At 35.8% G+C, this 54844-nt stretch overlaps 1 protein-coding gene and 2 pseudogenes across 1 annotated transcript; 2 read left to right on the forward strand and 1 right to left on the reverse strand.

The window, feature by feature from the left end:
• Positions 1-11215: 11215 nt before the first annotated feature.
• Positions 11216-11981, forward strand: LOC122299822 (annotated as a pseudogene).
• Positions 11982-16822: 4841 nt separating this feature from the next.
• Positions 16823-19947, forward strand: LOC122299699 (annotated as a pseudogene).
• A 1634-nt stretch (positions 19948-21581) lies between these two features.
• LOC122298710 (cyclin-A1-1-like) lies at positions 21582-30403 on the reverse strand. The gene is made up of 12 exons (XM_043108579.1): positions 30289-30403; positions 25597-25694; positions 24682-24978; positions 24327-24533; positions 24093-24185; positions 23735-23868; positions 23531-23606; positions 23350-23426; positions 23232-23265; positions 22761-22910; positions 22514-22648; positions 21582-21892 (listed from the first exon to the last, which is right to left on the reverse strand). The coding sequence occupies exons 1-12, from the start codon at positions 30401-30403 to the stop codon at positions 21821-21823; spliced, it is 1488 nt and encodes a 495-aa protein (XP_042964513.1). The 3' UTR covers positions 21582-21820.
• Positions 30404-54844: the final 24441 nt, after the last annotated feature.

Consider the following 54844-nt stretch of genomic DNA (forward strand, 5'->3'; position numbering starts at 1 on the left):
AGAATCACAAATAGTCAAAAGGGCTGTAAAAACATGTTATGGGCCCAAAAAAGTCGAAAGGGCCTATAAAATAGGATATGGGCTCAATCGGCCTACATTGAAGCTCAAGAGTGGGCGTACGGCCCGCAGACCAATACGCCCTCTAGACAACCAGACGGGGTCACCGTCCATGCGGATGCGGTCAGGCGCTGGGTGCTATATATGGCCCCTTGCCTAGACAGTAGGCAGGTACGGGGGCTAGGTCAGTTGGCTGCCCTCCCGCTTAAGGGGCTTAACTGTTTGTGAATAGTAGTACTTCACTTACCAAACACAATCTTATTGTTTACAACTTGACCTTGCCGAATTGAGTAAAAATTATATTTTATGATTTTTCTTTCATTTCTTACATTTTACTCCTCAAATTTAATTTTTTATAAAAATTTTGAATTTAATAAAAAATAATAAGTTTGATTAATTCTATCAAATTGAGTTGTCAAATGCTATACTCTTTAGAAGGGTCTTTCCACATTATAAATACTACTGGTGAATAATTTGTTTTAACATTGAATAGTAGAGGATCTACTTGATATAACTAGTTCTTCAAATTGTAAAAAATATATGAGACAAAAAATAAGTAATTATGTTAAAAATGAAAATGAAACATTATTTTCATCATTTGTCAGGCAAAGGAGGGGGATACTATACTTACTAGGAAGCCCACCTCACCAATAAATAGCCCACTAGTGATCTTGGGCATGGACCCATTGGGATGCATAGGTCCTCCCGTGGGATCAAGGTGATCTGCAAGTTTTAGATATAAGAAAGGCCCTATCTCTGTTTTTATCCGTAACATTGGGCATCTGCTCCCCCAAGTATTCTTGTAGATAAGTTTTGGGGGAAAAAAATGAAAAGAAAAACCTTCAAACAACTTCACATCCTGTTTTCAATGAAAAATACTTAGTGACTGTTTGGAATTGTAATGGAAGATTTAAAAAGTACAGTAAAACGATTTAAGGTACTTAAGTGACAAATTTACTTGTTTGATAATTTTACATCAAAGTACTTATAAACAAAATTAAAAAAAAAAAATCAGAAAATTACGATTCAACAAAAGCATCAAAGTGATGCTTTTTGTAAGAAGCACTTCAAGAAAATTAGTCCCTATTTTACCTTACTATATACATTATAAAATGACCCTCATCATTTTAACATAATGACAACTTTACACATTTATATTTTTCATTATTCTTGTATAATCTACTCAAGACTTTGCCTATCAATATTTTTCATTCTTCTCCTATCACTTCTATATCGTTGAAGATATTTTCTTTTTTATTATAATTATTGAAAAATCTATTAGACTATTTTTATTATTATTTTATTATAATATTTGATTTTTATCAAGTATATGTCCTTTTATGTAATTTCTATATCAAAAAGTGTTTTTTTAATTTATTTCCAAACAAATCTAATATGTTTGAAAGTACTTACATATGGATCCCAAATAATAAATAGCTTTTTAATAATAGAGTTTATTATGTTAAGCTCTAAACTATAAGCCTTAAATTAAAAATAATATTTTTCACCACAATTCTAAACATGCACTTATACTTACAATTTAATTTACGTTGATGTATCAATTATTGAAAATGAAGAAAATTATATAATTCGAAATTTGAAATTTAAATTAAAAAAATAATGATAAAATGAAGTTGTCACTCACTACTTATAATACTGTACATAAAATTATATGTACGTATAGGACTATTCAACGTCTATTGTATGAAGTATTTTAGGATTGCTAGGGAGTCACAGTAGAATCACTGTACAACCCCAAATGTCGTTCTTGAAATTTACTGTACTCAACACCTCGAATATTATATATTTCTTTGTTTTTTAATTCAATGGTATCTTTTTTTTTTTTTTTTAATTAACACATCTAACACGATTTTATAAAAAACATAAGAGAGTTTCTAAAGAAGTAACGTTATTAAGAAATATTATTTTGAAGCATATCGCAGGATTTTTTTTCTAAGCAAAAAGGAGATATAATTGATAATGAGTTTAGAGCAAAGTTTCGAACATCGTATATAGTGACTATTTCAGTTAAGACACTGAAATAAAATATTTCGATACCAATATTGTTTCAGTAATTATTTCTTTAATAATAAACTATTAGTTTAGCTGAGTAATAAATTATGCTTTGCTGGAGCCTGCCGGAAAGGAGTTCGGCCCGCCGGACACACATGATTGGACGAGTGTAGGATTTTTTGTTACATTTTTGTAGATTTTTTATGATATTACAATGAAAATATCTGGATCCGCATACACGACTGCAAACTTGTGGTTCAGTCAGATCTCGACACTACACCACCACTTGGAAGATGGTTGTGATGACCCTAGCGGACTTCTATCTGGTATGGCTCAGAGGATGCTGTCCAAATATAATAAATATTGGGGGCAAGTTGAGAAGATAAATAGATTACTCTTTGTGGCTGTGATCCTTGACCCCCGAATCAAGTTGGTCGTGATAGAATATTGGGCAAATTCCGTCCTTGGGGCAATGAAGGCTGCATCGTTTATTACATCGCTTAAAACTGATCTCGATTACTTGTACAACCACTACAAAATAGTGGACAGCCTTCATCTTCAGCGGGTACCTCACACGTGACTCCGACACCTCCCTCTGATGACTTTAGCCCAGTAGGTGCATTGCCTCGACGCCGTAGGAATTACGACATCATGAATGAGTATCATCAGCTCGTTGCATCGAAGAATATTATGGGGTGTACTTCAGAGGTTGAACGGTATTTTATGGAAGAGGTTGAGGCACCTAGTCCTGCATTTGAGATATGCATTTGGTGGAAGGCTAATTCCATCAAGTATCCAATCCTTTCCCGTATTGCCCGAGATGTGCTAGCCATTCCTATTACGACGGTTGCATCTGAGTCGGCGTTTAGCACTGGAGGTCGAGTGTTGGATGTTTTCCGGAGTTCTTTGTCACCGTCAACCGTGGAGGCTCTCGTTTGCACACAGAACTGGACCAGTAATACACCCCTTGGACTAGATAGCATTGGCATTGACAATGAGAGCTATAGGCTTGAAGATGGTAACCTTATTTTACTTGTTTTTTTTATTATTGATTATTTTAATTGTTTTTATGATTATACTAATTTATTTAATTTATATTTTTTTATCATTTCACATATGTAATTGTGAACCCCAGTATAGTTGCTGATGACTGATGGAGTATGGATAAAGATAAGTTGATATCAGAATTAACTTATTCCGTCTTTGATATTAATGGTAATTAAATTTTACTTTTACTGTATTCAATTTTCTGAATCAATATTTGGTTACATTTATTGATTGAATACTTTTTTATCTTAATTTCAGGTACTTCAAATGACCAACTACGATGCTACAAATGATGTTTCTTTTTTGGTTGAATCAAAATGTTTGTTCTTATGGACTGTTTAATCAAACTTTGAACTCGGCTGTTATTTCTATTATTCATTGTTTATGATCTTCTGAATTATGTATAATTAGCTCCTAGCTAGCTATAAAGGAAATATATTGTCAGACTTTTAATGAAAATTATATCAATCTAAATTTTGAATATGAAGATAATAATATTAATACGCAGATCGGTATGCAAATTCATTTGTATATAACAAAACTTATGAGCCGAAAATGTGAAGGGAGCTAGCTAGATCATAAGCCGCCTATATATATACACACACACAGATATATATATATATATATATATATATATATATATAAGTACTATATCTCCCATAATGCAAGTCTCCTTATATATATATATATAAGTACTATATCTCCCATAATGCAAGTCTCCTTAATTAGTAAATTAATCATAAATGGTAAAAAAGAAATGCTATGTACTAATTTCAAAAGTACAAATTCAAGTCTTTTATAAAAAGACTGACTTCATTATAAAAAAATTTAAATAAAACTGATCAAGAACTATATTTTTAATCTAAGAATTTTACTACATATAAATTATAAGCAGAGTCGTGTATTAATCTACATATAAATACTGATTTCTTTATATTTAAAATTTAAATTAATATTATTTCAAGTTAAAATTTACTTTTTGATTAATCACATTAAACTAATACATAAATTAGTATATAATTAAATTTAAAATAAGATAAAACCTATCAAAATAAAGAAATCGGAATTCGGAATTCCGGCACCGATCGAAATTTCGAATTCCGACCGGAATCGGAATTCCGACTCCAGTTCGGATTTCAGAAGTTGGACCGAAATTCCGACTTCCGAACAAAGTCGAACTCCGATTCCATTTCGGAATCGGAGTCAGAGCTCGATTTCAATTCCGACAAAAGTCGGAATCGGAAGTCGGAGTTCCGATTCCGACGAAGTCGGAATCGGAGCACACCCCTAGTAATAATGTATGACATATTTGCATGGATAAGAATTGTAGTTGTTAATTTCTTTAAATTCATTACAGGGCTCTTCAACTCCATACACAGTTTTTATTGCACTATAATATATTAATTTACTATATTGTTTTGTAATTATTTAATGAGGTTATTATAAGTATTTATGTATGCATGATAAGTGTATTGATTCTTCCAAATTTTTACATATAGTCATTATATAAGATACAAATTATCTATTGCATATATAGTTAAAATTATTTATACATTACTTATTTCAAAAATAATAATAATAATAATAATAATAATAATAATAATAATATTGAGTAATAATTTCTTTTTCAAAAAAATTGATATACTGATTATTTATATGACTCTATGAAAATGAATATGATCTCAAGTAATGTTGATGTTTATTTTATATGAGAAATAATAAATTAAGCACATAGTTTGAGAACAAGTTTGAGGTTATTATAAATAAATAAACATATTTAAATAACTAACATATATTACTCAATAAAATTTACAACTCAACTATATTGGGGAAAATTTGACTTTTTAAATTATATTCTAACACATCTTTCCTCTTATGTCTGTATTATACTTTTTATTAAAAAAAATCTATTCATCATTATTTTTTTATCATCGTCTTATCATTTCATGATGTTGGATTAGATAATAGGTTCACAAGTAAAATATAATAAATAGTTTACAATCATCTAATGCCACATCATGGAATGATAATAGGATGATGAGAATTAAGATGATGAGTATCATTACTCTTTTCTTAATAGGTGGGGTGATTTTAAATTGTATCCTAATCACTGTTTTGAATTTTGGCGTATAAATATTTTGTTTCCATGGTTTAGCCGGTACAGAGAATACTCTTGTTTTGTACTGGTCAGCATTTCGGTTGTACCAATCGATATTTCGACCTGTATCGATCGATATTTCAGCTTGTACCAGCTTATATTTTGGCCTTTATTTATTTCTTTTTCTTTTTTTTCATTTCTTCTAACTGCAAGCTCATTTTTTGACCTACAATTCAAACAAGACTATTTATAATTTATATATATATATATATATTTATATATAATTTATTCTTATATAGACTATTATTTTGGAATATAATTTATATATATAATTTATTTATATATCGACTATTCTGAAGCAGTACATAAAACGGTACCGATACCAAAATATTTCATTTAAGTGCCTTAACCAGTACAGTATTCAAAACTTTGATCCTAATAGTACTCTTAGGATAGGTTTGGCCCCTGAGATGAGATACGAAATCTCATAAATATTCAAAACTGAGATGAGATGCTTTTACCAAACACCAATTAATTTTAGAGACTGAGACGAGATATCTGGATGTAAAATGTTTTGCTACTGTTTATTGACATGACCAGAAACAGAAACAGGGCAGTAATGCCGTTCAACTGCCTACACTTTGAACCCTCTCTTTCCCCAACTTTCCCAAATGTAAACTCCATAGCTTTTCTCAAACACCAGACTCCCCAAACCCCCACTCCCGAAATTGCCGCTCGTCTTCATCAACCTCACAATGGGCAAAAGTCTTCTCTTCACTTTGACCCGACGCAGCGCAGCAAGCTGTGAAAAGTGAACCCCCCCTCTTCAGAAGCAGCGTTTACGAAATCAACTGGAAACAGCGAGACGAACCTACGGCTCTATCACCAACCTGCCGTTTGTGTGAAGAAGAGTGGCCAAAACAGAGAATCTCTAACCCTAATCCCCCTGTTGTGAGGTTGAGTCTTGAATCTGTGCGAATCTCTGCCCAAACCGAGAGAACATTGGCAAGCGAATCTCGTACAAGGACCTATCTACACTGCAGTGCATCGTCAGCTCTTCTTTCTGATTGTCCCTTCAGTCAAGGTCCAATTCCTTTCATTGCAATAGTCGACATTTTTGAACCACTCAATCTGTGAGAAACCACTCAATCTGTGAGAAAATGGTCTATAAAGCTAAACCCTCGAAGGCCTTCAAAACTGTCCCTTTAAAACACCGGCAGCCTCACAGCGATTGTCCCATTTCTCCAAAGATACGGCGTTGCCGTCATAGAGTGCACACCACGGCTCCCAGGACTCGGTCATACCAGGTAAGCATTTCTCCCCCGTAATTTCTCAACCACCAGAAAAGTTACAATGATTTTTTTGAGTTCTTTGACATTTACATTTCGAATTAATGATGGGAATTGCTGTGTTGGGAATTATTGAGTATTGGAGAAATCATACCGCATTTGTATTCAGTTGTTTGTCTTTGGTGTTGGGATGTATGGGTGATTCGAGCTTCCTAATTATATTTTAGCTTCGTATAGAAATCTACCCTGCTAAGCTGCCATTTGAACCGCCATTTAACAAATGCATGCTTGTATATGTTTATAACCAAGGCTTTGTGTGATGCAAGTATTTGCAGCATATTGGTTTTGCCTACCAGTTCTAGTGTAAAGAAAAGAGAATCACATGAAGTCTAGACCTAAAGTGTGGGAAGGAATATATAGAGTTGGAGCCGACAAGATAGGACAGAGAATTTGAATGTCTATTTAGATGAGTGCTCCATTAGTGTATTGTAAAAATGTTCTGGTTTTCGCAACCACTAACTACTATTTTAAAGGAATTAAACACGTTCTACCCAAATCTACTAGAAAATGATATATAACCCTATAAGAATGAGATAAATGTGACATAATTCTTGCCATACAGAATTCGAATTTGGGAGTATTTCATCTAAATTATATATGGCCCTTTGGCTCTCATGTAATATTATTACAATGTCCTGAATGTCTTGTATGAACTTCAGGACTTTATTTGAGCAAGGGATAAATAGATATATAAAATACATGCATGGTTCATACACGGCACTATACTCTCTTTTTGTATGAATTACATATCAGACAACATTATGTGTTCAAAGATGCCATTTAGATATCATATAATATGTTTATATCTCTCCTGCTTTAGGTCTTTTTAATCACCAACATTATTAAGTTCATGAGAGACTGTAAAACAACCATGTTATAGTAGATTCTCCTTCCAAACGATATAGAACATATAAGTTAGAGATAATAAGTAGCATAAGTTAGAGATAATAAGTAGCATTACTTGTAAATAATAAGTAATGATAACAAGTAGCATTATTTATAAATAATAAGTCTCCATAACTTCAAAATTAGCTAGCTAGCATTACAGTCATATGATAACATATATAAAAGGGAAGCTGATTATATACTGCTTAGGAAAAAGAATTACTCAAAACTAATTGAAATATTCTAGTAGAAGAGAAATTAGACATATAACGTGAGTTCTACAATATATGTTATGTACTCATTTTATTTATACAAACAACGACGTGAGTTCTACAATATATGTTATGTACTCATTTTATTTATACAAACAACGACACACATAAATGTTGTAGGGCTCACTTTACAATTTATATGTCTATCTTAATTCAAAACCCTCACATTTGAACCAAAATTCGAGAGGATCTAGATCCAAATTTTTACACCGTTAACTTGTTCCATAACTTAAATAAACCTTTTGACATCAATTTAATTATTCCAAATGTTGGACGATCTTACACGTTGCACCAATTTGCTTTTCCGGCCGGCTGCCTCTGTTTTGCCGTCTGAAGCCACTGTCATCCTCAACTATATATACATTTACTACATAAGACATTTTAAGTATTAGTTATTATATTTTAAATAGCTGAGACATAAAGTTATTTAAAATGTGCCACATCGACAAGTATGCGCGCTTGAAATTCAAAATATTCAAAGTGAAGAATAACATAGCTTAATCTTAAAATAAAAGAATAAAAGAATAGAATAATATATTATTAATAAAATGTTAATTATAAGTGCAGCCAATTATATTAAGTTACGTCTGGATACAAAACAGCACACAAAGATACACAGTACCGACGAGGTGGCTGCTAAGTAATTAGGAGTTAAAAAATATATAATAGGCTAATAGCTCATACAATTTTTACGATTGACTTTCATAAGTTTTTGGACCTGTACAAAGAAGACAATGTATGATCAGGACATCACGTATGAATCGAGGCATCTTAAATCATGATGGATGACTAGTACTAATATTTAACCCTGACGGCCTCAAAATTAAAAATAATATTAAGTATAGTTGTGGAGTGTATAAGTGTTGTGCAGTTTTTTTTAAAAAGAATAGAGTCCACTATTAAAAATTTAAGTCTTTTAAATGTGGGTATAATATTTATTTACTTTTTTTATTCAAAATGATTGCATGTCGTTTATATAATTACGATTACAACTATAATTTCTCCAAAATTAAATAGTAGTTCTATTAAAACACCTTCAATTTTCAAGCCGCAGGACCGATAGTTAATGATTAATATGTGTGTGCATGTGTGCGTATGTTTATTTGTATGTATACATATATAGTTTTTTTTTTTCAAACTGGAGGAATTTCTTTAACCCAAGCTACGATCTTATAAAGGAACACTACAAGAAATATGGGTTTTCTCCATGAGTTTTTCTTTCCACAGTCTACTTCCGTGGCAAATACTTAGTTTATAACATGAAAACTGTCCGTGGGAAAAAAATATACATTTTTCCATTAGAACTCATCTGACGAGTAATAATTTGTGGGAAATAGTTACTTGATGTTACAAACAACATCAGTGTGAAAAAAAAAAATTACATTTTACCACATAATCACGTTCGACGATCGAAAAATCGTGAGGAAATGCAACTTTTTCCAGCGACATGAAGTCGCAGCAAATAGGTAGTTGTTGAATCTTTTAATCTCCACCGTTGGATCACTTAGATCCCTAATTCCCTGCATATTTCCTATCTTCTCTAAGCCTCCCTCCCTCCAAACACCGTATCCCTCCTGAAGAATCGAAAACTCCTCTCTCTTTCTCTCTCTCTCTCTCTCTCACAACCGCCACGACAGATGCAGCGCCACCACCATGTGACGCTCTCTCTCACACACAACCACCATGACAAATGCAGCGCCACAACCACGCGATGCCACTCGATCATCCCTCTCGGTTAGACTCTCCGTCTCTTAGATGTCTCTCCCTTCCATTCTCTTCTCTGTCTCTCTCTCTAGACTAGGGCTCCGCCGCAACCACCTCCATGGCATGACACCATGGTGACCCACAGCTCCTCGGCCTTCCTCTTTCACTTTCCCCTACGCCGATCAACCCACACTCACCCCCAACGCCTCCCTCAAGCCGACAATGTCATCCCTCCCTCGCTGTGAACCTTCCACCATGAGACGGTGAGACCCAACCGAGGCCCCCAATGCCTCAGAAGGTAGCTTCAAGGAAGTCTCATCTCTCCTCTCTGATTTTCACCCAGGTACAGTACTCCCTCTCAATGTTTGATTTCTACATTCCATTACCAATTATAATAATGTTTTATTTTTATGTATGCATTAAGGACTTATTGTAACTATAGTTGCATAAGATTAAAAAACAAAAACTTTGATGTAGTCCACAGAAACTTGAATGGTGTTACCCAAGATGTATGCAAAATATTTATGCTGTTATAAATATTGTAGCATTAACGTGTTACCCAAGAATCTCCAACCCATGGTAAGGTTAGGAAAAGGAAGAGCTTCTTAAATGACTACATTAAAAAAGTAGGTCCTCTAACTAGATTCTTTTATTAATAATTTGATTATACCTCATATAATCTTCATATGTTTTATTTGTTCAAACTGTTTCAGGAAGATGTGCAACCCAAGCACAGGTGTGGAAAATGGTATGTGTCAATGTTAAAAGCTATTAGTTTCTGAGGTATGCTTTACTAAATTAGACATACATGGTCAACATTTTTAGGCATGGATGCAAGTACTTGAGCTGGCTGCTTGTTGTCTTGCTATATGAAATTATCATTCTCATTAAATAAGTTATTTGGTCAATTGATCTGTTTTTAATTGTCATTTCATTCATTTTCATGGTGATGGCTTTGGAACCTTGTCATGGTCCCAAAGTACATTTAGCAATGCTGAAATACACATCTATTTAGTTGAACTAAAGGCCAGTTGGTTTAGCAAACTCCTACATTATCTTAGTAGACTTTTGTGTGCTAGAATCCTTACAGGCTCTAGATAAGGTGTAAAATATGGGATTTCTGTTCAAAGTAATTGTGATATAGCCTAATAGTTTCCTTTCCTTGCTTGTGAATGCTAAAGTTACTATGATAGAGACAATATCAACTCCTAGAATGGCAGTTACCTATCTATACAGCATTTATAGCTGCTTTTGAGTAGGAAAAAAATGAATATTCTACTCGTTTAGGCCTTTTGGATATATACTCTAAATTTAAATTTGTGCCTGGGAATCTAGTTTTCTAGCTATTATTTGAATATATCATCTACTTTGAGTTTTTAGGGGTTTAGCTTCAGTGAAAGCAAGTGATGTGTGTGTGTGTGTGTGTGTGTGTGTGTGTGTGGTAAACTTGTTTTCTAGCTTCAAAACGATGCAAATTTCGACTTTCTTGTCAAAGAAAAGGTTTTCCGGCAAAAAGAAATGAGCAGTCAAGAGTTGGAATATCTTGCATTATTTTGGAAAAAGCACCTCCTTTTTGGCAATCCGAACATCATTGGAAGGGAGGGATTTATGAATCCAATTACCATAGCTGAGAGCATACTTTTATTGACCCAACATTTTTAATTATTTTCTAGTAGACTTTTTTGTTAGTTGTATTGCTTTCCACCTTTGTCTGTCCTCCTTTTTCCATTTTGAGGTCATCTGATGTAATATAGTTCTAATAAGCTGTTTCATTTAGATCACATTAAATGATGGTAAATGTTATGGTTGTTCTTGGCAACAATGAGAGTGTCAGTGGGACTATCTACTTCACCCAATAAGCTAATGGTAATTTGGAAATCCTATCTAATCATCCAGCAAGTGTAGATGTCTATTTTTCACATTTTGAAAGACATTTTTGTTGCAAATTTTTAGGCTCTACAACGGTAACTGGAAATACTTATGGCCTTAAGCCTGGTCTTCATGGCTTCCATGTTCATGCACTTGGGGACACAACAAATGGTTGCATGTCAACTGGTATAGTCCAAAGAGATGATGTTTGTTTCTTTGTATCTAAAGCATCCAGTCCAAGAGCAGAGTAAACTTCACTTTGCTCCACATTAATCCCTTTTGTCTTTAATTTTATTTTTAATTTGCCTGCAGGACCACATTTCAATCCTGCTGGCAAAGAGTATGGTGCTCCTGAGGATGAGAATCAGCATGCTGGTGATCTTGGAAATGTCACTATTGGTGATGATGCTCTGTGATGTGTTTACCTCTATCCCCTTGCTGATAATTTCCTTTTTTTATCTCTTTGTTTTTCCCTTTGGCAAATTACTCGGGTTTATGGATTTTGTGATGAATGCCTGAGTGAGTTATCTATACATTACCTGAGTGACAATATTATTCATTTTCCCTTTAATACTATATTTTAGATAGTCCTAATATATAGTTTTTGAACCTGATGAGTAGATAATGCATTTCATCTACCTACCGATGTTTTTGAACCTGAAATTGTAGATGTGATTGAACTTATAACTTTTGTTGTTCAAGCAGGTGGAATGTGTGGCTGTCCTGTTTGGGTTGCTATGTGACTGGTTGGGTTGACACATGGTTGTTTGGGTTGAAATATGGTTGTTGGTTTTATGAGTGTGGTTGTTCGGGCTGTTATATGTGGTTGTTTAGGCTAGTATGCATGGCTGGTTGGTTTGTTTTAATACCGGAAGGTGTGGTTGCTTTTGCTTGAAGTTTGTGTGTGTGTGGTGGTATTTTTGGGCTGTTGTGCATTTATGAGTTGTCAAGTTGGTAAATTAGAGCTTGTGTATTTAAAAAATGAAGTGATCTTTTGCGAAAGTCTGAAGCTCCACTTTTTGAATGATTTATTGTACAATATATCATGGTCATACAAATTAAGGCTACTTGGTTCTCATCCCTTCACCTATAATTCTATATTTACTAAATTTGACTCAATACACTCAATTCTATCTTCTATATTCCTTCCCTTATCCAACCTCTGTTTTGAAGACCTTTAGTCCTAGAAGAGAGTCCTTCCATCTGACTTGAACTGGCTGGCTTGAACGGAGTCTTGTGGATTAAAGGAAGATCAGCAGTTATTTAGCAGACCAGTCCAGTGATATGTGAATTTAGTTTATGATTATACACTTGTGTTATTTATTGTGTTGAACTCAATTGTTAGATGGATAAAATATCTACATTTATGTTGGATTGGACTACATGGGCAGCAAGGCTTTTCTTGTAAACATGTTAGAAGAATTAACTAGTTATTTTTTAGGAAGTGTTATTAGTGTCAATTTGAATCTTGGAAGTTTGTATATATAGTTTTGGCTTATATTTGACAATTTTTTATGCTCATTTTTTGCTCAGCTTTGTCTCTTTTTTACTTATACAAATATATATATATTTTTTTTCTAAATTCTTCTAGCATTTGCCGCGAAGATAACTCGCGGCAAATACATTTTTTTGGCGGGGAGAAAATTTTTCCCATAAATCTTCTAGTGGGTAATACTAATACCCACTAGTACCTCTTGTGGTAATTGCTCCTATTCCCACGAGTATAAATGAAAATAGACGTACTTTTGCGATGAGTTACATTGGCTCTTGCTGCGAAATGTGTCGTGCGAAAATATAGGTATTGGCCACGAATTAAACCTTTCGTGGGTTATAATACTTTTTGCGGCGAGTTTTACGCCACAAGCTGTCCACAACAACAATTTCTGGGAATAGAGTTTTTTCCACAAAAAGTCAACTTTTTACCATGAATCGCCTCCTTGGAAAAAGACCATATTTCTTATAGTGGAAGGCACAGCTTATTTGGAAGCTTGAAACATTTCAGAATTTTGTTGACATTAATGAAATGAATTAAGTTAAGATGTTTTATTTGATTTTGAAAAATGTGAGGAAAAAATAAAATAAAAATATTATAAAATTTAATTATTATGTTTTAATATTATTTTTTATTTTAAAATTTGAGAACGATATATTCATGAAAATATAACTTTTTATCTGAAAAAGACAAGGTAATTGACTCTAAAATTAATGGCTGATAAGCCTGATATGATTCTCGCCAGTTCGAGAGAGGATGCTGCACCATCAGTTGAGAAAAAAACGCATTAGATTTATAAACTACATCGGAGAGTACTTCTTCATCTTTTCGTATTGAAACTTGAGTTAGGATAAAAGCACATGCATCACCGAAGAACACGGTACGAATGTACGATCGAGGAAGGTTGTCCATCGATCGTCTTGGTCTTTCTCTATTCGAAGCATTTTTTAATTCTTGCCACAAGTTTTGTCCTTTTATTCTTGGTCTTTCTTTATTCCAATAATTTATTATTATTATATATCATGTTTTGGAATTTGTTGAAAGAAAGTAATAGAAAAACGGGTGAAATATGTTTGTAATAACATGTGGAGTAATATTTAAACGTGTGTTCTCACTTTCGCAAAGACTTTTGAATCTGAAAAGGAAGAAAAAAGATCAAAATAAAAGAGGGACTTCAATCGGAAAGGGAGACTTCTGTTTGCATGCAGGTACGAAGGTAGGTGATGGTTATAATTTGCCAATTAGTAAAGAAGATGGAAAAGGTCAAATGCTGAATTAGTGAAATTGAAGGTGAGAAAAGCAACGCTTTAAAAAACATGTTTTAGCTATAAAAAATTATACAAATAAATTTATAAATTGATTTAATTCAATGTGATACGTTAAATAATAAAATTAGTTTTATTATAAAATAGATTTAACATATTATATGAAACTATGTGATTTATTTGTGGCTTTATTTTTATAGAATTTCTTTATAATTGTAATACTTAAAAAAAAATAGGTTTTGCTACTCATCATTCTCACATATTATATATTATATTTATTTTTAATTTTTTATTTTATTCTTCTTAAATTAATTAAATTATTCTACTAATTATTTATATACCATATATTTGATAAAAAAAAAAAAATTATGGACGATGTGTAAAGTGAGAATGATGGATAAAATTTTTTTCATGCTTCTTATTATAATGATTAAGGGTAGGTTTCGATATTATAATGCTGTATAAAAATTGCCATTATATTTAGGACATTATACATGTGCTTATAACATATACTGCATGATACAGATGAAGATAGACAAATGTTGCTTAACAATCACAAGAGAACATGGTTAGACAAAGGAAGTAAATGGTTACTCATCAGGTTTTAATATTTACTTTTCCCTCTTCTTGATGACCGCGTTTGAAGGTGAAACCACATGCACCTCCGAAGAACATGGTACGATGAAGCTGGTTGTCGGCCATCGATCGTCTTGGTCTTTATCTATTCGTCGAAGCATTTTTTAATTCTTGCCACAAAGTGTTGACCTTTTATTCTTGGTCTTTCTTCATTCCAAGCATTAATTTATTTATGTGAATACCCATATAGTGAATTAACAGCTAATTAAACCACGTGAATAAAAGACTTTAATAAAACAACTTGACATAATTAATGTGCTTTATTCTGTATTCTAATCTGGACATTAATATAGTTATTGTAATATATATATATATATATATATATATCATGATCGCTAGGACGTCGATCTATAAATCTAATCCATTCTTTGTACCAAAACTCTGGTGCAAGGTTGAGATCAGTACCAAAAACCTCATTTCCTTGGAGTACACCCAGTCTCTCTGCACCTAAGCTAGCTTATCAATTTCTAAGTGCGCCTAGAATACATAGAAGCTGTAAGTCATGTTGTTCACCACCTCGAATATGAAATCTTTAGCACATGAATAGATCTTCTAGTTCTAGATCATCTCATGATCATCATGATGTTAAATATTTTAACATGAACATTAATAAACGGATCTTCGATTTTATATGATCTACAATAATAAAAAGTAATAAATAAATGCATACATTTTTCCATTAGTTTGATAAAGAATTAGATCTGACTATGAGGGAAAGATCACTCTAGCAACTTTTCCTCATAAGTGTGTCATGATAGCAAAAGGCACTCTAATATTGTAGGTGAGAACCCTTTAACCCCTCAATGCTATTTATAGATTTATGACCATCAAGAAATTTCAAAGTTTGTATCTTACTATAATTATAGATTTAGAGTTCTAATATGGAAAAGTCTAGTTGTAAACATACTTGTGCACTAATATATGTATCAATTTATTGTGATTGGTCAAAAAGTAGATTTTATTGAAAACAGTGCTAATTTAACTTTTAAATATGAAAGAATCAGTATTGGTATGCAGATTAGTACGCAACTTTGTTTGTATGTAGCAAAACTCTTCTAATATTATCTCTTAAGAGTTTTCTTATCCTGTTATCACTCATCTTTTATCTTATAAGTTTGAGTTATTTCAAACTCTATTAAGATGGGTGTGTGAGACATAGAGTTTAAATAAAAATTCTTACGCATGCCTCCACTGATTTCTTTCTTCAACTTTATGCAATCGAAATAAGTACATATTCCACTTCAAAAATTCTTTAGAGCGCAGGTTTTGGCAGTTTCGATTGGTCTCATGCTAATTATATTGGCTCATGACCAGTATTATCGCATGCGCGCATGAATGTATTTTAGAGATTTTTATTTCTCTGTTTTTTTTTAACGCAATCGTCAGTACCCATATATATATTATCTATTTATTATCCTAGTATTTAAGCATCTCATGCATACATACGTAATATCGTGTTAATTCTTCTAATTTTCAGTATTCTTAGAAAAGATCAACGAAAATAATGGAAGAGGGTAATAGCTCATTATCTCGATCTTCTGCTGTTTATGCTCCTCTCCTTCGAGCTATCCTAGAAGATAACTGGAAAGCTGCTGAAGATTTTATTAAGAAAAACCCAAACTGCCTTGTAGCCGCCGTAACAAAAGACAACGATACAGCTCTTCATTTTGCTGCAGCTCAAAAACGCACCCGTTTTGTAAACGCACGGGGCAGGTTTGGTAAACATGTTTCATCTTAAAATTCTCATCTCAATTCAAAATTTTTATCTCATCATTATAATTTTTCTAAATTTCTATATAAAATATAATAACAATTCAACTTTTTCAAATTTCAATACAATTTTTTCAAATTTTAAAATAATAATAATATTAAAAATAATATTTTAAACTTTTATTCAAAATTTAAAATTCTCATCTCTATTCCAAACCTCTTTGAAAGCCAGCAACGGAAGGACCACGGCCCTTTATTTTGCCGCTCAAACAGAAATCATAAAAATTGCGGAGGTGATGGTGAAAAGGAACAAAAAACTGCCATCGATATTCCCCAAGGCTTCCATCAAATTTTTACCACTTTACGCGGCAATAGAGACTGGAAATAGAGACATGGTTTCGTATTTATACCACTTTACTCTGCTGAAGCTTTTATACAGAAAAATCCAAACTGCCTTGGAGCCCCCATAACAAAAGAGGCAGGCACAGCTCTTCACAATGCTGCATCTGGAAAACGCACCCGTTTTGTAAAAGAACTCGTGAAAAGGATGACGCCGGAACAATTAGAATTGAAACCCAACGGAAACTGCACGGCCCTTTATTTTGCCGCTGTATCAGAAATCGTAACAATTGCAGAGGTGATGGTGAAAAAGAACAACAATCTGCCGTCGATATATCCCGATGACAACATCTATTTGTTACCACTTTACGCGGCAATACAGACTGGAAACAGAGACATGGTGTCGTATTTATACTCTGTGACTCCTATTCAAGACTTGGCTTCTCTTGATCTCTTTCGTCTCCTTCAAGCTACTATTTCCAGTGATTTGTATGGTATGTCCTCCAGAATTTGAGACAATTAATTATTTACAATTAATGCTATTGTTCTTGTAATATGACACGTTTTTATAAATAACTTAATTCATATATTAATTATGAATAATGATACACTTATCACTCTTTTACTACTATTTTACTACTTTTTTTAATTTTTTAATTTTTTAAAAATTTTTCTTTTACTTAATGATTAAGCAAGTGACTATCACTAAAATTATATATTTTTTAAATTTTTTCTTAATAGTTAAGGATGTTAAAAAAATATTTAAAAGAAAATGATAAAAAAATAAATACACTAAAAGTAGTAAAATAATGGTGAAAGAGTGATAAGTGTATCATTATCCATTAATTATTAAATGGTACGTAGTTACTTAAAATAGACTAAATAACAATGACAAATGTCTTGGTTTTTATGAACAGATACAGCACACAAAATTCTGGATACTCTGGAGTTAGTACCTGGAGAGAGGGAACTTCTTTGGTTTTCATTGGTAATGTTGGCCCAAAAACGTTCAATAATTGGCAGCAAAAGTCAGTCACCAGTATGGGAAAGATGCTTAAACTCCTGTTAGTTTATTTCCAACCCAAACTATTAACCTAAATATATGTATGTATGTATATATGAGCGTACGTATGTATATATGTAAGTATGCATATTGAGTATATTTATAACTGGACTGGAGGAATTAATTCTTCATTAATCAAGTATATAAATTTACAAAGTGTACGTGCCCGGCCTTAAGAGGTGCCATGCGTGCCTTCTACGTTGTGGTGGACTGCTGCTAACATTAGCCAGGAAGTTATCTCATAATTTGTTGTTCACGCATAGTTTTATATATACCCCTGCAAGACGTGGCATTGGGAAGTAAATAGGAGGCCAAGAATAGCTGTCTACACCATAATTTTACATTGCATAATTTGATTTGAAAAATAAATTTTAAAATTCAAATCTTACAAATCAAATTATGCCGTCATACATGTTTTCATCGAAAATAATCATTTTGATTGTAATATTTTAATCGCAAAAATCCTTTTCATCGGAAATAATCATTTTGATTGTAATATTTTAATCGTAAAAATCCGTTTCTCTTGTAATGGATATCATGAATAGTATATTGTGGTGTAAACCAGGGCTTAGAATAACATTTCTCGCCATATTAATTCTTTAACCACTTGTAAATGTTAAATGTATAGATCATTTTAGTGTTAATTCTCTAACTACTATTTTTGTTTAGCCAATCTTATTTCTCTTAATCCTAAGTAGGCTCCAGAGGTCGGTTCTGCAACAAAACTTTGATGCAAGCATCAGCCCATCAATTAGTTTACTGGCTTTGGAAACAATTCGAAAAAGACGTATATTTCTCGTCAACTGCGGTTGATGACCAGCGTATGATGACACTACTTGTTGATGCTGCTAAAGTAGGGAACGTTGAATTTCTAATTATACTTATACGCTCTTATCCCGATCTCATATGGCAAGTTGACGAGGAATATGGAAGTTTATTCCACGTTGCTATTGAACATCGACAAGAGCGTGTTTTAATTTAATATATGAGATAGGTTTTCAGAAGGACGCCCTTGCGAGCCATTTTGCCAAAGGGAGAAACAACATGCTGCACTTAGCTGGAGAATTGCCTCCTTCAGATCGACTGAATATCGTATCAGGAGCAGCCCTTCAAATGCAACGAGAGTTATTGTGGTTTCAAGTACGTACATGCGGGTGTTAAATATCATGATGTCGACTTCTTTTCTTCTCGTCGCACACGTGCGTATTGCATGGTCTCCTTTTTCGGTATCTTTTAATTTACAATTAATTGGTTATTGCAGGAGATAGAAAAGATTGTTCCGAAGTCATATGTGAACATAAGGAATGGAGAAGGAAACACACCTAAGGATATTTTTGTGAGGACCCACGAAGTACTACAAAAGAATGGTGAAAAGTGGATGAAGAGCACGGCAAACTCTTGCATGATTGTAGCAGCACTAATTGCCACTGTGGTTTTTCCAGCTGCCTTCACAGTACCGGGTGGAAACGATCAAGGAACAGGCATTCCTATCTTTCTAGAAAGCAACTGGTTTACGTTATTTTTCGTATCAGATGCGGTAGCCATGGTATTCTCTTCGTCCTCAATACTAATTTTCTTGACAATTCTCATGTCACGCTACACCGAAAATGATTTCCTCATTTCATTACCTCGTAAGTTGGCATTGGGACTCGCCACGCTTTTAATCTCAATAATAGGCATGTTGATAGCCTTCTCTGCAGCCTGTTTTTTGGTCCTCAAATACAAAACAAGTGTTCCGATCCGTATAATTGTGGCGGGGCCTGCTGTACCAATTAGTTTGTTTGCTATCCTACAACATAGCCTTTGGTATGATATATTCCGCTCAGCATTCTACACTAAGAGGTTCCTTTTCGGGTCACACAATAGGCTTTTCAAGCAATAGCCAGGGTTTGAATGACAATTACAGTCAAGCAATTTCTCAGTATGAAATTTGACCAAATAATTATGATCAAGGCTTCAGTTTGATCTTCATTAATTAGCTAGGAATATTGTTGGCTTTTTATGTGTATGTGCGCATATATAATATGTGTTTCTGGTTGTGCTTTCCTTAATTTGTAAAGCCCACGGAAGCTGGGCTGCTTCTAATTATTTAAGGACTCTCAAAACTCTCTTGCAAGATAATTCTACGATGTGTCATTTTATATATCATTAACATGTTGTTAAATATTCTGAATTTTATATGATGTAACGATCATAATCTTATCGATCACAATCATGGGAGAAACCCTTCTCATGTATTAGCTGCTGACCATCAATTGACCCATTCACTTGACCGATCCCTGTCCAAGAAAATTCCAACATTGCTGGAAAGTTCTTAAGACATAAAAATGACAAACAAATTAAACGGCAATTAAAGAGTTTTGAGTATGGAAGGTTGAAAAAGACAGCTGCAATTGTAAGCAATATAAATTGTTCGTGACTACAAAATTATAATCGGTGTCATCACTTACCTCATCCCATTAACACCCAAACTTCATATATAACTGAACCACTGTTTTTGCAGACAATCTTGAATTGCCCTGCCCATTTTACAGGTTCCTCTTCATGTTGGAAAGAAAATCTTTAATTTATGATCAATCAGTTTGTCCCTGCAAATATGTTATTCGGTCCCCAAGCAAGATTCATGCGAACATCTACGGGTACTATAATAAAACTAAGGTTACTGTATCAAACATCTACGGGTACTCATGTATACCTAGTTCATTGACATTAAACTCTTGCCACTTAATTTAAACGGAAATAATGACCTGAAATAAATAGGGGCATTGTGTCCTACGCATCATCTGTGACTTCTTTTGCACGTACGTACAGTTAAGGTATCGTATTGAGCTCCTTATTGTTACCATTTTCGCTAATTGATACGGTACGTTAGTATCCTACACTGTCATGACTGGTTTAAAGCTACTTTGGATGTCAAATACAATTCTCATAACTAATTTTGTTTTAATAGAAAATTGATACATATAATCTTTTTATAATCCATTACATAATCATGTTTTAAATGAATATTTTTTTTTTATTTTACAAAAATACTAAATTTAAAAATTGGTTGTATAAAAAGTCTTAAAAAGATTCCACGCCTCTCATTATTCAATTACATTATGACCTATTTTACTGTGAATTTAACTTAGAATCCCAATTCATTAAAAAAATATTGAATTGTTTTTCGTTTTAAATTGAATTGTAAAATAAATTAAACTAGGCCATAAGATTATTATGAAGATTCAAATGATACTTGCATATGAGAAACCAAACATAGACAGATCTAGTAGTGTACTAAAAGTAGTATGCAGTCATTTAGAAAAGAATGAAATCTACTATTAAAAAATTAGTTTATTTTTATGTGAATCTTGTAATTTCTCATTTTTCTCAAAGAGATTTCGCAACATTTATACACTCCCTGACTGCATGCATCATTTCTCCACTAAAAATCATAATTCATAAGGATTTAGGGTTCATAAAAATAAAACTGGTTGACTTTTATCGTGGAGGTTTGGATACAAAAAACTTTTTAACTCATCTCATATAATTATTACAACTTTTTTAAATTCTCACACAAAATATATTAAACAATTCAACTTTTTCAAATCTTAAAACAATAATAATATTAAAAAATAATATTCTAATAACATTTTATTTAATTTTCAACTTTATTCTCAACTCATCTCATCTTAATTGACTACTTAATCATCCCTCCCAACATTATTCATTTATCCTTTCTAGCTTTCATTACCTATTAACAAAATCATTACTTATCATAAAACTCCTTGTGAAAACCACTTCATGTATACACTTTGAACCTTACTATACATTGAAAACTCAATTCAAGAACACGATACAAGATACAAGTTTATGTTTAGAAAAACAGTACGATGAGAGAATCGCCTGAATATCCAACCATAGACACACCACTACTACTGGAAACAAAATTATATACGTATGACCTGAGGTTAAAAAACAAAAAACAGCAACTCACAAAAGACATGTTCGTCGAATTCATTTGGAACACTGATGTCCATGTCTAGTTGCTTAGTTCTTGGAAAAACTCGTGAGGTATTGAAGGAGGACAGTACTTCTTTGCCACGAACTTGTACTGATGTCGAAAGAAACATGTCAGTTCAAATCAGTTCATATGAACAGAAATTAAAAAAAATAAACCAAAAAAAAACAAAGTTTTATCTAAAATCATAGTATATTTTCGTTTTGGAAGCCACAACACCTCCATACAGCATAATCTAGAGTCATCACTACAAATAATAAGTTGTCAGGATGTGAGCTATATCTACAAACAACTGGTGTGATTATGTCATTGTGGCAAAAATATGCTAAGAATGAGATTCAACCGCAGTATCTCCTGTGCACCAAATGCAAACTTGCAAGATTTAATGACCTGAACCGGAGTAATTATTTTGTTTAAAATTATCTGAGCACATTTTAACATTCAGAAACAAACCTCTCTACAATATTTTGCTCACTGAAACTGTGTGCCATTGTTGTTCAACTCAACATTTTCTATCTTCACTTTGTGGCAACCATCTCCAATGCTCTTATAGAAACTCAGTAATTAACGAAACCCAGAAAGCTATATAAAGATTAAATCTAAACTGAAGATAGAACGTATAGAAGTGCTTAAAAGGGGCTGTGCTGAACTGATTTAGAATCTATGGTGCTGATGCATCTCATTTTTTTTCTCTGGAAGAAAGGTTTTACACACCTTATGTTGGCTGTATTTCTCCCTGATTGCGGGTAGATTAGGATTACAGCAATTACAGCACAGGCTATGCAGTGCCTTGACACAGTCACTCAAATCAGAAGCTTGGTAAAGCGTGTAATGCTTCAATACAGAATTCTGTAAATGTGACACATACAAAACTAAACTACGTTACACCTTTATCAGAAGAGATGAAAAAATAAACATCTTGGCCACAAGTAAAATCTGTATAATAATTTCCCACACATACCCAGGGTTTCTTTAACGGGAGAAGTATAAATTTGGCCAAGAAAGTAGCAGAAGCAGCTACTAGCGATGGAGAATAATGAAGGATGTTGTATTCGAGAAGGGATAACTCCGTCAGGCAGTTGGCCAAGCACTCCAGCTGCATTGATGGAACCTAGGAAAAGTAGCAGGCACCAACACCACACCATAACAAGATTTTGATCAACACCACAATGAAACAAAACAAATTTTATCACTCAGATTTTAACAAGACTTGATAACAAAAACTGACAGCATTGGCAGGCATTATTTTATATATTTTTTTCTATTAGTATCTATCTCGAACGTGCTTAAAAAAACAGTTAAGTTTCGACCTACAATTTTAATTGACAGATTGTGTTACATTAATTAACAGCCAAAATCCACTGATATGACCCAATAAGTCTTGAAGGTATGACATAAAATTGATACACTTGGAAGTCCAAGAAAGAGATACCTTGCTGGTGGCTTGAACAACACAAACAAATTGCCTGAACAATTGTCATGAATGACAAAAGTCAAACCCAAAGCAACATGAATGAAATTCCACTCAATAAGAAAAAATTAGCTATCACCTCAAAAAACATTTAGCTGTTGGGGCTGTCATTTCAAACTTCAACGAATTCAGGATAGCAGATTCCATTTGCAAAACCTGCAGAAATTCCTTCAGTCAATGTCTATGGGGAATGTGATAAAAAGCCAATTCAAAGAAGCTTACAATAGTAGAATTTCAGACAACAAAAAATGGAACCAAACCTCCTCCTTGAAGTATGTATTATCAGTTACATAACAGAACTCGTCCACACTGGGTGCACAGATCTCCTCATACTTGCTGTCAAGACAATTGCACCACATGTTATTAATCATTATTTTCTATCATAGATACAACTTAGGCAGATGCACATGCACAAATACAAACACAGGGTCAAACTTGTAAGCAAATCTACTATAGAATCTTACGCAGCAATCATCATGCATGCAACACCAAGCAATTGCAACCGTTGCCTATTCACCACATTGCCAGAAAGATAACGATCAATATAGTTAACAATCAAAAATAGTGTATCAGGTTGGAGCCGGTACTCTTCAGCAACCTACAGTTAACACTAGAAGGTAAGATAACCAAAAGGCCAAAATAACTGCATACTAAAAGAAATGCTTGATGATATTGACAACGAGCAACATTATAGCGCCAGGTACAACCCCACTTATCAAGATATTTGGTGCTTGTTAATGAATAAGCGTGAGTGGGAAAGGGGGGGAAACTTCTTGGATTATATAAATCACTTAGGCAATATCATCACCCACCATAAATTACCTCCACAAACCAATCAATCAGTACAGCACGCATGCTGGCATTGATGTCTTTCTGGATCCTTTCCATGAAGTCTGAGGAAGGGCTTTTATTTGCCTAAAAACAGAATAAATGATCAATCAATTACAATGTGCACAAGTTAGGAAAGAAATGTGAACTTCGTTAAATAATAATCAGAAACTAGAAAAAATAAGAGAAACACAGTGAATACAACATATTGTGGAGAAGTATGCAAACCTCCGATACCCGTAAGTGCTTATAAATATCAGAAGCAATGGTTGCACAGCATTGAGGGCCCATGACATTGTTATCAATATCTACAACTTGATCAAATGTTTCCATCTCCACAAGCATACCTATCTCACAGACATTCCCCGGAATCAATATCAGAGAAAATATATTAGGAAGGGCATGATGTAAATATTCCAGGCACACACTTTGCAGCTAATAAAAGTAGAACAAGATGTTACAGCCCAAATTGGGCATGATACTTGGGACAGATATCAAATCCCTATTTACAAATTAAATGAGGAAGAGGCTAAACATTTATGAAGTTAAATTGACAGTGAATATAAAATCTTAGAATAAAAACCTGCTTTTTCTGCATTGTCTGAAATGAAGAGACTGTTGCTTGTCTATCCATGCCTCTGGGAGCACGAATTATGGTACTCAGAGCACAAAGACCGGCTTCCAAGCCGCATGGAGCAGAATGGGCAGCAACACTAGCCACCGATTGATCACTTCCGGGAAAACATTTATCCTCTGACAGAACAAAGACACTTGATTTCAAGCCAAAGGATGCAGGCAAAGTTTTCTCAAGGAAGCCTGTATTGTCTGAGCAAGCCGAAACTTTCTTCTTGGTCTTGGCAATTTTGGCAACACATGGCACCTTTAAATACTAAACTCAGTTAATATCTCTCTGAAATTTTAAAACAATTACACCACGATGTGGCAGTAAGCTCAAAGCTAAAACTTCTGCCCCATGTAATTGTGATACGAAATGTTGCGCCTCCGGCAGCCCAGAAATCACACCCACAATAGATAGATACAATATTTAAGTGGTTCGGCAACTGCCTACGTCCACTGAAGCGGAAATTTGAATTTTTCACTATGTTTGTACAATTTTACAAACACTCACAATATCTCTCTATCTCTCTCAAATGGTCTCCGTTCTGGGTTTCTCCAGAACCCATTTTCGCCCTCAGCCCTCTGCCCGATCTCTCACCTCAGTGAGGATGAATTTTCTGCAACTGAACTCTCTCCTATTTATAGGAGAGAGCAGCCTACAATTTACAATTTCGGTGGAGGGATTTACGGAAGAAATGGAGGTGCCTAACAATACAAAAGCAGCAAACGGTGCCTAACATGCCAAATTTGAGAACGGTGCATGTGCAGCAACTATACACCACCTGCACTCACACTTGGGTTGACTCAACAATCACCCCCTCCACCCAAGTGTGCCACACCAGGCTGCTTGCAAACTGATTCATTCTTCAAATGAATTCACCTCTTTCTTGGAATGCTTGTCAGCCATGAGAGATCCGCTATCACGTGCATCTTCAGGTACGTCTTCAAATGGATATCCAGATGCCACTCCAAATGCATCTTCAAATGCATCAGCATCGTCTACATCCACGGAGCTTGCAAGGGATTTTCTTCAGAGGAGATTTACCAGTGCTCAATTGCACAATCTCAACTCTCTAGGATTCTTCTTTTGCTCGAGTCCATGAGTCCGCACTCATGTACACCTTGAGCAAACTGAGCTTTGCTCTAGGCTCATCCGAGCGAACAATCTGCTTCGCTCTAGCCACATCCGAGCGAACAATCTGAGTAAACTGAGCTTTGCTCTAGGCTCATCCGAGCGAACAATCTGCTTCGCTCTAGCCACATCCGAGCGAACACCTTGAGCAAACTGAGCTTCGCTCTAGGCTCATCCGAGCGAACAATCTGCTTCGCTCTAGCCACATCCGAGCGAACAATCTGCTTGGTGCCTTTACAGCTTTCAAACCAGGCTCCATAATCCTACAATCACACCAATCTCCAACTTGGAGACTGGTTCTCAACATGCCGAGCTCTATCTCCAACATGATCCCTTATACAATTTTACAGCTCATGTCTTCAACTTAGAAGACTAACTAAAGTGATGCATAACTTTAGTTCATCACGTACAATGCCCTTAATCAACACATCTACATAGGGCAACACATCTCCCACTGCACTGGGAATCAATGGTCTTGCAGAGACCTTGACACATATCAGAGAACCTGTTGCTGAGGTCTCATCTCTGATCTGGGTGACTGACCCTTCATCCTGCTGCTATCTTCAGTCGCATGTGTCCATCTTGTGTGCAGTCTCCGACTTGCATAATCTCCCTTCTTGCAAGATTTTTCTTCATACCGTAGTTCACTACCTTCATTCAGCAGGATACATTTTAAGGTAGTAACCACCATGGAGGTCTGATCGTCTTGGCAGTTCTTTAGGTGTAGATATCCCTGGAACATCTGACATTTTGTTCCCATCTCTCACACATGTACTTCATGTCGTGGTCTAGGGAGATTTCTTTAGAAAAGTAAAACTGGGTTCCTTTTACTTTCTCATCTAATTCACATGACAATTACCACGAGCCAAGACCAATTAATCATTCGTGACCTTCCAACACCAAATGCTATTGGCAACAATAGCAACAATCTCCACCTTGTGACTTTGACTGGTCCCACAGCCAAGCTCCACCTCAATGAAGATCTTCATAGCTCCCGCTATCATGCTTCACCATAAAAGCATATCCACTCAGAATAAACTAATTCCAAGCATTTCACTTCAGCCCATGTCGAAAATAACCTTGCTGAAAACTATGGTGTAACTTCCACGTTTGGCTCTCCTGGAAGTTCATCAGCCATCGACATGAATTTCCACCACACACCCTGCATTAATGCCAAACCAATGCCTGTGTGTAAACTTATGGACCTGCTAACATTAACGCATCCTCTATCATGGCAACTCATGCCATGAGGATATACATGTCTCTTTTTTCATGGAGAGAGACACAACATTAGCATCAATACCAGTATCTCCATTTACTGACTTGGAGCCACTTGCCGAAACTGCTCCTTGTACTAGCCGTTTCACCAGTCGCTAGTATCACTGTTGACTTCAGGGATTGATTTACCCTTCAACGCCTTTGAGAAAACACTACTGAATGACTGCTGTCTTCAAGCTGTCTTTAACAGCATTGTGCACTGCAAGAAATGCAACGCCATGTATTTCTTCAGTCACCATATTCACAGCATCATTCTCAATTTTCTCCTGATTTTAGCAATCTCTTGTGGCTTGTCTTGCCACAATTTCTAGCGAGTCATCTGTTGTCCAGATCTTGACTTGCCTCTGTCCTTACAATCAACATTCAGGACCAACAACTCGAAATCTTGCCAGAATCTCTTCTGCGCACCTCCTCATCCAGGATAAGATCTCTTACATTGAGAAACTTCAACTTTGACTTCTTTGCAGAATTACTCATAGCCATTCTCATGACCTCCCAACCTTTTGACCACAACGCCAAATGCTATTGGGCAACAATAGTACCTTCTGCCTTATCTGAAATTGAACCGTTTCTCCATCTCAAATCTGACAAGATTTGAAACCTTACTTTCTGACATTGCTTTAATGAATTTACCGTAGAAATGAATAGTACCTCACTAAGTCAGTTCCCAGGAAAGATTGGAGGGTCACAATGGACACACTTAAAATTTCTAATCTCCTAGACAGAACCTCCTTAGACTGTACGTATCCACACTACCACACCAAAGCTTCATCTGCACTTTGTTATTTGCAACTGGCTTTTCAAAGAAAGCCACAACGAGATCCGATGCGGTTCTCCTCTTAATAACAATATGCTCCATGAGTTGTATGACTGCCAAAACCTGCTGATATAACAAGTTAATCAGCATTGTCCAATGATCTGAAATTTGCTCCATCAAATTTCACGATCCCAACTGGCTTAAATTAAGCCCAAAACCAATGAGTCCATCATGACTCCAACTGGCTACGATCAAGCCCACAACTGATCTGCAACACGTGGACGGTTCAGATCGAATGTACCGATGGCGAATCTCAACATTCCCACCGTATCGATGAGTCTGGAATGATCCAAATAGTTTGCCACCACTATTTGATCATCGTGATGGAACTCCAACTGGCTACGATCAAGCCCAACATGATCTGCAACACCTCGACAGTTCAGATCGACAGTACCGATGGCGAATCTCCACATCCCCACCGTACAGATGAGTTCGAAATGATCCAAATAGTTTGTCAGCACTATTTGATCATCACAATTGAACTCCAACCGGCGTACATCTAGCCCAAAATGATCTGCAACACATCGACAGTTCAGATCGACAGTACTGATGGCGAATCTCAACATTCCCACCGTACGGATGAGTCCGGAATAATCCAAATAGTTGGAAAGCACTATTTGATCGTTGAAATCGGACTCCGGATGACTTAGATCTAGCCCAACAAAGATCTGAAAATCGGACGGTCCAGATCTCTCTGGCGCGTGTACCACACTCGCCGTAGTAGGGCGTCTGAGGCGCGTGTGGCGCGTGGAAAACACGCGCCACAGTAGCTTGTGCGCGTGGCTGTCACGCGCCGAGCCTCTGTAGGGGGCGTGGGGGCGCGTGTCCTTCACGCGTCTTCAACCTCTGCCGCGCGTGAGGGCGCGTGGGTGCGTGTATCTCAGTTGTCTTCCTCCTTCGACGCGTGTGGGGGCGCGTGGATGACAGTAGTGCACGAGCGGACCTTCTAGGAGCGCGTGTAGGCTCCTCCGACCTCCGTTTTCGATTCCGTTTGCGGCAATGGATTCGTCTCGACGCGAGGAACAGCCTGGACTGATCAAAAATTGATTTTGAACAACTGTAATTTTCTGGGTAACACGAACCGAAGCTCTGATACCATTTGTTGCGCCTCCGGCAGCCCAGAAATCACACCCACAATAAATAGAGACAATATTTAAGTGGTTCGGCAACTGCCTACGTCCACTGAAGCGAAAATTTGAATTTTTCACTATGTTTTGTACAATTTTACAAACACTCACAATATCTCTCTATCTCTCTCAAATGGTCTCCGTTCTGGGTTTCTCCAGAACCCATTTTCGCCCTTAGCCCTCTGCCCGATCTCTCACCTCAGTGAGGATGAATTTTCTGCAACTGAGCTCTCTCCTATTTATAGGAGAGAGCAGCCTACAATTTACAATTTCGGTGGAGGGATTTACGGAAGAAATGGAGGTGCCTAACAATACAAAAGCAGCAAACGGTGCTTAACATGCCAAATTTGAGAACGGTGCATGTGCAGCAACTATACACCACCTGCACTCACACTTGGGTTGACTCAACACAAAAGATCAAATGCTTATGATAAAAATGGTGCAACGGAATTTCTCAACAACAAACACAATTTTCCAAAAAACAATAGGAAGGACTATCCGTTTTGTACAACAAAATTTCAGAAAAATATAACCACCAAAATTGATACCTTGAAGCAGTCGACTACAGTGCACCATTACCCATTACGGCTTTTAGATCAGTTCTACAAAACCTTCATGGTTCTGTTTCATAAACGGCCTTTGGCGGTCATTTCCTCAATCTACTCGAGGAAATATGGGCTCAGATCAATTAATTGGCTCCATTGCCCCTTGTTTATTTTTTATTATATGCGCTTAATTGGTTATAACAGGGTGTTTTGTTGGCTACCCTCTCCATTTATATTCATCTTTTAATCTAATGAAAGCTTATTCATGAAAATACATTAAGCATGTTCTTAATCTCTTTTATTTATTTTTCGAACATCTTCCATGTTGTCGTGTATGAAAGGAATTAAACCAACGTAGGCAAAAGAACAGCTCTTTGGTCTGAAATTGGATCGAGGCAACACCATACTATTTTAAAGGTAGGGAAAATAAAAATCAACGAGAATATTGAACTTACACAGCAGCAAAGAAGCCCAACGGAGAAGCGTAGCACACTTACCAAGAAAAGATGAGAAATTATAAAAGTCCATGGTATGATACATACTATAAACTCTTAATCAATCATCCAATTATCCCTTTCAAGAATAAGAGGAACAGGGAAAGAGAAAGAATCGAATTAAGAGAAGTTTGAGCGCACCAGAGGCCTGGACTGAGGGAGCAAGGTGCGTGAATTACTCTTGGAGCCATTTCTTTGGTTGGTGACGTCCGCGAGAGCGGGTCGCTTCTTGGCCGCCGCGGGCATCTTGGCCGAAGACGAAGATGGTGGGGGATCGTGGTTGCGGGTTGACATTTGGGTCGAAACCCTACTCTATAGTGGAGATTTCGGTGCGAATTCTGACTTCAGAGATTACAGAATATAGAGTGTGTCAATGTGTGTGTTTGTTTTCTTTTCTTTTTCTTTTTGGGTTCGTATTTTTACTGATGAGTGATGAGGAACAGTGGAGCGCGAAAACGTGTGGGTTTGAAAGATGAGAGATCCTGACCGTCTTTGTTTAAGTAGGATGGATCTGGACCGTCTGTGTTGGATGCGGAAATATCTGTGGCTTGATTTCTGAAGCGTTGGGAACTCTGCTCTACTCCAAATCCTCATGAAGATACGTCCCGTGGGCCCAAATTTGTGCCAACCAATTAGATTTCACGTATTAATCATTCCTATTTTCGCTTCGGTGATTTCACATATTAATCAGATTTCACATATTAATAGTTTATGAATGTTATTGAAATGTATTTAAATATAAATAAGTTAAAATATTTATTTTAATATATAAAATGAGTGAAAATGGATTTTAAATTATTCTGAAAAGTTCAAAAAATAGTAAATTTCTGTCTCATTAATAATAATTAAAAAATAAATAATTTGATACAATCAATCGAATCTTAATAGACATTGTAAAGTATCAATTTGTATATATTTATACCGCAAATTTTAAGGGTGATGGGAGTAATGTTTTTTACAAGTTTCAATTATATAATATTTTACGGGTATTTTCTAAAAAAGTTAGCTCGTCTCATTGAAAAAAATGTAAAAATATAACTTTTTCACAATACAATCTATTTTTTACAAAAAATTTGCATGAAACTTACACACATAAGGCAATATGTAGTGTTACTCGTAATGAAATACGTAATATACTTTTATAACTCATTTAATAATCAGCCATCACAAAAACGTCGTAGCCCGAATAATTATTTATAATTCTAAAAGTCTTCTCTCCGTTTTCTCTCTAGGAAAAGGAGGTGAAGTGGGGTCCACCAGGATTCTAACAGAATCCGTGGTGGTGGTGGGGTGTAGGGGAACATAACGGTTCCTCCTAATCATTGCAGACACGAGGCAGAGGGGGTGGCCCACGGTGGTTAGCACGGTGAGGAGTCGACTGAGGGAGTGTTCTTCAGCATAGCAGAGGGATGATGAATGAAATAGAGGACCGCTGGAAAAAGCTAAGGCTGACTGAGGAGGAAGCTCTGAACATTGAGCTAGATGATGAAGGCTTGGAGGAGGTTAACTTCAAAGAAGAGGTATGTTTGATAGGGAAGGTGTGGATTGACAGAAGAGTTAACAGGGGGGTGATTGAATCTGTGATGGCAAAAATTTGGAGGATAAGCAGGAGGGCAAAATTCCATGTAGTTGGGCCAAACACCTTCGTGGTTGAGCTCGGCAGTGTGACAGATAAGATGAGAATCATGGCAGGAAGACCATGGCTCTTTGATGAACACTTGTTTGTGCTCAAAGATTATGATGGATGTGTTCCTCCTCACAAAATGCAGTTTAACTCTGAGAGGTTCTGGTTACAGATGTTTGAGTTGCCCCTCAACTGCATGAATAAATCCAAGGGCAAAATGGTGGGTGGTACCATTGGGAGAGTCATTGAGGTCGAGACAGGAGAGGATGGGTGTGGATGGGGTATCTCTCTAAGGGTACAAATAGAGATAGACATCCAGAAACCTCTAGCAAGAGGAAGGACCATAAACTTGAAGGGGAGGAGCCACTGGATTCCCTTGAGGTATGAGAAACTACCTCATTTCTGCTTTACATGTGGCTGCATTGTGCATGATGAAACAGGGTGTAAGGGGGAGAAGGGAGGAGAAGCTCAGTTTGGTGTGTGGTTAAGAGCAGGGAGTAGGTCGAAATATAGTGATGATTGGAGATCCAAAGAGAAAACTATGAACATTGCTATGGAAGGCGTTTGTAGTGGGGAAGGGAGTGACAATACAGGAAGGGGGGGTGGGACAGTGAAAGAAAAGGAAGGGGAAATGGGAGCTGAAGTGGAGTATGTTCCTGCTACCCAAGAAATTGAGATAAGTAACAAAAAAGCTAGTGAAAAAAAGGGAGAGGTAGTGGATGGGGGAGAAAGAAGGAGGTGTGAGAGTCTTGACTTTGAAGCTGTGGAGGGGGGTGAGGGGATAGGGGTAAAGAAGAGAACTCAAAAACAAAACACAGAAGAATTTGTTGGGGTGGGGATGAGTAGTGACCTGTCTGAAGTAGTTAGAAGAAGCAAGGGGAGGGGGGGTCTGGAAAAGAAGAGCAAGAGAGGTAGGGAAGAGGGGCGAGGTTTCAACAGCATCTTTGTCACCTTCAAAAAGAATGCTGAGATCAGGGGTGGTGGATAAAGAGGAGGAAGGGAGAGTGGAAAAAAAATCAAGAGGAATGGATGGTGGTGAAATGGAACCAAAGGAAGGCTATGCTTATGAAGTGGTGGAGGCTGTGAAGCAGCCCCACCAATCACCATGAAAACACTAAGTTGGAACTGCCGAGGGCTTGGGAACCCTTGGACAGTTCAGGACCTCTGCCATATGGTAGAGGAAAGGAAACCCAATGTAGTTTTTTTAATGGAAACAAAGATGAAAAAAACAAGAGCTGAAAGTCTAAGGAGGAGGTTAAAATTAGAAGGTTGCATGGCAATAGAACCAGTAGGATTGAAGGGGGGCCTGATGTTGATGTGGGATCATGTGATAGATGTAGAGGTGGTTAATTTTTCAGCATGGCACATAAGTGCCTGGATCAAAGAACCTGGCTGTGAAGAAAAGTGGTTGCTAACAGGCTTCTATGGCCAGCCTGATTGTAGCCTAAGAGAGGTAACCTGGGGCCTCTTGAGTTCTTTAAAACCACAAAGTGGAAAAGGCTGGTGTGTGATAGGCGACTTCAATGAGATAATAACTCAAGATGAAAAACATGGGGGAAAACAAAGACCAGAAAGGCTGATGACCAGATTTAGAGAGGTACTAGAGAAGGGGGGTCTGTTTGATTTGGGCTGGAGAGGGGACAAATTCACCTGGAGCAACAAGCATGAGGATGAGTCTTTTACAAAAGAGAGGTTAGACAGGGCAGTAGCCAATGCTAAATGGATGGAAATCCATACAGAGGGATGGGTGGAGGTGCTGGCAGCGAGGAGTTCAGATCACAGGCCTATTCTGCTGAGCAAAAGTCTGAAAAGAGACCCGAGAGGTAGACACAAGAGATTGTTTAGGTTTGAGGCCAGCTGGGCACTAGAGGATAGTTGTGAGGGAATTTTCAAAGCAGTATGGGAAGAAGGTGCTAGGAAGGGGAGCAATACAATGGATCTATTAAACAATCTGTCTAAGACAGAAGGTGCCCTTTCAAGGTGGAGTAAGCAAATGATTGTTGATCAGAGAAAGACTTTAACAGAAAAGACTGCAATCCTGAAAAAGTTACAAGAACAAGAAGGGAGGCACAATTCTGCTGCTATAAAAAACCTCCAAAAGGAAATAGGAATCATGATGGCAAAGGAGGATTTGAAGTGGAGGCAAAGAGCAAAAGCAAATTGGTATCAACTTGGAGACAAGAATACCAAATATTTTCACTGTTGTGCAAACCAAAGAAGGAAGGTAAATAGAATTCAGGAAGTAATTGATGAGGAAAATAGCAGGCACTCTAGTCAAGAGGGACTGGCAGGAACTTTCAAGTCTTATTTCGAGAGGTTGTTTACCTCTTCTAAACCAGGCAGTGGTGATATTGACAACTGTCTAAGGAACCTGGAGCCTTCTGTTACCAACAGCATGAATGAACAGCTTTCTAAAGCCTTCACCAGAGCAGAAGTTGAGATAGCTATCAAACTAATGGCACCATATAAGTCACCTGGTCCCGATGGCTTTGGAGCCTGCTTCTACCAAAAGTATTGGCACCTTGTAGGAGAGGGAGTCTGCAACTCAGTACTAGCCTGGTTGAATGGTAACTCTCTTTCCCCTACTGCAAATTATACTTTCATAACTCTTATTCCTAAGAAAAAAGAACCTAGATTGGCAAGTGATTACAGACCTATCAGTCTTTGTAACGTGGCTTATAAAATTATGGCAAAAGTCTTGGCAAACAGATTAAAAAGAGTCCTAAATGAAGTCATCTCCCTTAATCAAAGTGCCTTCATACCTGGAAGATTAATTACTGACAACATTCTGGTAGCTTTTGAATTGTTGCATTCTATGAAAGTAAGGAAGAAGGGGAAAGAAGGGCACATGGCCATCAAGCTTGACATGTCAAAAGCTTATGATAGGATTGAGTGGCCTTTCTTGCAAGCTGTCATGGAGAAAATGGGGTTCTGTTCAAATTGGATCGAGCTGGTCATGAAATGTGTGTCCTCAGTTTCATACTCAGTCCTTGTGAATGGGAAGCCAGGTGAGAAGATTTTTCCAACGAGAGGGCTGAGACAAGGGGATCCTCTATCCCCCTACCTGTTCATCCTATGTGTTGAGGGGCTTAGCAGTTTACTCAATTTTTCAGACCAGCAGGGGGAAATAAAGGGAGTAACTGTCTCGAGGGGTGGAACTAGAGTCAATCATCTCCTATTTGCAGATGATTGCATTGTCTTTGGTAGAGCCAAGTTTGAGGAGTGGGAAAAGATCAATGGTATACTTTGGCAGTACGAGAGAGCCTCAGGCCAGGTTATGAACAAAGACAAAACTGCAGTTTTCTTTAGCTCTAACTCCAAGGAGGAAGAGAAGAGGAAAATTATGCAAGATGGAGGTGCTGTCATGAGAGGCTCCTATGAGTCTTACTTGGGGTTACCTCCTGTAGTAGGAGGCTCTAAGTATAATGCATTTAGGTGTATCAAAGAGAAAGTATGGAAGAGGATCAATAACTGGAAGAACTCCTTCTTGTCTGCAGCAGGGAAAGAAGTGTTGATCAAAGCAGTCCTACAAGCTGTGCCCACGTATACCATGAGTGTTTTTCAGCTCCCAAAACAGTTATGTAAGGAGCTCAATGTTATGTTAGGGAGGTTTTGGTGGGGCAATCATCAAACAGGGAAAGGTATGCAACGGTGCAGCTGGGAAAAAATGGGAAGGCAGAAGGGGATGGGGGGTTTGGGCTATAGGGATTTAGAGAGCTTTAACCTGGCCCTCCTGGCCAAGCAGAGTTGGAGACTGCTCCAAAATTCAAACTGTCTGGCTGCCAGGATAATGAAAGAAAAATACTTCAAAGGCAAGGCCCTTTTGACAGCAAGGTTGGGCCATAGACCTTCTTATGTTTGGAGGAGCATGTGGAATGCTTGCTAAAAGAGGGACTGAGATGGAGGGTGGGTGATGGAACGCAGATCAAGATATGGGGGCACAGATGGCTTCCAATACATTCCTCTGGGAAGGTGCAGTCACCAGTTAAAATACTCGATAGTGATGGATATGTGAGTGAGCTGATGAATGGTAAAGGGTCATGGAATGAATCCTTAATCAAGAGTATTTTCACCAAGGAGGAAGCAGATCACATTTGCAGCTTGCCACTGAGTAAGATGGGGGTGGAGGACAGATTGGTATGGGGACCCTCCAATAAAGGCCTGTTCTCTGTTAGAAGTGCCTATCACCTGGATAAGGAAAGAAAACAGGCCATTGGTGGTGGTTCATCTAGACAAGAGGAGAGGAAAAGAACCTGGGACAGCGTATGGAAGTTGAATGTTCCAGAAAAAATAAAAATTTTTTTTCTGGAAAGCAGCAAATGAACTTCTGGCTACCAAAAGAAACCTGTTTGCAAGAAAAATCACCAATAACCCCTTGTGTCATATATGCAGGAGAGAGGAGGAAACCATGATGCATGTCATCTAGCAATGCCCAGCAGCAGCCGATGTATGGTCTGAATATCTGAAGAAGATGCAAAAAATGAAGACCAACGAAGTTGATTTACTAGCTCTGTGGGGAAAGTTAAAGGGTTTACTTGATGAGAATGAATTAGAAGTCACAGCAGCAGTCATGAGGGGGCTATGGTTGAGGAGAAATGAGAACTTCTTTGAGGAAAAATTCAAGTCACCAAGCCAAGTTCTAAGAGCAGCAAAGCAGGACATTTCTGAGTATCAACAGGCCCAACAGTTGATCAAAGTAAGGAGCAACAGAAATGAGGAAGTGTGCAGAAGGGTGCAAGGATGGACAAAACCAAGTGCAGGTTATGTTAAGGTTAACTGGGATGCGGCAGTTAGAAAGGTGGAAAAAAAGGTAGGATTAGGGGTGGTTATGAGAGATGAAGATGGAGATTTTTTGGTGGCAGTGGAAGAGAAGAAGTTACACATCGATCTACCTATAGTTGCTGAAGCACATGCTTTATGGAGGGCAACGGCAGTGTGTAGAGAGCTCAGGTTGGCTAAGGTACAGTTTGAAGGGGATGCTCAAGAGGTGGTAAATGCAGTTAACTCATCTACAGAGGACCTATCCTTCCATGGTAGTTTAATTGAGGACATCAAAATGCTACTCAAGCAAAGGAGTGGCTGGACAGTACAGTATACACACAGATCCAATAATGAAGTTGCCCATTTAATAGCTAGGGAAAGTCTATCTATAGAGACTAGTCTGGTATGGCTCGATAGCATACCTGGTTGTGTTAAGGATATTGTTGATAGAGAGAGCTCATGTATTGATCAATGATTAATGAAGTAAGATGTTCTTTTCAAAAAAAAAAAATAAATAATCAGCCATCACAAATCTGACACCTCGTTAAAAATAAACTTTTAATTTTATAAAATTATAAATAAAAAAAAGTTTTAAAAAAATTGTAACTTAATCATTTTCTAATTTTTAAATAGACTGAAATACAATGTGATAGGTTTTATCTTGTTGAAGTCCTAAATTTCCAAAATCCAAAAATTCATGTAGGCCGAAAGGCTACAAAATAGAAACTATTTTTGAAGTTATTTTCTTTTCAAACATCATATTCTTAATTTCATCTTCTTCTTTTTTTTTTCCATGTTTTATTGAACACTTGGACTAAGAGGGACTAAGTTGGAAGTTGGATTTGTTTCTTTTATTTCCTATTTCTTTTTTGTGATGTAGATTTATTATTCTTAAATCCTTCAAACTATTTGTAATACTTTGATTCGATCCCAAATAAACTATTAGGGTCCAAACTAGTTTTAGATTCATTTATATTTAGAGATAAACATTATTTTTATATATTTTAGATTTTCCAAATTTGTGTTTATTTTTGCTAGATTTGGACTAAGAAAAAGGTTATAGAATCACAAATAGTCAAAAGGGCCTGTAAAAACATGGTATGGGCCGGAAAAAAGTCGAAAGGGCCTCTAAAATAGGATATGGGCTCAATTGGCCTGCATTGAAGCTCGGGAATGGGCGTACGGCCCGCTGACCAATACGCCCTCTAGACAACCAGACGGGGTCGCCGTCCATGTGGGATTCGGTCAGGGGAAAAAGCTAGTTTGCCGCCCGGGCAGTACCGCTCAAGTGTACCGCTCGGGAAAAAAATAAATTTTTTTTTTTTTACTTAGTGATTAAGAAAAGGATTTTAAGTGTATTGATGTATTTTTTTTTTTACTTAATAATTAAGAAAGTGATTAAAAAATTGTGAAAAGAAAATTAAAAAAAAAAAAAAAACTTTTGCACTGGACGGTAAGCCCAGCGGTTAAGGTGGGGTAGCAGAGTAGCCCCACCCTTCGGTCAGGAGCTGGGTGCTATATATGGCCCCTTGCCTAGGTAGTAGGCAGGTACAGGGCCTAGGACGGTTGGCTGCCCTGCCGCTAAATATCTATGTTGAATTATGGATTATATAATTGTTTATATTTTTCTAATTTAAACAATCTCTACAATTTAAATAAAGAAATACACAATACGTGGGTTCTAGACATTGTGGGTTACACTATGTATAATATTTTGAAGTGTGTTTTCCAAACAATCCCTTAAGCTATGTCGGGATGTTAAAGTAATCTTAAATGATCTGTAAATAGTAATAAAAAAATAATAAATAATTTATTAATAATAATTAACTATTTGTGAATAGTAATACTCCACTTACCAAACACAGCCTTATTGTTTACGACTTCACCTCGCCGAATTGAGTAAAAGTTATATTTTATGATTTTTCTTTCATTTCTTACATTTTACTTACTCAAATTTAATTTTTTTTATAAAAATTTGAAAGTTAATAGAAAATAGAAAAAATAATAATTTTAATTAATTCTATAAATTGAGTTGTCAAATGCTATACTCTTTAGAAGGGTTTTTCCACATTATAAATACTATTGGTGAATAATTTGTTTTAACATTGAATACTAGAGGATCTACTTGATATAACTATTTCTTCAAATTGTAAAAAATATATGAGACAAAAAATAAGTAATTATATTAAAAATGAAAATGATGTTATAAATCAACTTGTATTATATAACTATATTTAACTATCATTATTGATCAAGTCTTAACCGTCAATTAAGACTTTTATATCCTGGAGATATTTCTAGATTCATTTCTACGAAATAATGAAAGAAAAAATATTGAGAGTAGTCACTATTCATTACTGCACACTACATACCTTATAAAAAACATCTATATATCTTATAAAAAGTATCTTTATATTTTATAAAAATTTATAAATGTGTAATGTACAGCAGGAATAGCGGTTGCTCCCTAGAATTTCTCATAATGAAAACCTCCCTCTCTCGTTCTCTCTCTTTTTGTCTTTGAAACTCTCTCTCTTTATCTTTGAAACTCTATCTCTATTATCTTCCTTCTGCCGCATGGTTCTCGATTTTCTCCATCTCTCTCTCCCTCGGGATCCTCCGATCTCTGTCCCACAGCTGGTCCAGTAGACCCATGGAGTCAGATCTTGCCTCCACTGTAGCTCCTCATTTAGTTCGGAGAAGAAATGGAGTCCTGGCTTTCCAAACAGTCTGCTTTTCTTCATTAAATTCTTGGTTTTCGTCGAGCTTCCTGTGTCTTTATGCGCCAATGATTGGTATTCGAGTTGTGGTATTAATCAGTTCAACTGTGGGAAGATCGCTAACGTGGGCTATCCATTCTGGGGAGATGCCAGACCGGATGCGTGTGGCCATCCAGATCTAAAGCTCAACTGGGCAAAAGATATCACCACCATAGAAATTAAGGGCCTGACATACCGGGTTTTGGCTGTCAATGAAAGTCAGTCCACCGTTTCGGCACCCAGATTCTGACGGAGACCGTCAACAAGGTCGATTTCTCCACCACCCCTTTCAAGATCTTCGCCGATTCTAAGACCGTCTTTACCGAATCCGTCATCGTTGCGACCAGTGCCGTCGCCAAGCGTTTGGACTTCCTAGGATCTGCAGAGGGATCGGGAGGCTTCTGGAACCGCGGGATTTCGGCCTGTGCCGTGTGCGACGGTGCGGCCCCCATTTTCAGGAACAAGCCTGTGGCAGTTATTGGAGGTGGGGATTTGGCCATGGAAGAGGCCACGTTCCTGACCAAGTACGGGTCCATAGTTTACATTATCCACAGGAGGGATACGTTTAGGGCGTCCAAGATTATGCAGTTGAGGGCGGATGCTTGGGCTATCAAAAGTGGAAGAAGAAAGATTGCTAGGCGCAGGACCAGACCTGCACTTTCTGTAGTCATGGAAGAGCCTGTCTTTTCCCGACCCATCCAAAGTCCGTGAGGTTAAACGCCACCAAGCCTGTGGTAGTTGAAGCCGCACTCCGTCGAAAAAAAAAAAAAGAAAATAAAAAAAAAAGAAGAAAACTATAGCAATTGGAAGGGTACAGAAACCATACGAAAGGGTCAAATGACGTGCCGCAAATGTTGATATTTATTTTTATTTTACTAAAAGAAGACCTACAGCTGGAATTGGGATGGATGAACCATAAATTAGAGAAGGCTTTTGTCGGCAAGCCAAAAATGATAAAAGTCAAAAATGAGTCAGAATACGACCAGTCAAAATTGACGACTAGAAAGTTATGATAATTTTAAAATTAGTAATATTTTAATTTAAGTAAATTTTTTAATATATTATTTATAATTTTCAATGTGGGTATTAAAAATTATATTTATTATTATTATTTGATAAAATTTTATATTTATTTACATAATTTACATTTCAGTCATATTTATGGTGAATTAAAATTTTTATAATTTACATTTCAGTTATATCTGTAGTAAATTTTTATTTTCATAATTTATATACAAGTTTTATTTACTTTTTATATTCATTATGAATTATTGATGTTAAGTTTCATATTGAAATAGAAATTGAACATCCCTTAAGGATTATTCTAAATCAATAATTTTATTGAATATCTCATAGTTTAAATGAGTGATACGTGTACCAAAATCTCATTATGATTAATGTACCTGAAGTTGCATAATTGAAATTATGTAGAGAAAAGCCACTAAAGAATATATGTTTAAAATGAATGTCTCGAATGTGCTCCTGAAATAGCAATATCGAGTGTGCTCCTGAAGTAACAATATCAAGTACAAAAATTCACAATATATTCTAAATTTTTATCTGGTCTTCTAGTAGTTGAGCAAAATAATGAGTTTTTGTTAAAAAATCATTAGTCACGTCGTAATAGTTCCACATTATTCCCTGAAGTGAATAATATTGAATTTATATCATTTTATTCCCTTAAGTGAAGAGAATGATGCATTTTTATTCAAAGAAACTAAGAGATTAGACATGGTAATGAATATCTTTATAATACTTTTATGATTTCGGGCAAAAAGTTCATATTGGAAAAACTACCAGTTTTCTTTTTGAGATGATATTATACAACTATTGAATCAAATATTATTATGCATCAAAAGTGATATGATTCAAAATATTTATATCTTTTTCATGATTATCTTAATCATCCAAAATCAATTACGATAAGTCGAATAAATTTTCATATGGACGTCCATAAAAGAATCAGAAGATTCTTTTACTATAAAGTCTTACCACCAGAAGTGGAAAAAAAAATTTGTTAGAAGCAAATAAAATAAAATAATTCGACGTTATCTTGATTATTATAAGTGAACTGGAAGTTCAGATGATAATTAAATTATGGATGCAATAAGATATCTCATATTCTAGTTGTTAAAATCTCAGCGATGATTGAAATCCCTGTAAGGCAATTAAGAAATTTAGCAGTCTAATGAATATAAGACATGTCTAAAAGCATGTGAGACTTATTGATACAAAAGATAAAGCATCTCGAAAGAGAAAAGCATAAATAATTCGGTGCTCTTGAAGAGGCCGTACCCACAAAACAAGCAATAGAATCCATCCAAATTTTCTGTATAAAATTCTCTCATATAAACTCCTGAAGAGTATAAACCTCCTGAAGAGTGTCTCCTGAAGAGGTTTTTCATGAAATGTCTTCCCTTGAAGAGGGACATATACTTGAAAATAACGAGATCTTGATACATTTCATAAATATTGGAGAAATTCATGATAGAAATAAAACCGTTGTCGACAACGTATTTTCATATAAAATTGTAATTGACATTGCCAGAAATAATAAAGAAAGTGAATAAAGGACCGTCGAAGAATACCGACGTAAAAATATTGGCCAAATTTGAAAGAAATAATTCTTGCAGAATTGATATCATTAGTAAAATATGATGAATAGGGACTTCTAATCCAAACACCTAAAGAGGTGATGCTTGTTGAATATCAGTGTGTATTTATATAAAGGAAATGAAAATGTGATATATAAATCACGAGTTAATTTCTTATAGAATTGATATTACTAGTTAAATGTGATACATATGGACTTGTAGTCCAAACACCTAAAAATGTGATACTTACTGAATATCAGTAGATATTTATATAAATTATATAAAATGCTTGAAATTTCTAATTTGAAAATGTGATATACAAATCACAATTCGGTTTCTTGCAGAAACAATATTGATATGCTTTTAAAGTGATTAAAATTATATTGAGATTTTTATTAGCTTGAAAGTTACCGAGAGTTTGGATATGCATGATTCACTGCATATATATATGAATCATTAGATCAAGACATATATATGAAAATCTCTGAAGGATAGAAAATGCCTGAAACTTCTAATTTGAAGACATTAAAAAATATTTATTCTATCAAGTTTCAAAAATCTTTATATGATCTAAAATAATCCAAACGAACGAGGAACAATCTATTTTCAATATATGTTCAGTATCTATATTAATTTTTATTGCAATTTATATAAATGATTTAAATGTCATTGAGACTCTAGAAGAGCTCATGAAAACTGCGCATATTTAAAATATAAATCTGAAACCTTTGCGGCTTCAAGAGGGAGATGAATGAAATTATTAATTCTGAAATACCATCTCTTAAATATAATTAGTATTTTATATTCATATTACGGTTTTATAAGAAGTGTACATTATTAAATGAGAAATAAAATGGAGTACACAGAACATCTACCAGATGATAGAAACACAAATATGAATATTTGTGAAATATTATTTTATTATCTCGAAATAAAATTACAGAAATTTAAGGCTCTTCACCTCATTCTTTAAACGCTCTTACTCTTCAAGAATTTGCATGGCATCCTTATCTAAAGGAGTAGGCAATCGAAAAGAAGATTTAAGTAAGGATTTTAAATTCCTATTCTCTTGTTTTATTGCTCCTATCTTCATGTTGAACTCTAGAAGAAGTAACTGAATGATAGAAATATTCTTGTAGAGTTTGTCAACCCCACAAGTTTTGGATTGCAGTCGCTGAGAAAATGCGATAATGGATGATGAGTATCGGGTACCGAAACTCACAAGCTCGTAGATAGCTTCATTATCTGACTTATTAGTCAGATCGTTATTGTATTGCATTGTAACACCTACGGTAGAAGTAGAAACAACTAGTGAATGAGGTACAGAATATCTCATATATTGGTCATGAGAAGATTGCTGAGCTATTGCAGAGTAAAAATGCAGAAAAAGATTACAGAGTAAGAATGTAGAAAGAGATTCAGAGTAAGAATGCAGAATAATTACAGAAAAGTGAAGAAGATGAGATGCGAATGAAGATGAGCTGAATATCTCTTTTATATAGAACATTATGACAAAGCATCTTTATTGCGTCATAGCATCTCTCGTGAAGCATCTCTCTACAAGAGACAAGAGATGTAGCATCATAGCTTTGCGGCGCCTGACAGCTACAGAAGAGCTAAAAAATCCTGCGGTGCTTGTCTAGTTTAAAAAGCTGGTCACCGTTTTTGTTGAAAAATGAGGTTAGCGGCTTAATTTTGATGAATTTTTCACTAACTATATTATTTACAATAACTCTAAAAGAGTAGTAAATTTAATGTTAAAATGATCTTGAATCAATATGATGAATTTCACTATAAAGTCTTGAAGTACTTTTATATGGACAAAACTCATCCCTGAGTACTCCAATGGTTGCTCGATCATTTGATAAGTAGAAAGATCCATTTAGTCCTTGTGAAGACAATGAAGAAATTCTTGGTCTGAAGTACCTTATCTCAGTGCAATTGAAGCCTTGAATATGTGATTATTTTATCAACATGGATTAAGTCCACAATTAGTTGAATATACGGATACATGTTATCTTTCAGATCTACACAAGAAGATTATTCCAATTCATGAGAAGAAAGATGAAATTGATGTCAAGAAGATACGGTCAAGTAATAATCTGGCAGATTTATTCACTAAAGTATTACCAACTGCAACATTTAAGAAGATTGTGTAGAACATTGGAATGTGAAGACTTGAAGGCATATTATCATGCACTTTTCAGGGGAAGTAATGTCTTAAAGACTTGTGCTAATTGTACTCTTTTTCCTTCGTTAAGGTTTTATCCCACTGGATTTTCCTTTGCAAGGTTTTAATGAGGCAATCTTAAAACACTTGGCGGCACACATGTATACTGTACTATTTTTCCTTCGCCATTAGTTTTTTCCCACAGGGTTTTTCCTTGACAAGGTTTTAACGAGACATATTTTTTAAATATGGTCATTCAAAGGGGAAGTGTTATAAACCAACTTATATTGTATGACCATATTTAGCCGTCATTATTGACCAGGTCTTAGCTATCAATTAAGACTTTTGTACCCCTATATATATGGAAATATTTCTAGGTTCATTTGTACGAAATAATGAAAACCTCTCTCTCTCTCTCTCTCTCTCTCTCTCTCTCTCTTTTTCTTTGAAACTCTCTATTTTCATTGATTCACAACACGTTATCAACACGAAGAAGATTATTGCAATTCATGAGAAAAAAGATTAAATTGATGTTAAGAAGATACGGTCAAGTAATAATCTGGCAGATTTATTCACTAAAGTATTACCAACTGTAACATTTAAGAAGATTGTGCAGAACATTGGAATGCGGAGACTTGAATGCCTATTATCATGCACTTTTCAGGGGAAGTAACGTCTTGAAGACTTATGCTGATTGTACTCTTTTTCCTTTGTTAAGGTTTTATCCCATTGGATTTTTCTTTGCAAGGTTTTAATGAGGCAATCCTAAAGTACTTGGCGGTACACATAAGTACTGTACTCTTTTTCCTTCACCATTGGTTTTTTTCCACATGATTTTTCCTTGATAAGGTTTTAACGAGACATATTCTTTAATATATGGTCATCCAAAGTGGAAGTATTATAAACCAACTTGTATTATATAACCACATTTAGCCGTCATTATTAACCAGATTTTAGCCGTCAATTAAGACTTTTGTACTTTTATATATACGAAAATATTTCTAGGTTCATTTGTATGAAATAATGAAAACCTCTCTTTCTCTTGTTCTCTCTTTTTTTGTCTTTGAAACTCTCTCTCTATTTTTATTGGTTCACAACAAATAAAACATTATTTTCATCATTTGTCAGGCAAAGGAGGGGGATACTATACTTACTAGGAAGCCCACCTCACCAATAAATAGCCCACTAGTGATCTTGGGCATGGACCCATTGGGATGCATAGGTCCTCCCGTAGGATCAAGGTGATCTGCAAGTTTTAGAGATAAGAAAGGCCCAATCTCTTTTAAGTGGTCCATAACATTAGGCATCTGCTCCCCCAAATATCTTTGTAGATAAGTTTTGGGAAAAAAAAAGAAAAAAGAAAAGAAAAAAAACCTTCTAACAACTTCACATCCTGTTTTCAATGAAAAATACTTATACTTACAATTTAACTTACGTTGATGTATCAGTTATTGAAAATGAAGAAAATTATATAATTCGAAATTTGAATTTAATTTTTTTTTTTTTTTAAAAAAATACTGATAAAATGAAGTTGTCACTCACTACATATAATACTGTACATAAAATTATATGTACCTATAGGACTATTCAACGTCTATTGTTTGAAGTATTTTAGGATTGTTAGGGAGTCACAGCAGAATCACTGTGCAACCCCAAATGTTCTTTAAATGTACTGTACTCAACACCCCGAATATTATGTATCTCTTTGTTTTTAATTCAATGGTATTTTTTTTTTTTCTAATTAACACATCTAACACGATTTTATAAAAAAACATAAGAGAGTTTCTAAAGAAGTAACCTTATTAAGAAATATTATTTTGAAGCATATTGTAGGATTTTTTTTTTCTAAGCAAAAAGGAAATAGAATTGATAATGAGTAATTTAGAGCAAAGTTTTGAACATCGTACGGTGGCTGTTTTAGTTAAAACACTGAAACTAAATATTTCGATTTCGATATCGATATTGTTTTAGTAGTTATTTCTCTAGTAATAAACTATTAGTTTAGCTGAATAACAATGCATGGCATATTTGCATGGATAAGAATTGTAGTTGTTAATTTCTTAAATTCATTACAGGCCTCTTCAACTCCATACAGAGTTTTTATTGCACTATAATATATTAATTTACTATATTGTTTTGTAATTATTTAATGAGGTTATTATAAGTATTTATGTATGCATTTATCTACAGTCAATATATAAGATACAAATTATCTATTGCATATATAGTTAAAATTATTTATACATGACTTATTGCAAAAACAAATTAATACTGAGTAATAATTTCTTTTTCAAAAAAATTGATACACTGATTATTTATATGACTTTATGAAAATGAATATGATCTCAAGTAATGTTGATGTTTATTTTATATGAGAAATAATAAATTAATCACACAGTTTGGGAACAAGTTTGAGCTTATTATAGATAAATAAACATATTTAAATAACTAACATATATTAGTCAATAAAATTTACAACTCAACTATATTGGTGAAAATACTAGCTAGGGGTAATTTGACTTTTTAAATTATATTCTAACACCTCTTTCTTCTCACGTCTAGGTTATTCTTTTTTGTAAGAAAAAATCTATTCATCATTAATTTTCTCATTATCATCTTATCATCTCATGATATGAGATTAGATAATAGGTTCATAAGTAAAATATAATAAATAGTCTCCAATCATCTAATGCCACATCATAAAATGATGAGAGGATGATGAGAATTGAGATAATGAGTACTATTACTCTTTTCTTAATAGGTGGGGTGATTATAAATTGTATCCTAACAGTACTCATAATATATTATTAACATATAGGGAAAGCGTCTCCTTAATTAAATGGTGTGAGGTGTAGAATTAAGTTTCAAATCCAAGACATCTACTTGGATACTAAAAGATTAAACTGATGAAAAGTTGCTAATTTAATTATTTAAATTATATGCTAACATATATGTACGCTGAGCCCAAAATATAATCTATTCTAATTACTCAAAAACAGCTTTTCTTTTAACATAAACGATTTTACATGATATATACTTTTTTTTCTCAGCTTACATAATATATACTTACCTCATCTTTACTCCTTTTTATTCTTGTGGAAAAGCTTCCAATAAAATATTGTATCTCAAAGACTTAAGTCAATGAAAATATATGAATTTAATCATTTAGTTTATATTCTGACCACACCAAATACCATAGAGAATTAATATTTCTTTTTAACCAAATGTTTTTCTCTCAATCCTTGGCTTCAAAGGGTTCAAGATCAACAAAACATTAACCTATCAATTAGTTTGTCTCCCCTCTCTGACCATCTCCCTCTTCCCTCCCTTGGCTTCTCACTCTCTCATTGTCTCTCTCTATCTTTCTTTCACATCCCTCAGGCATTGCAGCTCACTACACAGAAAAGGTTGAACGCCGTTGCCACTCTTTGCTGGTCAATTTCCTTTGTCAACCCTCACGGTCTCACCCTCCCTCCGATTTCTCTCATCCCTCTCTCGTTCTATCTTTCTCTTCTCTCCTCTCTTTTAGTTTTGGCATCAAATCCATCCGTCTAACACCACTGTCCACCGTTCGTTGTTCGACCTAGGGCTGTGGTAAGTGTCGCCGACCCTTCCCTCTTTCTCAGGCTTGAGGCTCACAACATTAGGGTTCAAAATCCTAACCTAAACCGTGCTTGCCGATTGATTTCCTCTCTCCTCCTTCTCTCGGTCTCTATCCACCCCACTCTCTCTCTTCCTTGCATTCTCTCTTTCTCCCTCTCTGTCTTTGACGCTTACTCTCTCTCTGTCTCTCTGTCTCTCTCTGTCTCTTTGTCTCTTTCTCTCTGTGTATCTATGTGTCTCCACTGGCAAACCCCACCACCTCTCAACTGCCTACTTCTCCTCCTTCCAGTTGTCTCTCAATTTTCCTAATGAAGGAGATCAAATATCTCAGACCCAACCCATAAGAGAGCTCCCACAGAAGACAACAGGAAGGATAGAGGAGGATGAGACAAAGATGAGATAAAGAGGATCAAGAGAAAGAATGTGTCAGAGGAAAGGGAAGGACGACGAAAAGGAGAAAGTGGAGAAATGATAGAAGGTCAGGCACACAAGAGAAAAGGTTGTCATTCCTCACCGGGCACGATGAAAGAGGGATCGAATAAGATAAAAGGGGACGACCAAATGACTTCAAGGGGGCTTAGGGATTTCTAGACTTCTTCTTCGGCTTCGGCATCTTCAACTTGGCAACAAGAGCTCCAGCGATAGGTTTATCTCCAGAAAATGGATTCCAGATCTCCAATGTATAGTGAGGATGTGAGACCGTTAAGAGATTGTAAAACAACCATGTTATAGTAGATTTTCTTTCCAAACGACACGTATGTAGGCCCAGTGCCGAACCATTTTTGTGTGTCTCCCTCTCTTTTATTTTTCATTCACTGCCATAGATGATACACTGACGTTATACAATTGCACCGAACTACCACTAGGGGCTCCAAATTGCACCTAGGGGTGTAAAAATAAATCGAAAAATCATAAAACCGGATAGGACTGAACCAGCTGACAATCCAGATTTTGACCGGTTAGATCCAGAATCGGTTCGTTCATTTTAAAAACTAGTCAAATCCGGTCTTAAAACGGTTTTACTTTTTCCAATACTAGACTAGACCGATTCATATATTACATAAATATCTTATTAATTTGCAGTATTATATATAATATTTTTTACATTATATATAATTTTTTATATAATATATATAATTATGTGTGGAATATTATATTACAATTTATAACATAACATTTTAATTTTAAATATGAATATTTATTTGATCATATATTTTAAATATTAAATATATATATTAAATACATTTTATTGTCTGATAAATTTTCAACATATTTTTTTTTTATAAATGCATTAGTAATACTAATATACTTAACATATTAAAACTGAAAAACCTAACCGGACTGGACCAGACCGAAACTGGTAAAACTGGAAGTATCGGTTTAAGGGGTAATCGGTGCGTAATCGGTTTTATAAAATGCAAAATCAGTTTTGCTAGTTTGGTCCTAGATTATGGCCAAAGACCAAACCGGATCGGTTACACCTCTAACTGCCATGAATTACTCTTTCTCTCATTTTGGCCTGTTGTGTAATTTTTTGCATTAGCAACTCAGTTCCCCCCTCTATCTCTATCGCACCCTATCTCTCCCTTCTCTTGCTCAGGCCGCTGGCCACCCTCTCTCGATTTCTCCTCTCTATATTTCTCTCACTCTCATTCTCTCTATCTCTCCGTCCCCACAACACATGCACACACACTCTGTTTCTCTCTCTACCTGAGACAACCACACTAGAGAGCACCACGTCTCTAGCTGACGGGAATAACCACAAGAAGCAGTGAAGCTCAAGATGCCTACAATTATCTAGAAATCTTCCTCTCCATGTATTAAATAGCTATTGGACTAATCTTGAAAAAAAACTGTTGTCCCCAACCCACAAAGCTCATTTCTCAACCAGGTTTTAGTCGATCTCTAAAGAAGTGTGGCATCAACGGTTGGAGCATTCTCAAGCATCTATCATCTAATTGCAAAAGTTTACCTTTCATCTTTATAGGTTACAACACTCACCATGAAGGGTACAAATGCTACCATCCCCCGACTCACCACACTTTCATCTCTATCCATGTTGTCATTGATGAGCAAACTTTCCGTTTTAAACAAACTGGCAACTTCCATCTAGCTCCACCAACTTCACCTGTTTTGTCGATTTTCATAGAGTATTGCTCCTTGACCGGTGCAAAACTGCAAGTGCACAGTATCGTAGTTTTATAGTAAAGTAATAAGAATAGTATCGTCCTTAGGGATTGGTACCTTACGTTTGCCAAATACCAAAATTATACTAAACTTGATTTTATCTAGAGGAATCACTAAGATTTTTGTAGTTGCAATTTAAACTAAAATCGACTCAAAGAGAAATATGCAAAGGAAATAAAACTGACGTTCGAAGATCAACTTAATGGGGAGGAAAACTTCTAGGAAATCGATTTCACCTAATTCTTCACTATGCTTTTCTCATCCAGCTAACTTAATTTAAATCTCTTTTGTCTATTAGCAAATCTCTAATTCATCCAAAAGCCTCTTTCGATAGGCAATTGAAATTGACTTTTGGTTATCAATTCACACAAGTATATACAAATTCAATAATCAAGAACGCAGTAAGACCAAAGATTTAATTACTACATAGGTTCATACAAGTCTTTCGATCTCTATACTTACCTATGCTGAAATATCCAAGATCTACCCTATGATTCCCTCTTTTGATAGTAAATCACAAGATTAATTATCATCTAATCAATGACCAGTTAATTAGAAGCAATAAACTCAGAATAAATCAGATAAACAAAGAGAGAATTGTATTAAATTAGCATAGACAAACAAGCATAGTTCGGAAATAGGTTACATTGTTTTCCTAGAATAAAGTAAATTTAGCTCATGCTAGAAATGGAATTCAACATAAACGAATTCACCATAATTGTTCTGAGAAGATTGGAAGAAAATAAACACTGAAAAATCCTCCTTGCAGCCGTAACTCGTCTTCAAAAGCTCAAGGGAACGATTCAACGCTTTTCTCCCGTCTGTGCTCGTGTATGATTCCAACATACGTGCAATAATTGGAATTCCCTCTCCAAAATAGATGATTTGAATCCCTCTAGTTATGTTTTTCTGTCCCAAGAAGTGTTCTCTAGTCAAAAGTACGGCCATAGAGTGAAAAATCTCTTTTATATGGTTTGACGGCGGAAGACCCTAATTCTGTCAAAATACGATGTTCGCTCGAGCGGGGTGTCAAGCGCACGTCGAGCGTTAGACTCTGCCTGATTTCGCTCGAGCGTCCTATCAAGCGCACATCGAGCGTTCGACTTTGCCTGATTTCGCTCGAGCGGCCAATGTCTCCGCTCGAGCGATCTTTGTTTTCCAGTAACTCACTCGAGCTCCCTGTCAAGCGGCAATCGAGCGTTTGAATCTGCCTGAATTCGCTCGAGCAGCCAAAAACCTCCGCTCGAGCGATCTTGTAAATTCTGCAATATGAAATTTTGCAAGTCATCAAATACCCCCAAACTTACAACTTTGTTTGTCCTCAAACAAAAAGAAAAGCAAATGATAGTTTAGGCAATATCGACTCGACCCGAAAGAGAAGTATCATCACTCACCAAGCTTTTATGAATTTAGATTTCATCTCTAGTATCTTACTCTTTTAACATCAAAGATAGCAAGAAAATCAATCAAAAATTTTACAATTTGTCAAGCAAGAGTTAGGCGTTTACTTCAATCTAAAGCTAAGACCTTGAGTGTGTGTGTGATATAGTCAATTTAACCTCAAACCACCTGCAAACTCAGATAAAAGTAGAACAACCAAAATCAGAAGAATTCTCTTAAAACTTAACCCTATAAGTCCAATTTTCAAAAATCCTCTCCACTAATGTAGTCAACACCAAAATCAGAGATCAAAAGGTCTTTATTAAGGTTGTAATGATAGGCCACAGGGTGAGGGTTAAGAAAGAACTGGATATGGAAAATCAAAGCAAACTGGGAAAATACTTAGTGAAAAGAACACTAAAAGAGATACCCACATGATTCAAATCATAGCTCTTTCTTGGCAATATGCTCATACTTGTGGCATTATTATTGCTGTATTCACTGATGCAATACCAACAATTCCCTTAACAAAATCTGAGGTAATTCACACTCCGCTTAGTGACTTCTTTTTCTTTTTTTTTTCTCTGTTCTTCTTCTTCTTCTTTTTTTTTTTCTCAGACACTTCCTTTCTTCTTCTTTTTCTTCTTTGATCAAACAGAGCAACCATAATACGGTTCATCATGAAACCAATTTTCTCTTTTAAATGTAACTCTCCACCAAAGTATTTCCTCAAACTATCAAAGGTAGCTTCATTGTTTTTCAGACTTAGAGCTGGCATGGTTTATGTAGTTCAAAGAATAAATAAAGGCTTATGAAGGCTCAAGGGGGTTGACTATGGAAACACACCATGTAATGATGGCATGACATTTAGGACAGCTGGAAAAGCTTTTTGGTTATGAAGAAATGCCTAGATCATTTCTCTATTATTTGGTCTCAACTAGGATTTCGCCTCAAGGACCCATCAACGGATTCTAGAGCAAAGAAAAATCGAACCTCCATCTTTCAATTAATTCAACTTCTTCTCTTCATAAGCAAAATGGAATAAGAGAAAAACGACTATGTGCTCAATTATGTTCAATGTCAAAGATTTAAACCAAAGTACCGACAAAACTTCACTTGACATAAAAGAAATTTTTGAAATTTTTTCTCAAAACCATCTTCAATCACAAATTTCAGAGTCATAGAGAATTCAATCTTACTCCAATGCATGCTTGGTAAGAGAATCAAACAACCCATCAACAACCCAAGATTTAGAAAACAAGAGGATCAAATGATTATAGGAGTTTACACCCCCAAACTTAAACTAAACAATGTCCTCATTGTAATGCAAAAGTAAAAAGGATTGAAGAAATAAAGGAACTTCCCTGGTTTCATGGTGAATCTTCCGTAGATTAGAAATTTTCAGCTCTTTATTCATGCTAAATAAACCTGCATCAAAAACCAATTTATTAAAACTTAAATAAATAAAGATAATAAAATAAATGAAAGAATGAAAGATAGATCTATGGGTTGCCTCCCATAAGCGCTTGTTTTAAAGTCTACAGCCAGACTTTTCAATCATCATCAATTAGGATCTCCAAGAGAAATAAATGCATAGTTTCTCTCCATTTGCTCTCCATAGTAGTGCTTCAATCTCTGACCATTAACTCTGAAAATATTCCTTGTCTTGTCCTTCAAATCTACTGCTCCAAAAGAGAAAACTTCATGAATTGTATAAAGACCTGTCCATCTTGATTTTAACTTTCCTGGGAAGAGTTTGAGTCGTGAATTGAAGAGTAAAACTTGTTGTCCTGGAGTAAACTCTCCCCTAAGAATCTGTTTGTCATGCCACTTCTTCGTCCTTTCTTTATAGATCTTTGCATTTTCATATGCATCATTCCAGAACTCTTCCATCTCATTCAATTGAAGAAGTCGTTTTTCACCTGCTGCCTTCAAATCAAAGTTAAACTTTCTTACAGCCCAATACGCTTTATGCTCCAACTCCACAGGAAGATGACATGCCTTTCCAAACACTAATCGGTATGGAGACATCCCGATGGGTGTTTTAAAGGTTGTACGGTATGCCCACAAAGCATCATCAAGCTTCTTCGCCCAATCATTTCTATTGATTTTGACCGTCTTCTTAAGGATGTTCTTGATCTCTCTATTTGAAATTTCAGCTTGACCATTAGTTTGAGGATGGTAAGCAAGTGCTATATTGTGCTTCACCCCATATTTATAAAGAAGATTCTCAAACAACTTGTTGCAAAAGTGAGTCCCTTCATCACTAATAATAGCTCGTGGAGTGCCAAATCTTGTGAATATGTTCTTGTGCAGAAATTTGAGCACTACCTTTGCATTATTTGTTGTTGTAGCAATTGCTTCCACCCATTTTGACACATAGTCAACTGCTAGCAAGATATAAGCAAAACCAAAAGAAGGAGGGAAGGGCCCCATAAAATCTATTCCCCAAACATCAAACAACTCAACTTCTAAGATACCTTTCAGTGGTAACTCATGACGTCTTGAAATATTTCCCATACATTGGCACCAGTCACAAGTTTTCACCAAAGTGTAGCTATCACGAAAAATAGAAGGCCAAAAGAACCCACTTTGAAGTACCTTGGCTGCTGTACAGGTGGCTCCAAAGTGTCCTCCATATGATGATGAATGGCAATGATGGAGGATGTCTTGCATCTCTTCTTCTGGCACACATCTTCTAATGATTTGATCAGGGCATCTCTTGAACAACAAAGGCTCATCCCACAGATAATAATTCACATCATGCAAAAATTTCTTACGTTGATGATAAGTAAGATCAGGTGATAAAACTTTACAAGCTAGATGGTTAACAATATCAGCATACCATGGAAGCTTGATCTCACATGCAAACAACTGCTCATCAGGGAATGCCTCTTGGACCACTGAATCTGGTCTTTCTTCCTCTTGCTCTAACTGAGAGAGATGGTCAGCCACTAAATTTTCACTTCCTTTCTTGTCTCGAATCTCCAAATCAAATTCTTGAAGAAGGAGGATCCAACGAATTAGCCTAGGCTTAGCATCCTTCTTGCCAAACAAATAGCGAAGTGCTGCATGATCAGTGAACAATATCACCTTTGTACCAATGAGGTAGGATCGAAATTTGTCACAAGCAAACACCACAGCAAGCATCTCCTTCTCAGTTGTCGTATAATTCAATTGAGCTTCATTCAATGTCCGGCTTGCATAATAGATGGCTCTAAACAGCTTGTCTCACCTTTGCCCCAACACTGCTCCAATTGCAAAGTCACTTGCATCGCACATAACTTCAAAAGGTTGACTCCAATCAGGCACAATCACAATTGGTGCTGAAATTAGCTTCTCCTTGAGTGCATTAAAGGCCTGCAAACAAATAACATCAAAGTCAAATGCAGAATTTTTCTCAAGAAGATTACATAAAGGTTTAGAGAGTTTAGAAAAATCCTTGATAAATCTTCTATAAAATCCCGCATGTCCCAGAAAACTTCTGATTCCCTTCACATTCTTTGGAGGTGGTAGTTTCTCTATGGTTGCAATTTTGGCTCGATCCACCTCAATTCCTTTAGATGACACTCTATGGCCAAGCACGATCCCTTCTTGAACCATGAAATGACACTTCTCCCAGTTCAGGACTAGATTTTTATCTTCACATCTCTGCAA

The sequence above is a fragment of the Carya illinoinensis genome, chromosome 16 (genome assembly GCF_018687715.1).
Source record: "Carya illinoinensis cultivar Pawnee chromosome 16, C.illinoinensisPawnee_v1, whole genome shotgun sequence".
NCBI classification, from domain to species: Eukaryota; Viridiplantae; Streptophyta; class Magnoliopsida; order Fagales; family Juglandaceae; genus Carya; species Carya illinoinensis.

Excerpts from the sequence above, each read along its gene's own strand:
- LOC122298710 (XM_043108579.1), bottom strand. The coding sequence starts at position 30,403 with ATGTCAACCCGCAACCACGATCCCCCACCATCTTCGTCTTCGGCCAAG. Across the intron at positions 23,869-24,092 it reads TGATTGATTGGTTTGTGGAG|GTTGCTGAAGAGTACCGGCT; the intron begins GTAATTTATGGT and ends TGTTAACTGTAG. Across the intron at positions 23,427-23,530 it reads ATACATACTTCAAGGAGGAG|GTTTTGCAAATGGAATCTGC; the intron begins GTTTGGTTCCAT and ends GAATTTCTGCAG.